This window comes from Kryptolebias marmoratus, linkage group LG15 (genome assembly GCF_001649575.2).
Source record: "Kryptolebias marmoratus isolate JLee-2015 linkage group LG15, ASM164957v2, whole genome shotgun sequence".
NCBI classification, from domain to species: Eukaryota; Metazoa; Chordata; class Actinopteri; order Cyprinodontiformes; family Rivulidae; genus Kryptolebias; species Kryptolebias marmoratus.
The window spans coordinates 23479407-23551495 of NC_051444.1; the positions used below are offsets into that span (position 1 = coordinate 23479407).

A 72089-nucleotide genomic window follows, 5' to 3' on the forward strand; every position below is an offset into this window, starting at 1 on the left:
TTGCATCCTGTCTGTGATTTTTATCTGTTCTCAGTAACTCAACTCTGGAAAAATAGTTATCAAAATGACATTATCATGCATTAAAAAGGAATAATCTATTAACAATAATAAAATTAGAATAAAAAGATGCTACCACTGAATTGTATGTTAAAGTAGTAGTTCTGTTCAAATTGTAATGATTTTTATGAGGACCCTCTAAAAGCAAGGATCTCTGGCTCCTTACCTTTTTTAACAGGAAAGGCAAAAGCCGAAGCTAATTTTGATTTTATGGGGACTTTAAAAATAACTCCAACTGAGAAAAAAAGGCAAATTAAACGTCAGCAATTGTGTAACCCTCTTTTTTTCTTTTTCAAATTTCCTAGAAAGTTTTTTTTTTTTCTTTCTTCAGACACTATAATCAGCCGGACTGAGTGCTGACGATCTGATGTGGCCCAAAGCAATGAATTATGTCGTACTGTTTGTGACAGACCTTCTGCTCCATATTAAAGTATTCTTGAACAAGATTTCAAATGTGTTAGGGGGCCAACAAAAGAAATCTGTGTTTCCAGTTTGCTATTGTCAAAAATAACATGTTACTGAGATGCTTTATATGGCTCCACTTAAATGTAGCTCTGATTAGACACTTTTATATCTATTATAGATTGTTTGTTTTGATAAATTACTTTTGACAACCATCTACAGGCAACGCACCTATTAATTTACTTATCTATTATAATATATGTTGATCTTAGAAATGATCTAAGAGCACATTCATCCTCATAAAATGCAGAAACACCAAGAGATGTTTCATGATGCACTGTGACCCCCGGAGTTAATTTAAATAACAGTCTGTTTTCTGTAGAGGAACTGGGTTCCTGCATAGCAGCCGAAGAACCACAAATATTCTTTGAGCCTGCATTCAGTCACCCGAGTTGTTCTCAACCAGATCTGCTCACATTTCATTTCCCTTTGTTGATTCTCTCTTCCAACTTCTGAAATGCTACATGTGATGAAACAAAAAGCTAGTTAAAAATATTAAGCATAAAAAATGAGGGGTATAATATTTAATACGGTAGGTTTTTAATATAAGAATCTATATTAACATTTCCAACATTTGATGGCTTCATCGATCAAGTTTTTTTGTATAAATTCAGGTTGCTTAAGTACCATTTTAGTCCCCTTTTTTAGTACCTGAATAAAATAATCTTTAATCCACAAGGAGAAAATAATAAGTTTACTTAATACTTCTCTCTGTAATGTGTAGCTAATATCAGGACATTATTGTTGTACTAAATGGACCCAAAATGCAGAAGCGGGATTCTTGATGTGGCAAGGCTTTATTTACTGAAGTTCAGCAAAAGTAGCAGCGAGGCTGGCAGGCTGTTCACCTGGTGGAGAACAGACAACAAGATTACAGGGTAAACTAAAAGATCTGGCAGTGAACTGAGCTGAACCAAGAGTATAAATACAGACGAGTGTGCAGAAAGAAAGGCGGGTAAGTAAATTAAAGATGAGAAATAGATGTGTGGAGCTGGGAGAAAGGACGACTATATCATAACAACTAACTTTGTGTTATGAAGTAATTTATTTCCCCCAAACAAAATACCTCTATATGTCTCTAAAACCAAACTAATTGCATTAATGAAACATGAACTTAGCAAAGTGTCTGTAAGATATAATTTGTGCAGTCTCGTCATGTCAAACTTCCCATGCAGAATATCAGATAAATGTTTTTTTTTCCTCACTCTGGGCAGAGCTGTTTGGAAAACCATTTCAATGGAAGAAGGATTAGAGAACTTTAAACGTAAGCTGTCATATTTGCTTTCAGGGCGTCAGAGTAGTGTAATGCGCTCCCTTTGCATTAATATTACAAAAACACAATCTGACAACTCCATGTCAACATAGGAACCCTGCTAATTTTGTATAAAATGTTGTGACAGGATTCAAACGAAGCCAAACCCTGCAACATTTCCGTATCACTTTGTAAATGAAGCAAGTCTAAACTGCATGTTGCCACATTAGCTAAGGGCCCAGCACAATGAGCCACTAATTGGGAAGCAGTTCAGAAAGTTAGGTGTTACTTGGAAGGGATCTGGTTACTCACTGTCAAATTAACAGTTTACGGTAACATTGTGAAAGGGTTGAGTGGCATTATTAGTCTTCATTGTTTACAAGTTGATGCCATCTGGGTATTAAAACTGGTAAAAACAAATACAACACAGTGCTAAGTAGTGTTTACCAGAAATAGTAATAATGAAGTTTTGTTTGCTTCATGATTTTTACAGAACATGATGCTTGTCAGGGAGCTCTCTCCAACATTTTCTCCAGGTTAATGGTTTACGCAGGGCTACTTGCCGGAACTGTGCTGTAATCTCTTCCTGCTGTCCACATAGCAGATGAATCAGGCCAACAACAAGCTGCTGGAACAGCAGCATGTTTAAACAAGATCCTTGGAGGACTGTTAGTGAGTGTACTATTACCTCAAAACCATTCATTGTTTCATTGTGCCCTTGCCTTACTTGGCTGTGATAAATGGAAAGTAACATCTCCATGGGCAATAACTCTCAGCATGTGGAGTTGAATGTTTTGACAAACCATTTCCAAGAAATATCTCAGGCAGCAACAGAGAACTGGAATCACTTCTGACAACATGATATGGGCAGTAAGACGGAATAAGGAACTTCTACTCATAGGAGATGGACAAGTCTTCACGCCCAGATCAGAGAATCTGAATCTTCTGTCCCAGATGGTCCATCATATTGAGCGAACACTAACTCGTTGTCTTGTTTCTTTAGATCCTTTGTACTTTAGGAAAGCCCATCCTCTGAAGTAAAGAGAGAAAAAGGAGGGGCAGTGAAGAGGGTTAAAACATAATTCATTCTTAACAAAAGCTTTTGTGCCCATCTGGATTCAAAACCTCTTTGATATAATGTAAACATAGCAAAACCACTGTTTTTTGCTCTAAGGGGTATTCATTAAAGATATGTCATATTTTTTTTCACTGAAGTGGCTGTGGGCTGCAGAACAGCAGGGCTCGTTGGTGTTGTTGCCTTCCAACAGGAAGATCTCGGGTTTGACTCCTGACTGGGGCCTTTCTGAGTGGAGTTTGCATGTTCTCCCCCTGTTTATGTGGGTTTTCTCCAGGTGCTTTGGTTTCCTCCCACAGTCCAAAACCATGTGTGTTGGTTTGATTGGCAACTCTAGATTGTCCTTAGGTGTAAGTTAAAGTAAGGGATTAGTTATCTCTCTGTGGTTCTGTGATGGGCTGGTGTTCTGTGTACCGTGACTGCTGGAGACTGGCACTGGTACCTCGTGATGTTGAACAGGATCAAGCAGGTATGGAAAATAGATGGATCAACTAAGCAGCTGCACCCCTGATCTGGATTTAAAAGTAGACGACAAACAACACATGCAAGAAATGTGTATAAGCATCTGCCACCTTGGGGTCAATGTTTCATCTTTCTCTTGTGGTTAAATAATTACTTAAAGCAGTTTTAACATGCAACCACTTTATTGTCGGCAAGTTTGTGTTTCAGAGATGAATTTTATATCCTAAGCAGTCAAAAGTATCTATAGATACTCCTCTACACACTAGAATTAAAGCTGGGAGCAAAGGAACAGTCATATCTGAAACAAGAATACATTTCATATTTGCCTTTTACTTGAAATAACCCTTAAGTGATGATGTCAGAAGCATTTCCTGATACGGTTGGCTGAAATTCCTAAGAATCAGCCTTGAAGGTTTTAGACCTGACCACATTCTGATAGGTGATAGATTCAGGGTTTCAACAGGAGGGACTCCCCCAGCTCAAACAGATGATGGCTGAATTCTTTATGCTTGATCCCATGAGACTTGTCAATCCCAGCCTGTGAAGACCACCATATATTGCAGCCAAATTGATAATCCAGGGGTGATTGAGGTAATTGCTTGCAGTTGTGTTGCGTGTTGAAAGAGACTTTGAGAAGGTGAGTGCAGCTCGTGTGCAGGGTGGATTTCAGACTGCAGTTCACAGAGAGACTTTGTATGGCTTATGTAGTCCAGAGGAAGGAAACTTATTAAAGCTTCAGAAAAGCCAAGTCATTTACACTCTATTTAGTTTACCCCTGATGCTCTGAACCCCAGTTCTTGTATACAGACAGTGAATAAAATATCTGCATGGTAATTTTGGTCAACAGCAAAGCACTGGGGAAAACTGTTCACCTCCCCGTTGGTTTTGAAACATTAGCAACAAGAGTCAAACTCCCTAACCAGCACTGGCACAGTGCCTCCATTCAGAGCACCAGGCCTTAATCCTAATTGCAGGTTCCTCTCAGATCTGTCATCTGTCTAACAGACTGACAGTGGGAGATTCTTGAGCAATGAGAAGATACCCACAGTACAGAATGAAACTATTCTTGTTATGTGAGTTTTTATGTTTATAGAGACCATTTTTTTGTCGTGATGACTACCAAACTGCTGTAAAACCTCAATTTCCCCTCAGGTTTAGAGAACGTTTTAATGGCCATATTGTTTGAGGAGCAAGGAATGTTGCCTTTTAATGGCTCTTTGTTTTATTGTGTTGTCATCCTGCCAGAGGAAATTCGCTTATGATGCAACAAGGTATACCCTCTACGATGTATCCTTTTTCTTTCAAGCAAGACACTGTCAGTAGAAAGCACATCTTGGTATTTTGTTTGGGACATAGGAAACGCTCTGGTTTCAAACCCACAAATGTGTACTGTTTCTGACCACTGAATATCACTTTTTATGACTCACCTATTCAAGATGCATATCAGAAGTGCTGTGTGGACACATAATGCACACACGCAGTGCTACAGTGGACTCAGAACTTAATTTCCTGACTTGAGGGAAAAATGAACAGGGGTCGCCAGTCGGCGAGAAGAAGTGATGAAGGAGAAATAAATCCAATGACGTTTTAAGCACCCTTAATGAAAGCAAGTCTTGGTTCCTTTTTTAGTCTTGATTATCTTAAGTAGTATCAGCACAACACACAGCTCACACACTGACTTGATTTGTGGCTGCTTTGTGATGTAAAGAAAAGGGGCTTTGATTAGAAGCTCAAAGTTTGAGTCTGAAAATTCTTAGAAAAAAGAGAAGTATCAGAAAAAGACCAATTCTGTTGTATGATTCACCTGCATTTTTGTGGTATTTCACAGTAATCTTAATCACTAAATCCTTCATCCATTTTGCCTCATAAAAACTCTTGGCATCTTCTGTTAACTTGTAGCATCATTTATGTTTTAAATTAACACTAAGACAAAACTGTTTAATATGTTTTTATAGCATATTTTACTTTTATTAGCATACTGTGCTATTTTCTTATCACAACATAGTTTATAAAGTAACTTTTAATGCAATAAATTAATTAATAATGATGTTGTTTTGTTGTGTTTTATTTATTCACACTTTGCCATTACTGCAAACAATTTTAAAGTTTAACAATTAAGTTTATGTGCTCATTAAAAAAGCAGATACATTCACCCCTTTCACACGTTGTCATGGTCTTATTTTCTTCAAATTTATGAAAATTTAAACCCTAATGTGCAACTCAGGAGGACTCTGCCTAAAGATGAGTCCTTTTAGTGTATTCAGCCAGTCCAACTGAGCTGAATGCTTGAAGGACAGAGTACTCCTGCCTTCTGTGGATATGTGGACCTCCTCCTTCTCCCACAGTACCCTCCTACTTCTTCACTTATAGGCAGAGCTTTCACTGAAGTCAATCAGAGAGGGATCTTTAACTGTGCTTGCCGCTGGGTTTCTGCACACCCTCGCAGCAGTCATTACTCGAACACATGTATGCTTCCAGCAGTAAACATATGGAGTACTACAGCTTCCTCGTGCTGTGGATCTGCAGCCAGCATTTAGGTGAGTAAAAGTTGTTTAGATGTCCATTCATGTTTAAATGTGTATACTTACAGTATACATTAACATGAACTTTGTGAGTTTGTTTTATAGTTTAAAATATTGAGCTTTAATTGTGTTCACCAATTTGACTTTGACATTAATGCTTTATAGGTGGTCTTTTAAAAAATACGTTTTTGCTTCCAAAAACAAACAACTCTGGATTTTTTTATCCTATCATCTCTCATGAATGAATGACTGTGTGTGTGACTCACAACTTAAACTGACTCTTGACCCGCTATAAAGGCAAAACCCAGGGAAGCAGAGCTTAGTGGCAATATTGAAGGAAATATTGTTCTCCAAGGGTCTGCATAAGTGCTTCATATGTTGTTATTGAAAACATGCATGTTTTGCTAAACGAAATGTGAAGCTGCCTTTTCACAGTCAAGTTTCCAGCATTTGAAAGGTTCTTGGTGCTCAGCCAGAATTGTGGTTAGTCACTAATAAAATAATTAAAACAGTAACATCTATACAAGATAAAAGGAAGGAATTAACAGCGAGTCAATAAAAAAAAGCACTGGAAAGACTATTTATGTGAAAGTTAAACCTTTGAAAAGTCCCAAAAACAAATATACAGTTGCCTCAAGCATAAGTAAAGCTATATAAATCTACTTCATAGTTTAAATGTTGTATTCAACTTTATTACAGTGCTGCAGCAAAGAGCTCGCCTGGTTTAAAGTTCGGTATATTCTTGAACTGTAACCACAGAGTTTAAAGACTGTGTGTTGGAAATATTTCCATAAAATTTGGTGCATGTCATCATTGTAGCTGTAAATCATGTTGTGCCAATTATATTTTAACTGGCAAACTTTGCTCTCTTTGTCTGTTACGGTATTTACAGAAAAAAAAACAGATTGACCTCTTTGAGGTTTTGTAAGGCTTGTATTTATCAATACCTATTCATTTTAGGCACTTTCTGAATGATTCAAAGCTGTGGAACAGATGAGAAGAAATCTATTCTAAATATTTGGTTTGATTTTGGAATTTGTTGGAACAAAGTTTTGGACCAACTCCAAAATAAAAGAGTTTGTGACCTTGTAGCTGGAGAACGATTTCATGGCTGTGGTGGAAGATGTCTTGTCAAGAGTAGAAGAAGTAGGCTTCATTTAAGTCTACGGTTTGTTGAGTCTTGGGACTTTAGGACAAAAGATCCCATCCAGATAACGTTTAAGGGGTCGTTTCATTTGAATGTTGAGGGAATATGCTGTATATTGGATGGGAACAGCAGTCATTTGCCTCATAAAGGACACGTCCTCATAAGCACAATCCCAACAGGCTATGTCAACTCAAATATTGTTCTTATGTAAACTTTGAATTTCATCCTTTTAATGGACATTCAGTGTGACCTCCACATGCAGGGATTTCAAACTGTCACAGACACTTCTTGCTATAAATTTCATATATTTAAACAATGTCAAAATTGTGCTGCAAATGTCAAAACTAATCAATCACTGACATGCAGCAAATGAATTAATACTGCCGGCTCTCTGAAATATGCAATTATTACACAAGTACATAAACGTGTCAGAGTTCAACTAGATTAGGTCAACACTGATGAGCATCACACATATAAATATTTTTTGGTCATCATATAATCTACGTTAAACCAAAATGAAATGGACAGCAAACCACAAAGCTGCACATAATGATGGCACAGAAGGATCTAACTTTTACAGAGGATGTGAGGATACATCACCCTGTCATGCATGGTGAGATCTATTATCTATTTTGATTATTTTTTTAATATTTGGCCCCAAACTTTGCTTTAGTGGGACTTAAAGAAAGAAACTGAACACAATACTGGGCAACAATGTTTGAACAAACTAAAAATCCAAATGGCTTGACAAAACAGAACTGGGTAATTATTGCCAAAGTGTAATTGCTGCTCACATTGATGGATGATGTGAATTGCATTTTGTACTTTGCATGAGTTAAGTGGTTGTAAATCTTCCTAACATTCTAAACAATTTTGCAATAACTAGATGAGAGATTTGATTCCTTTTCAAACTTGTTCTGGTGAATCCATTGATGATGAAGGCAGGGTTTGATCATTCTTCTTGATTATTTTTTAATTAATTTGTCATCTGTTTTGTCTTGACATCATTACAAATGGCTTTAAAAGAAGGGAAAGGGTATGTCAAGTCAATGGATGTTTACAGGAATACAACAAAGGAATCTAAACAAATGTATTAGACATTACCAAAAGCCTTTCAGAAGAAGGTTTATTCTAAAGTGAAATTTGAAGGCAGCTTTGGAGATACTGTGTCTTAGTTTATGGACAGAGGGATCCATAAAACGACAGATTTCCTTTTGTTACAAATGCACCTTTGGAGTAGTTAGTTTAAATCTGCACATGTCAGTGGTGTGGAGGAAGCACACCAGGGCAATGTCTGAGGCCATTTAAAAGAATAGTTTGGAGGTTTAGAAGTGGGGTTCTGTAGAAAGGGTATGGACAGTCAGTATCTTACCTGTTGTAGATAGCTCTCTCAGCACCCCAATTTCACAGCAATAGAGTTTAATTCTGACTGAACAAATGAGATAAGAGCTAGTCAGAGGAAAACAAAAGATGGTAAGCAACCTGATGGAAAAGTAATGTGCAAAAACCTAAAAATAAAAAAGAGAGAGAGAGCTAATGCCATTTTATTGCCTGGAAGGCAGCAGAACCAGATGAAGATATAAGCAAGATGTTGATGGTAATTACCCAAAGTTAAATATGGCATGATGTTAACTTTACATTTTATATGCTTATTCCAACATTTCACATTCCCTAAAACACCTGCTAACATCTGGCTTTTGTTTGCGGTACGATGAGATTTAATCAGTTCACATCAGATGATCCTGCAGTAGTCATGGGTGTTTACTGTTCTTTCAGCAGTAACTTAAAATATAACTCCCAGATGGGCAAGTGAATTTTTACACATTGTGCTTCACTTAGGGCTGCAAGAGGAGGCATAAATAACTATTTTCCTGTTGTTAGCACATGTATGCCAACAACAGAGATGAGCGCTAGCTGCTCTTAATTTAAATCCATGATTCCCAGCCAGAAAAAAAGATTCACAGCTCCCTCTGGGTCAGGGATGAGTCTCCCCCTCAGAGGAGAAGTCCAAGTGTATGAGTATTTGGTCCATGAGTAATGGTGGGCTGGAACAAGAAATAGACAGATTGGGGCTTTGTCAGCTATAAGGCGGGTTTGGTACAAGTCTGTGATGGTGAGAAGAAGGAGAGCCCAAGAGGTGATCATTTTACTGGTTCATCTATGTCAAATCCTCACCTACTACCATGAGATTTGAACATGCCTGCAAGAACAGGATCCCAGAACCAAGTGTCTGAAATGTTGATGGATACCAGGGCTCAGAGTAAAGCTGTTACTCATTTTATCAGAGCGTCAGCTGATGTATTTTCCTAGTTTTCTATCTTGAAGGATTTCAGGAACACCCCACTGGAGGAGACCCCGGGGCAGTGAACTTGCTGGAGGGACTGTATATGCCTTCTGGACTAGGACTGCCTCAGGATCCCCCAGAAGGAAGTGGAGAGTGTTGCTGGTAGCAAAGGGATATCTTAATATCCCCCCTGGACCCGTTGCCTCTGTGCCATAACCTGAATAAGCAGACACAAATGGCTGTATGCCAACCATTGTGTCTCATGTAGAACCTCAAGAATGGACAGTAAAAGTCCATTCATAAAACAAGGTCAGATGTGTTCATTTACAGTTTGTGCTCTCACTGAAATTTCTCTCTCAGTATCACTGCACTAGGCTCATTCCCTCAGTACTTTTAACAATAAAAGGCAAATTTTCCACAAAGAGTCATGCTTATTAATTATTATGGTTCACCTCACACTGAAAGATACACTTTGGGGGCATTTATTAGGTTAGTAACTTAAAGCCATGTCTTTAATGCTGTTCTTGTCGATCAGATTTGAGAAGGACACGTGTAGCCATCAGCACACTGAGGATTCAGGGAAATTCTTAAATTGTCTTGTCTTAAGGAAGATACCTGAGTTTGAAAAACTTCTTTAAACTTTTAAATCTTTACAATCAATTCATCTTAGATGTGCTTTTGTTTCAGGCTCCAAAACAGGAACAAAATACATGAATATGTATGCACTGCCCAAAACACTGATCATTTTAAATCAGGACCTAAAACACATTATTTTTCCAATAGTTTGTGAGCTATTGGAAAAAAGACAACACAGCTTTTATTGTGCAGTTTGATGAATTGTAATTATTAAAGTTTAATTCATATTGATTGCTGATTGAATCAGTTAGTGAGTTTATACAGGTCAACTGAGGTTGTTTTAAATGTACCATGGAAATTAACTTTAACTTCAGCTGGCTGCATTTACAGTTTTGGCCACAAGGAGACAGAAAAATAAGACATATTTCCTCCTCCTGTTCATCTGATTTGCAACATCAGGCTTACTAAACTCCCACACAGTTATGCATTTGTATGATAGCTAATGATGTTGTGCTGCCACAGAGACTTTAAATCCCTGTAGGGGTTTTTGTTGGCTCAGCGGGTTAACAGCTTGTTAAGCAGTGCCCAGTTGGTGGAATAACGAAAACATCTGGTTTAAGATACCCCTTGCCTTTCAGGGTATTTGCTTTGGCTTAGGAAAAGGTGCCAACATGTTTGAACGTATATTGTCCACGGTAAAACATTTTTCCAAAGAAAAAGGTTTGAATAGAAACATGAGGGCTATCAATGGAAAATCACTACAATCTGTTGCTTCTGAGCTCCTTTTCATGTTAAACCCCACAGATCTGTTGCAAAGCTCGTGGTTCTGCTTCCATAAATCCAGTCTGAAGTACTGTTTACATACTAACACAGAACTGACTGTAAACACTGACCGAAGACAGCAAAAAAGGAAGCATAATGATGATGTGTGTGTCCATAAATCCTTATTAACGACTAAAAAAAATGCACCAAGCATGTCTGATATGAGGCTTTCTCCAAGCCAGCTGTTTGCAGAATGCGTTAACATGGCTGTTCTGTGTCACTGGGTTTGTGGTGCGGCTCCAGCAGCTTGGTGTTGGGCCAAAGGCAGCAGCGGACTTCGTGGTTCACACCGGCTGCCCCCGCCTGAGCTTTATTTATCTGGGCATGGAAATTGGTACACGGGAAACCCAGCAAGTCTCTGACCTTACATTTGAAGCTGCAGATATTACGAAGAATATTAGATTTCTTTGGCACGTCAGTAGTGGAAACTGGATAACCTGAATTCGCACAGTTGGTACACTGGAACATTTATCTTCAGAGCTTGAAAGTCTGCCTCGCAGTTTAGGATTTTCAAATTAACAAAAGTGATGCAGCTCGCTGCCCTCCATTTGTAAAAGGATTTATGCTCTAAAGTTTCCTGCTGATTTTTATTTAAGTCTCACACTCCTGTTTGTTCTCGACTATCTATTTTTAGTCACCCCTTTTATGTTTAGCTAAACAGAAAGTTTAAGAAGGGGTTTGAAGCCAGGCTAAAAGACCGACTCAACATGTGGATCCGCCGTACGACAGGAAACCAGCTATGAGGTGAATGTGTCAATATTTAGATGAAGTGTTTGTATGGCAAAAATGGCTTTTTATTTTAATGGAGGCTTTCACGAAACAGAACAAATGGTCTATGGTGGCGACAGTCAAGATGTTACAATCTTGACAGGGAAACAAAATGAACGACTTACTGTATTTATTCTGTAGCTGGCAGTTCAGTCACATAATAGCTGTGGTAAAATTGTGGTCTTGATCATTTGACGTTGCCTGCAATCACACAACTCTCAGTTTAAGCCTCGAATTTACAAATACACGCAAAAGAAGCAGCAGGAGTGGATATTTTGTTTTCTGTGTGTTTAGACAACCTGTTTACTCTCCTAAACATTTAGTATCCGAGGAATGCAGATAATTTCCCAATTCGGTGGATCAGCCTTTTTCCTTCAAGGAATACAGCTGCTCAAGATGCAACTTCTTTACATTTTAAAATGCAAACAGCTGCAAACCCAAATAAGAAAATCTCCACTGCTGTGCAACAAACAGAGCCTGGGTTTCATCTTCACGCTGCTTTTATGAAGTCTTTATGACCTAAAGGTAAAATGTGTTTTTTGTTGTTGTTTTTTTTGTAATTAAAACATGCTGCTGTTACTTTATTTCTGTTTAAGCTGCCAGCGCAACTAAATGTAACTTACAATCAAAACTATACATATTTCAACACATAAAATTTAATATGAACTTTTTTTTTCTGGTTTGTTCATCAGTGGAAATAGATCCTTCTCTACAGAAGAACGGCAGTAACAAGAAAACTTTTTTTTTCAAATGTAGTGAAATAATTAATAAGATTCAATAAGCTAAAACGTCTGGTGTGAAAAAAAAACAGTCATCAATATCAAAAAAATTTTGTCTCAAGTTCTAATCAAAACATTGACACACAATTGATTAATCAACACCACCTTGGCATAATGAAATTATAACTTCTGTTAGATAACATGCATTTTATTTCTTATTCACATCATTGCCTTGAACTGGATTGAATCACACTACCTCTGATGCCAAGTACTCCTTGGACAATACTTGGACACCAGACACAGACATGTTAGATGAGGAGTTGCAACAACATTATAATGTCAAAAGTCTTGTGTGTAAAGTGGGAAGTGAAATGTTTCAGTAACAGTGGCTCAGTCTACATTTATTGTCCAGCTCAAACTTGCATTGATTGTGTTGCCTTCATATTGACCGTATTTGGCTGCAGACAAACAGATTTTAAAAAACAATTTGTGGTGGTTCGTGCTCAAGTAGGTAATCATCCCAAGCTCATTTTGTCATTATGCACACACACGGATAGGAGAGAAAAACTGGCTTTTATTGTGAAAATCATGCCTGCTTCATTGTCATGGTTGGTAATTGGGCTGCACCGGGTACTACTGACCTGAATTCTAACTCATCTTTTTCTGTTTGTAGATTCATTTGTGACATGTGTCCAATTTTATTTGGCAAACCTCGACCTCATGGCTTACATTCAACTGAGTTTCCCCTATCAGGGGGAAAAAGACTCACTTGACTTAACATTACTGGATTCTCCCAGATGGGGAACTGCCTGTGAGTGGGGATGTTTAGCGTTACGCCAAGAGATTGAATAAACCCAACAGAATGTGGCCAAGAACCTCAGAGATAAAAGCAGTGGGGAAGTTTGTGGAAGCTGAAAGCCGAAGATTTTCTGCTCTCATTCACACTGCGCAGCTCAAACTGTGTGTTTTATTTCAAACTTCATCTTGAGAATAGATCTCTGCACATCATTAAGCAACAAGTGTCAATCAATTTACCTTCTGTTTTCTTTTCTTTAAGTGAGTATTTGACTCCATAATGCTGAGTATTGTGGCATTTGAATGTTAATAGATTGCTGTGAGATCTTTTTACTTAAAGACGCTGAGATATTACCCTAAATCAACATTTGATAATAAGTCTAACAGCTTTCTGGTTGAGTTTGTGTTGACAACAAATGACCAGAGGGAAATGATTCATCCACATTTTGAGCTAAAAATATAATTCTGTTACTTCCCATCCTCACATTAAAATCCAAGGAAATTTAAAAGGCAAATGCAGCAATCACCATTAATAAGGTGTGACTTGGTGACATGCAGAGTCTACAAAAACAAAAACTACCTTCTTTGATTGGCATTATAATTAAAAACAGATGCTCTCAGCTCATTTTTTACCACCTCTGCAAGATGTCTTCAAAGGTGAGAGAAATTAAAGTTCACATTTGGGAAAATGAGTTTGCTTTGATCAAGTTCCATGGCAAATATTACTTTTTACCCTCTTACAACATCAGGTCACATTTCACCGTCTACTAACTACTGTATCAAAACAGAGCTCAGTACTGAGTCTATTTCGTCTCAAGATATTAGAAACCAAAGAACTAAAGTTATTTGCTTTTGAGTGGACATAAATTCCTTTTTTTAACCTCTTGTGTGTTGATTGGGGTTTGTCAGGGATCTTATGGAAGTAAAAACAGTCGACGTGTAGGTGGTCATTTTGACACAAAGCTATTTCAGAAATGCACATTTATTTCTGCACATTTCCTAATGGAAAAGCATGTCAGTCAAATGTGAACTCCTGCACGCCAGGTTTTTGATACGTCTCCTGATATAAAGTCTTCTTTTCTATGAAGGGCTCCATGACTGCTTCAACATTGACACAAAGAAACCCCAGATCATCAAAGGCCCTAAACAGGTCCAGTTTGGATACACTGTTCAACAACATGTGGCTGCAGGGGGAGAAAAATGGTAAGAGATTCTGCACTATATTATATAAAGTTCAACAGCTTAACATTTTGTACTTGTATCCAGCAGGAACTTCACATTAATTTCTGTTGATCAATTTGCAACCCCATATGTTCGTTCAAATTAAACTATTGTTGAGCTATTGTTCCTAAGTAGTCCATCTCAGATGGTCAGATTCATTATGTAGGTTTCATACCTAATTACGTATAAGTATATGACTTTAAAACATTTGTTTGAATCATATTAGCTGCATTAACCTTTTTAGGATGCAGTAATAGCATTTGCACCCATTTAGGCAATGTTTTATTTCTAGCTTTTGTTCGACTGTCTGAAATGACCTCAGTTATTAATCTTATAGAGATGAAGAACTTTATACAGTACTGATTTACTGTTGACTTGGCAGAAGGACAGTTAAATGTTTTATTTATTTTTTTCTCTGGAAAGATAGTGATCTACTGTACCTCTCCTGGGGTGAGCAAAGATTCCTCCCAATAACCTGAATGTGCAAAAGAAACTGTAGTTTTGAATCAAATATATCAAATCCATCATATGACCTCATAACTTACGCTGATTCCCAATGCACTATATTAATAGGTCAACTGGCTTCCTGCGATTGCCAAAATTAGATCCTGGCGTCCCCAAAATGTCTATTGGCAAGCATTGTACTGGCAGTGTGTCAGATTTCAGCCTGCATTCATCATATTTCCTTTTTCTTCTCTAACTCAGACTTCCAATGCTTCTGTGCTTCTGGGTTTAATTGTTTCAAACAACCTTTATTAGTCAGTTTTCTGACAGATAAACACCTGCAGTTTTAATGACTAAAAAGTCATTTTCAGTGTTCAATTTGTCTCCTATTTCCCTCTACTAATTAAAATATTTCCTTATCTTTGTCTTACTTACTAGCCTACAAAAGTACCTCACATACATGTACTTAATCTCACACCTGCATAAACTTTTATATTTTAGTCATTTTCAACAAAACCTTCTCATTTAGAGAATAAGTCAAATAAGTGTTGCTATGTTTGATTTTTGAATGATTCTCACTGGCCTGTTTATTCAAGCCCAGTTTGTACATGAAATTCACATAAATATGACATTGCAAAAAATAAAATAAAACAAACAGCAACAACAAAAACTCTCCTAGGTGTCCAACATGTCTGTTTTCATAGGAGGAGAATTGCAGTGATATGATAGTTGCACCTTAAAGCAAATCAGTACTAGAGCTGATTGCCTCTTCTAATTAATTTTACTACACTCATAATAAAGTGTACCAGTTCATCAGTTTTACTTTATAATAACAACTGTAAGGCTAAGTTAAAGCATTAGTGAAACACACGTTTAGTAATTCCTTTCTAATTGCTGTTGCAACAGTGTGGAGCCACACTTTAGAAAATGATTCACAATTACTTTCTAGGAACATGTAGTTAAAAACTGTTAATACAACCCCAGCAATGTGGCAGTAAATCCTGTGTTTGGCTTTTTTCCCCTTGTGAGTAGATTGGTGTTCCTCTTGGCAAGTTATCCTGCTTGACCACCACAGGCTGCCAGCAGGAGGTCTATGTTACCGTATGTGAGCGAGTGTGTGAAAATCAGAATATTGTATCTGTAAACAAAAAAGATTCTTTAAAAGTCTGATCTCAATAAGGACAGATAACAGACAGAAGGTGATAGAAAGCTTTACAGTCTTGTAATTTTTTGAATTCCCAGTCAGATCTGTGGGCCATGAGAGTTTTAGGACATTTGTTGTGACCTGGGGGTAATTGTTGATACTAGAATTGAGTACAGATTGAGATTCAAGTGGATAAAACTCATTTTGAGGCTTGATAAAAACCACACTGTCCTCAGGACTCACAAAGGGACGAAGTGAAAAATAAAAAGAGCTGCCAGCTCCGCATGAGAGAAAATATCTACTGCGCTGCAAAATCCAATTTGATTTTTTATTTTTTTTAACCACTCTGAGCAAACAGTAGGCAAACCAAAAATGGGTCTGATGAGGCAGACGTATGTGGAATGAAGGTCACCAGAGACGCAGCCTTGGCTGAGGTAAATGTCTGAGAATGAGGTGGAAACATTTTTAGTGGAAGAGTAGATCTGTACAGGCTGTTCAAACAGCATATACCCAATGTACCCAAGTCAAAATAGACAAATTGGAATGTTATTAGTTATTAGTTGTTTCAGTACCTAAAGAGAAATTATTTTATTCATAAAACCAAAAATAGAGTAAAAAATAACAAATGCAGACTTTGTGTATGTCTTTTCCTGAATGACTGGTTTATGGCACTTTTATGTAAGTCCTTGTTTTGTTGCTCATCTGAACATAATGAAGTAAGTGGGGTTTACACTTTGGTTATTAATTGGTTTTCTCCCAGGCTGGTAATTAAGCCATTTTATGGATTTCAGGACTAACGAGACAATTCAGTCAATGCAGCAACAGCTGCATTTTCACTTAAGCAAGCCTTTCTATTTGCTTACATGTCTGTGGGTGTGTGCTGCACAGTGTGTGACAGTTCTCAGCTGGAGTAAGGAATCTTTCACGATGTGGCTCAAGGGGAAGATTCTGAAAGGATCAACAAAAAAGGGGTACAAAGAAATGTTATTTCTGCTTTCTTCACAGTTAGTTCAATAAAGGTAAATGCAGCAGAGTGTTTAATGAGCATATTAACCACCTGGAGGTGGTACAACTAAAGAGAGATTAATGGTTTTTAAATATCCAAAAGGATTGTCAAAAGGAAAATCTCCACTGTTAGACACAACAGGTTTTTCTGCAGCTATTCCTGCATTAAATATGAACACAAGAGGTGTAACATTTGTAGTGGTTGTATCACTGAGCTAAAACCAACAGAATGTGTCCACAGGGCAGAATATTTTATGCTCCAAAGAGACTCAATTTGAGCTCCCGATCACTGCTGGCAGGAGATATGTTGAATCTACTGACAAATGCAGTTGGTGGCCTGTACCTTCCTATGACTGCAAATAAGTAAAAACTGAGACTACTTTGTGGAGCGTACAATTTTTTGCTCAAGGGGGATGAAGTCAGGGCTCTGTGTGGTCCAGTCAGGTTCTTCCAGACCAAACTCATCAAACTATGTCTTTACAGTCCTTGCTTTTTGCACTGGGGCACAGTCACGTTGAGACAGGAAAGGGCTTTCCTCAAAGAGCTGCCACAAAGTTGGAAGCATAATGTCCAAAATGTCTTGGTATGCTGAAGCATTTGGATTGGAGATAAAGGGCCAAGTCCGAATCCTGAAAAACAGCCTCATACCATTATCCCTTCAACTTCACACTTGGCATAATGCAAAGTAACTTTCTCCTGGTATTTGCCAGACCCAGACTCTCTCATTTGAGCTCCAAACAGAGAAGCAGGATTTGTAATTTGACAGAACACATTTCCACTGCTCCACAGAACAATGTCGGTGTGCTTCACACCACTCCACATGGTATTGCACTTGGTTATGTGAGGTTTGAATGCAGCTGCTGGGCCATGGAAACCCACTCCATCAAGTTCCCGCCGCACAGTTTATGTACTTACATTAATGCCAATGAAAGTTTGGAATTCTTCAGCAGAGAATAGGCAACGTTTACGCACCATGTGCCTTCGGAGTCGTTGACCCTGCTCTGTGATTTTACGTGGTCTTCCACTTCTTGGCTGAGTTGCTGTTGCTTCCACTTTCTAATAATATCACTTACAGAAAACCATGGAATATCCAGCAGGGATATAATTTCACAAACCGTCTTTTTGCAAAGGCGATATCCTATGACAGTACCACACTTGAAGCTGGTGAACTCTTCAGAATGACCCATATTGTAGCACTAAATTTTGCAACTAGGTACTTGGTTTTATATACCTGCAACAATGGCTCTGATTGAAACACCTGAATCGAACAATTCTCAATACTTTTGTCTCTATAGTGTATGTGTCTGCTTGACTTAAGTACTATAATGTGGATCGATTGAACAAAATTTGTTTTTTATTAATTTATGGAGACGGGTTTGTTTAGAAACAAGTTAACCAAAGGTAAGAGGTTGTTTGCTTAATTTGACAAAAACAAATGTAAGGTCAAAATGAAAGTGTTAAATTAGAAATAAAGTAGAAACTTAAAAATATACATTTGTTCTCAAATTTACAGTGTGCTACCTCTGGTAATAATTTTTTTTTTCCAGTAATAATGACAGCTCCTCTAGGTTTTTTTTCTTCTTATTTGTGTCAAATGCAGACAGTGGAAAAAAATGTTTCATTTTCACTTGGAAAAAAAAGAGTTTCTTCTGCTTAATAAAACAAAATTTGTATACTCTTGTGTTTGGAGAAGATACCGACTCTACAGCTGATTTTCAGCTGCTGATTTTGTGCTTTGTGTTATCTGGTAGCCTGAGTAGCCGCTTTTATTCACTCTATTTACACATTTGACTCCAGACAGATCGGAAAAATTGTTCCTACTGTAATTCTTTGATGATTTATACCTTTTAACTTTCTAACCTTCGGTTTCCCCTGAAGTGGCTCAACCTTAAATGAGCTTTGAGAAGAATTGAGATTGTTACGATTTCTGGCGTTGCTAGAGAGCATCTGAGCCAAACTGCAGCGCTGTCAACTTTTCCTAGTTGTCTGACGTCTGCAAACACTCAGTTGTATATTTGAATAGGAGCAGGTTCCCAGCTGGAAAGTGACTCTATTAGGAAGAACGTTTGTAATAAGTTTAACCTGAAGAAAGGCACTCATGCTGCTGCATTCAAGAAGCTGTCTTGACGAGCCAAATAACTCAAGTATTCAATGACATCTGATAACGTTTTATGCTAATGGAGATTACTGTGTGTGCCAAATGTTTTATCTGTCAGAGTCAGATAATTTTACCTCTGGCAGTAATTTTCTACTACAAAAGTGGAATATCTGACTGTCTTTTACTAATTTTGAGTTTAAACTTAATCAAATAGTTTAGACATCTTGGTAGATTGATAGCTTATGCCCATGACAACTGCTGGAGCTGCTAAGTTACAGAAAGGTCACCATGAACAAAATGGGTCATTTTCTCATATGTCTACACAATATTATGGCATTTTAAACACTTTATTATAACAGAGTCTCTTTGGGGAGCTGAGAAGAGGCCTCCAAATTGCAAGAAATGTGGCTTTTTAAAGCTGGTGGGATACTTGAACCTATTTAAGTCATGCTCTATAAAAGCCTCCCACTCACTATTCCAGTGTTTATTTTTCAGCAGTTCTACCAGATCTCAGCTGAGACTTGATCTCTTCTCATTAGTTGCACAACACTGAGAACAACAGGAAATCTTTTACGTTTTTCACCACTGCTCTTGAATTGTGTCTGCTGTATGTGCCTTATTTAGAGAACTACAAATTAACATCTTTATACATCTCCTAAACAAAGTAGGAAACAGAATCCGGTCTAACAACTATTAGTTAAAACAGAGCTTTGCATCCATACTTATATTATCTGCTTTAAAGTCAGTATTTAAAGCAGAAGGATACAGTGGATTTAAAACTTTAGAAACCAAAGAAAGGGAACAAAATATTGTGTATAAACCATTTTCTGCAAAAATGAATAGGTTTATTGCTGGGTAAAATGCAATGCTAAAGCAGGAGTACTTTATGCTGTAATACTGCTGAAGATATTACTTTATTAGATGCTGGCTTCAGGAAAAGGCCTAAGTGTTAACTTCAATTATCACTACTTCTCTTGTTCAAAAATATTCTTTCTGAATCCTGAATAAACAAGACCAGAATTAGCTAAGTACAAAACTCCAGGCTAGAAAATCCAGCCCACAATCCATCTGTGCATCTCTTCGGCCTAATCTTTGTATAAATGCTACCTTCGGCTGGAAATGGGTTTGTGATTACAACATTTCTGCATATGAGGTCATAAATGAGCAGCACAGTAGGGCTGTGGTTAGCACTGTAACCACACGGTAAGGTTCCCGGTTTGAATCCCATCCCTTACAGCGTGGAGCTTGTATGTCCTCACTGTTTCTGCTTGAGTTTTTTTTTTCAGGTTCTAAGGTTTCCTCCCATGCTTCAGTCCAAAAAACATGAAAGTTATGTATGTTTATCATCCCTTATTTAGACATGGTGGGGGTAGGAAATGGATGAATGAAGTGCAAAGATGAACTGGAGCATCAAAGTGAGCTAAAAGCTAAAGTCAGCATGCTGATATTTGTGAGGATTTGGATTTTTTGTGTTCTTGGTTTTGTTTTCTTTATTTAGTCTTGTGATTGTTTTCAGTTTGTTTTTTTTTATGTTCCTGCTCAGTAGTTCACTCCTCCCCTGTCACTCTTTTTGCCCTCCTTGTCACGCCCATCTCCACCTGTCCATAATTATCTCCACTCACCTGTTTCTACTTACCTCGTCACCCTCAGTATTCAAAAACCCGGTCACTTCTCTCACTATCTGCTGGTTCATTGTTTTTCCTTTTTTGATAGTAGCTGTCTCCGTGCCTTAGTTCCCAGATGTTTTGTTCCACTGTGCTTATGGGTTTTTGTTCTGTTTGTGTTTGCTGCCCGTCAGCTTTTGTTTTGTTATTTTTCTTTAGTTAATAAATTAGTTTATTTTTACCATGAGTCTGCACTCAGGGTTCTTTTCTGTGTCCCGTGATCCTGACAATATTCCAGCATATTTTCAATTTTGAAACCACATCATGCTGACCACTTCCACAGTTTTATTTTAAGGCCATCTGCAAAATGTGTTTTAACAACCTCAATGCAAAATAATGCTTTTTAATTGTTGAAACTATTAGTGAATCTGGCCATTATATGTTAGTCACTGAAGGGGTATCCTTTTTTATTTGACAAGCTGGATGTGTGAAAATAAAAGATTGATAATTAATATCAGAAGTAAGATTCTTACTGTTTGGACCATAACTGCATGTGCCAGCCCAATTAATCCATAGAGCTGTGAACATATGCTGGTTCAGGCTGCAGAAAAGTTCTGCAGTGTGTTTTAGAATAGCAACATCTCTAATGACTTGACTAACATGACCGTAAATTTAATTCATGGGACAAAATGGAGGTTTGTGAAACTGAAACAAATTACAATAACTAGTACGTTCTTACGAATGCCGCACGAGTCTTCTGATTTTCCTGTCACTGTTAGTTTGATGGGCTCGGGCAAAATAAATGACTTTTACAAATGACTATTACAATTCACTTGATTTATGAGACAGCATTAACAAAAGTACACTCATCTCGCTGATGCAGATGGATGAAATGTCATGAACAAGCGTGACACTGAAGCAGCATGCTTTGTGTTTGGGGCATGGATGTGGTTTCACAGCGTACACATCTCCTTTTTCCACGTATGAAAAACATTACCAAGCTAATGACAGCCTGGGCTTTGGGATGGCACTTCCTCAAACCCCAAAATACTGTATTCCCTTGTAACCATGGTAGAAAATGTCTGAGCATTCTCTTGGGGTCAAGTTACATTTTTGAGTGTTTTTTTTTTCCCCTTTTCTTGCTGTGATGATGCATTCACCCCAACGATTCTTATTTCATCTTTAACTTTTCTTTATAATCTCCCGAGTAACAGACAACAATAGTCTCTTTTCATCAAGGTGGATGTGTCCTGACCTGAACTTAACATGCAGTGTTTCCTCCTGCCAAGGCACAGCAATAACTGAGGTAATAATCGTGATATTAATAGCAATAAAAATATGAGCGCTGCTGGAGCCACTGTGGAGAAATGATTTCCAGATTCTGTGAGAAGCTAAAAGCTGGCTTCAAGGGTAGTAACATGCTTACTTCCACATGAGTCACTCTTTGATGTGCAGTGACAGACTGTTTGATCGTTTCCTCTTGTTGTTGTTGTTGTAATATATCAAGCCATAACTGGTGCTAAAGTTTCTGGGAATGTGGCCTGAAAATAGCTTTTGTCACACGTAGAGCCACTGCAGAAGAAACTCACAATAAAAGATCCAAATTATCCGTCACAATGTCTAAATCCGGCGCTAAGTTTTATTGTTTCCCAATCCAAATGTATGAAGCCAAGAATCATGTATGTTAAGCAAATATATGTTCAACATATTTTCCTAAGTGGTTGCATCTGACAGGGCAAATATCTGCAACCTCCGGTCTGGAGTTTTCCCAGTCAACTCCCACGTGATAACTCCAGGAAATGGAATGACACAACATGTGAACACATTAGGGAATCTTCCACAGCACGCATGCATTACTGCTGTGCATTACATCTTGTTTATTTACACGTTGCTTTTGTACCATCTCAGAACAGTCAGTATAAATCAGGAAGATCATCCAGTCTCCTGCACGCTGCTACAGCCTAAACAAAACACTCAGGTTTCCCAAGCATACATTAGACAACATGCACTGTGCCCTGCATGCTCCGGCCAGATGTCTCTCCTGAGTATCTGAGCTGTAAAAATGCATCTCGCACGGAAAATTTCCCACTGTGAAGTGCCGGTGTGGAGAGGCCCCCATGCTGAAAAAAGTTCATTCCTGCTTCTTTAAACATTCTCTGGATTTCACGTCACAAAACTGCTGTACGCTGTGTGTGTGTGTAAGTTTACTGCAAAATTCCTAAGGTCTGAGAGTTTTTAAACTATTAACATGATAAGAGTAAAACTCAGTCTTTAACTCAACTCAAGATTATCTTTTAGAGCACAAGATACTGAATTTGTAGCAAAATGGAAAAAGAGTTTCTATTTTAATTGTTAATTAGTAGCATCAGTCCTTTAGCAATATTACTTAAAAACTAATGAACAGATTTTGGTGAAACTTTCAGCAATTGTTGCTAATAAAATAGAGCTGCTGTGTTGCTGCTTTTACTGCTACTTAGATTTAAAATCCCAGCTAAACTTCTGCATTTTATAAAGTTATTTCAAAAATGAGATTCATTTAGGAAAGATTTTGCCCTTTTGTTTATTGGTTGACTCAAACACATTTTTGAAGTTTAAAAAAGAAATTAAGCGATGCTATAATTTTATGTCAATGTTTATTGTGAAGTTGTGAATCCCTTTAAATGACTGCCATCAATTTGAGCTATAGCGTCACTGTGATATCACTGAGTCATAATGCATTTCCAAATGATAGGTTAGAATGTCACTTTTACATAACTATCATAAATCATTCAGAAATAGCTGAAACATTTTTAAACATTCCTATGAAAATGTCTATGACTAATCTTCTCTGACTGGAGGTTTGCTCACCATTGTGAACTGGATCTAAAACCATAGCAGTCATACAAGTCAGTTATTTTCATTCATTACATTACATAATGTTTTTAAATCACGACTAAAGAACTTTTATTTGTCATAGACTAGAATCTGTTTGATATCCGATGAATTGCCAAGAGATATTATGTAGACATTCATACTTTTCAGACAACAAAAACTACTGGTCTACAGTAAGTGGTGCCAAGATTTCTCCTTGACTAGTTTCAAACATATTTCAGGTTTCAAGTGTAAAACTTTAGATTAAATGTTCGATAAAAAAACAAGCATCTTTACTCCAGAGGATAAGTAGTGTTTTGCTGACACCTTTTCTTTCTGTTCTGCTATTTGATGAATATGTGTTTGTGTCACCTTTGGATAAAATGTCCAGATTTGTGAAGCTTTTGATTTCCAACGTTTTAAACTTTCAGCTTAGTCACTAGTTGCCACTTTTGTCTTCATTAATTTAAGTCTGTACCATCAAGGCATTGATTTTGCAACCTACTGTGTGTGTGTGTTCACGACAAACGGTTGCTGTCCACCAAGTAAGACTTCATTAAACTGAGAACCTCGTACACTATATGGACAAAAGTATTTGACCACACCTGTTATTTGCTGGATTGAGATGTTTCAGTCAGGGTCTGGGCTAGGCCCCTTAGTTCCAGTGATGAGCAAACTTAATGTTTCAGCATACCAAAATATTTTCTTATGCTTCAAACATTGTGGAAAGAAACAAGGCCCCTTTCTGTTCCAACACGACTGTGCCCCAGTCCTCAAAGCAGGGACTATAAAAACATGATTTGATGACTTTGGTGTGGAAGAAGTTGACTGGTCCACACAGAGCCCTGACTTTTCCTCCATCGATCACCTTTGGGATGAGCTGAAACAAAAACTGTGAGCCAGACCTTCTCGTCCAACACCAGTGCCTGACCTCATAAATGCTCTACAGAACGAATGGGCACACATTCCCAAAGAAACACTCCATAATCTTGTGGAAAGCCCTCCAAGAAAAGTGAAAGCTGCTAGAGCTGCAAAAGGGGAACCAGTTCCATACAAAAAAAGAACTCCCACACAGAAATGCAGCTGCTGCACACCTTTATCACCATTGAAGGTGTGCAGAAACATATTAGTGTATCTGATACAGTTCAGACAATTTACGTTTACAATATGAAACTTTTTAAAGGCAATTTTATTATGAAATGACAGCCCGACTCACATGAAGAATGACTGAACTAACCAGCTTCTCTGTGTGACTGAGTGATAGTGTTCTTGAGGATGAAGCTGGTGCTGCTGGAAGTGAATAAACACAGCTACTTCCTTGGAAAAATAAAAAGTTTAAAGTCTTGTCAGTCAACCCAGGTGTTTTTTGTGGGTCACTTATGGCAAACGTCACAATCATATCCCTTGAGAGAGTTGAATACCAATGTACTCAAGAGAGGAGAGATTAGGTGAAGTTGTTCATGGTTAACTGTTTATAGGCATCAACTGAAGACTAAAGCAAATTTAAACATTGATCAACCATATTAACTTTTTAAAACCATTTTCTTTTTTCCTTTTTGCAGGTTATTAGTTGGGGCCCCGTATGAAACGACTGGCCCTTATCAAACAGGGGATGTTTATAAATGTTCACTGAGCAAACAAACCAATGGCAACGGTTGCATGAAGCTCAATTTAGGTATAGTACTACAAAACACCACTCAAACTTTTACTACATCTTTACGAAATATACAGTACTACAGTACATATAACCGAGGCTTTTTGGTGTTGCATATGTGTTAATATATGTTGGTTCTTTAGGCATTTGTAAGTAAACATCATGGTGACATGTGTAAGACAGAAGTGTGGGTACCATACCAATCATTCCACACTTTTTAATGGTTTATGTACATTTCTATGTGTGTGTTTTACCACACGTTTTACTGCTCGCCTCCTCAAAAGGGTTGCATGTGTTATGTTGGTTAGGTGCTCACTTGAAGTTTAGTCGAGTAAACATTCAGATCTGAGGATGTTATTCCTGAGCTGACTGGCCAGACAGAAATAACAAGCCAAAGTCCCAGATGGCTCTTGTTCTCTGTAGGACTGTGCATGCATGGCACTGTGCATCCGAGATCTTCTCAGTGAAATTCCTTTTCCTTCAAGGAAAGATATCCCTGACCAACGTGTCAGAGCGAAAGGACAAGATGAGGCTGGGAATGACACTCACGTCTAACCCTAAAGACAACAGCTTTGTGGTGAGACTTTTGAAAGACGGGAGCTTTTTTAGAGTGAATAAAAAAGCATGTTTAATTAGGTTGTCATTTTCATTTCTCCCTGCAGAATTCCTCTACCAGCGTAATAACTTTGTCATATGCTGAGCTGTTGCTTGTGTAAACACTTTCTTTTATGTTTCAGGCTTGTGGGCCGCTGTGGTCGTATGAGTGTGGCAGCTCCTACTACAGCACTGGAATATGCTCCAAAGTTAATTCAGGCTTCAAGTTCTCCAGGACAATTATGCCCGCCTTTCAAAGTACGCTTAAAAAAGATTTGTAGAGTGGACAAAACTCAGCTGACTCAACAGAGAATTGTTTTTTGTTTTTTAAAAAAATACATATTCATTACAAACATCTGTTTCTTTATGTGTGCTCGTGTGTCTTTTCAAAAATGTTCAGGATGTGAAACGTTTATGGACATAGTGATCGTTCTCGATGGATCAAACTCCATTTACCCCTGGTATGAAGTGCAGCATTTTCTTATTAACATTCTTCAGAAGTTCCATGTTGGACCAGGTCAAATCCAGGTGTGTATGAACAGAGCAAACAGTGGGTTTCATTTTTTTAAGAGTTTTCACTGCTATTACTTTTACAAGTTGTGTCTGATATGTTCTTTTTAGTTTTCTGGTGGGATTGCTATGCAAATGTAATGTAATGTAATGTACAAGAAATTTAGATTTTTATTCTTCCCCATTTTTCAACCACTAACTACTTGTGCACCCTTTGAAATAAAAATATCGTTCAAACACCAAAACATCAGGTCATAACTTTTATTGGGTGTGTTGTACTTTTTCCAAATTAATTGTTATATTATCAGAAAAATTCTCTAATGAAATGAGTAAACTGCACTGCTCACAGTTTACTTCAAAAGACATGATTTTTGCATTAAAATGATGAAAAAATAGTTTTCTTTCACACAATGTGGTTCTTTAACCACCAAGGGACAAGAAACAAGCACTTTTCAGGAATCTCATCACAATTTCCGCAGATATAGCTCAATCTTTTTTATTGTTTGTTTTCTTTAGTTTCTTGTATTTTCTTTTTTGTTGTATGTCAATAGAATGACAACTTGGGCAGCCAACGTCTTCTTGTTTTTATTAAGTTGATGTAATCTGTTCTTGGAAAGGTTGGAGTTGTTCAGTACGGTGAGAAGGTGGTCCATGAATTCAAACTCAGTGATTATAAATCAGTGGAGGAGGTGGTAAAAAGGGCCCGCAGCATCGACCAGCGAGGTGGGGAGGAGACCAACACGGCTCTTGGCATCAGCACGGCACGGTACAGTATCTCCATTTCCTCACTCGTCTTCCTCTCTGTAGTTTATTTGACTGAAGATTTCAAACCTGTTCTCATAGCTCACAAGCTTTCAAACAGGGAGGTCGGCGTGGCGCCAAGAAGGTGATGATAGTGATAACTGATGGTGAGTCACATGACAGCGCCGATCTCCAGCAAGCTATCGAGGACTGTGAGAAGGATGGCATCACCCGTTACGCCATAGCTGTGAGTCTACCAGACCAGTTCTTAACATGATTTATGGCATATTATTTTAGGTTTTACTGGGTTTTCTGGTGGCTAATAAATTTTCTGCACAGCTTTGAAACAACATAAATACTACCAAGGCGACCTCACGGTATTGAGCTGAAACAGGTCTTTCCAGAAGTCTCTCCAGAAACCATTCAGAGCCTCTCAGAGCTCCAAGCCTTTTTTTTATGTGGAAGTAGAGCTAAAGGTGTAAATGATCTCCTCCAGACCACAGAGCTCATTGGTCTTTGCCACTGTTGGTGGAGTTAATGGCAGACTTGATTTCTTTAGTGTGCCTAAGCCTTTGGCAACCATCTGAGCAAAGCCTCTGACATCATTTGGCCTAAAACCAGTTGGAAATGGTGACAACACTGGCATTTTAATAGGAAACCAAAATCTGAACCCTACTCAGAGGGCTACCATTAGCCTGTCATAGTTCTGTGTGATTACTTATATTGCTTGACATTCTTCATGTTCTTCAAATACGCAGTGACAGAATGCCTGAATCTCACCTTCACAGGTACTTGGCTACTACAACCGCCGAGGAATCAATCCCGAGACCTTCCTCAATGAAATCAAGTACATTGCCAGTGACCCTGATGACAAACACTTCTTTAATGTGACAGACGAGGCGGCACTGAAAGATATCGTGGATGCTCTTGGGGAACGCATCTTCAGCCTGGAAGGTTGTGCTTTATTTAAAACCTTCAAGATGGATTGCAATAAACATAAGTTTCAAAAAATTTGAAACAAGATTTGCTTATTTTTCTATCAATTCTAACAATGTTGGGCTTAATAGTGAAGCATTAAGATTTAGTAGTTAAATGTGCTGTAAAATATATTTGCTTTTCAGCATAGTTTTTGAAGATCACTACAGACTTTTATTTTTTATGATAGCTGCATAAACAATTTAGCAACAATAATTGATCAAAAATTTGATCTAAAAATAGTCACAGAGTAATTGTAAGCATTTGAAGCATGTCTTAAACTCTTCTCAATTTAGTTTCCTTAATTCTAAAGCTTCGTTTTTTATGTCAATATATATGCAAACTCCTCGCTTATTTTGGCTCAAATTTCATGCGGAATTTGTGCAAACGTGTCAATGGGCGTGATTCGAAGCTAAAACTAGCATTAATTTGCAATTTTGTGTCTCCAACTAGTTCCCAAAAGTCGTAGCCTTGTCTCTCCCCTTAATGTCTTAAAATGTTCATGAATTTGAAACACTTATTTTCAGACTTGGATGTTTTTCTTCCTATAAATTGACTGTGGCTTGACAGTGCAGCTTTTCTGCTTCTGGAATGCTTCAAACCTTTAAGTCTGGCTTGTTTACACAGGAACCAGTAAGAACGGGACAGCGTTTGGCCTCCAGATGTCACAGGCAGGTTTTTCCACGCATAATGTGGAGGTGAGTCTGACTTTTGCTATCCCGCTGTCTCAGACCATCTGTCAGTGGGTAAAACAACACACATTGTCTGAACTTCTGCCGCTTCGTAACTCCTTCCCGCAATGGGGCGTTTATCACTCTTTTTTCCCCCTGAGAGGCCTGCTGCGTGACCCCAGAGGTTTAGGTCACCCTGATTCAGGAGCCACTGACAGGCAGACAGGTTTTTTTTTTTTTCCATTTTAACAATACAGCAGTGGGAAATAAGACACCACTTGTCTCCCAGTGAAACATATTAGTGAAGGGCCTAGACAGGATTGAGAGTTTTACTCAGAATGATTTTTGTCTTTAACTTCCTAGGAGTATTTGCTTGTCTCTAAGTGGCAGGTGTGCTGGCTCTGGTGCTACACAGCTGGAAGATGAAGATAAGACACATCTCTTCTACTGTACCTGCTGTTCATACCTATTTTCATTCCTCGCCTCCCGACGTTTTAAGACCCATACAGTTGCTTTAATAATTCAGATTCCTTTCACTCTTGAGCTCGTCGAGGGAAAAATAAGTCCAATTTATGAGAAAAATAAATATACCCAGAGTTTGCAGCTGGGTGACTGGAATGGCTGGAAATTGTGTCTATTAGGCCGGATTCCAGAGATTCTTGACAACACCAGCATGAGTGTTGAGACTAGGATAATGTTTTTGGAAAGAATGTTGGTGCTTTAAAGGAGAAAAACAGTCCTGAGGGCCCAGATGGTTTTACTGACTGTAATTAGAGTCAACTTTGAATGAAGCTCATGTCATATACTGTGCAGATGTCTTGTGCATTTATATACATTGCACAATTTTCTGTCTTTTGTCATATTCCCTATCTAAAGCTGTATATATATTTAGAGCCATGGAACCGGGCTTTCCAGTACAACAAAGAGTTGACATTCAAACCAAAGAGACGGATATGTCCCTACATGTAACTGCAGCAGAAATAGGTCACTGGTTTATGAGGCTGAACTGTTTTGGGACTTCTCCCATCTGCCATAGCGATCATTTTGGCCAAAACCGATAAACCACAGTGGCGTAATGTTGCTGCTAAAGAGTGACGTAGTGCAAATGTGGTGAGCGCACAAATCCGTCTTTCAGGAAGACAATCGCAAGTTTTCCAGACCATTCTAATAAGATGGAAAATGTGTTGTAGACAATATTGTGTACAACAAGGGGGGGAAAAAAAGAGGAAATTATTATGCAGAGAAACCCTACAATCACAGCATCAGAAACACAAAGTATGTGGAACCACAGATTATAGAAAGCCCTTCCTCAACCCTTCCTGTGTTACATTTGCTGTTTTATTTCCTTTTTTGGATATCAAGTCAAAGAACAGACTATTAAAGACTTAGTGGTGTTTTAATAGCAGATTTTGCAGTTGATTTGGTCATTTTCTTTGTTGTTGCTTAATAATATGGGAAAAAGTCCAATTGAATTGCTTTGTTTCCTGCTTTTGTAGGAGCAAAATGTATGTGGTTAGCATCACAGTAGGGTTCTGTGCTTGTTGTGGCTGTTACATAGGTTAATCAGTCAAATGAGACATTCCTGAGGTTTGAGATCCACTAACTTAACTGCAACCTACAAAATTACCCATTTATGTCTCAATTTACAGCTTACTTACAGTAAGGACTCACCTCGACAGAAATTACAAGAATGTTCAAAACCAAAACCAGGTGTTAGCTAATAAACAAGAAGCAAGTCAATTCAAGGGAACAAAAAGGTGTTTTTAAGATAAAGCATAAGAATTTATTATAAAACGATGAATTGGGTAACTTATTATATTGATACAGCATCAATGAAAAGATTATCTCAATAAAAATATTAAACAGTTTTCGCTTTTATAGAAATAACTCTCCCTTACTGCCTTGTCATTAGTTTTAGTTAATAACTTGAGCCTTTCATGACAGGATTCTTTGATAAAATTCACTTTATCTAGGTTATACTATAATAGTAATCTACAAAGTACAAAATGTTCCATATGTCTATATGAAGTAAAGAAAACGTTTTATATTTATTTATTTATTTAAACAGGGATAGTTCATCAAAACATTGTTACCTTGTTTAAAGAAAAGGACCACTTCCCTGTACGTTGGCCTAATAGCAAAAAATAATTTTTAGACATGACACCAAGTTAGACTTTTTAAGAAAATAATAAACTAAACTTATCACTGAGTTTGTGTTTAACCACTAGTGTAAATAGTGTTACAGCTAGTAAGTTTGTGTTTACCACTTTTCACTACAAGTTGAATCAAATCATCAAATATTTGTTATAATCTAAGATGAGCCACTCACTGTTCTCCCAAATGGTAAATAGTGAATAACGAGTTACTTCAGTTTTACGAAATACAATATTTACCACATGTGTGATTGTTGCACCAGCAGTACATTTACATTCTTCTCTATTAGGCTATACAGTAAGCACTAAATTTGCAATCTCCTACAGGATGGGATTTTGGTTGGTGCTGTTGGTGCTTATGACTGGAACGGAGCAGTGCTGAAGGACACACGGCAGGGGAAGGTGATTCCTCCCAAGTCATCCTACCTGCAGGAGTTTCCCAAAGAGCTCAAAAATCATGGTGCCTACTTAGGTGAGTAGCATCAGAAAACTGTAAAAAGTTGATGAGAAAAGTTTAAGAAGAGGAATGAAATGCAAGTAAAATTTGACATTAGTTCCCAGAGACATCAGTCCTAGGCTTCTGTTTTTTTTTTAAAGAAATCACATACAGAACTTGTGATTTAATGCCACTTGTCCTCGCTGAAGCCCTCCTCTCCAAAGTGTACCCACTGCTTGCATGCTCTTCAACATAACCACCCTCATCTCATTTCAACACCACAGACCTCTGTTTTTACCATCAGTGGTTTGCATTTGAGCTTGTCCAGCAGGCTGCCAATAAAAGCCAATCTAAGCTCAAAAGAAATAGAGGTGGATGCATAATTTTGGAGAAACACAGAGAATATTAAACCTGGAATCAAAGAGGTATGAAAATGGCATGAATGTGGAAAAGAACGACAAAATGTTCATTTTGGAAAAGAAGACATTACATAAATCAAAAACCAGGACATAAAGCTCTGCATAACAACATATGGCTCAGAGTTTGCAGTTCTCAAGTTGCAACCTTTTTGCTAATTTTCCTTGAGTCATAGAGATTGGTTTTATGAAATTCAGCTGGGTCAGTTTATCGCTGTGCTTAAGCAAAGACTGGAGCAAGCTGCAGTGCCTGATAATCAAACTAAAGTTTCCCTGTTAGGCAAACAATCATCTTAATCTGTGTTGTCAGTTTCAGCAGCACTGACATCACAGAGAATAACCCACTCAGGCCACAAATGGTCACATCTTGAGAAGGTTTGTTGCCAGTGAGTGGAGCTGTAATGTGTGTGTTTGTGTGTGTGTCACGTCACCAGGTTACACTGTAACATCTGTGGTGTCGTCGAGAAATGGTCGTCTGTTCGTGGCAGGAGCTCCACGGTTCAACCACACCGGCAAAGTCATCATCTTCACTTTGAATAATTCAGGCAACCTGACCATCCTGAACGCACTCAAAGGTCACCAGGTACAGTCGCAACCACAACTTAACCAACACTTATGTAGAAAATTAGAGTTTATATAAAGAGATACCTACGTCTGAAAGGAACCACATTCCATATTCCAGCACCTAGGAGGACAAAATGTTTTTATTTTGAAATTTTATTCATGATATAGTGGTGAGAATGGATTAGTAAACAATCCAGCAACTCTCAAGATGTAACAGAGGATAAATATCCAGGTACTAAACATTTAATACATGAATTTGTATCTGATTATTACCAAGAGATACATTTTGAGTGTTTCCAAAGCCCTTAACTTGAGGTCACCATGAGATAAAGAGATCCTCAAGAAGCGAACATGTCATCCATTATCATTTTTATATACAGATATGCCATGTTTTTTTCTAAGTTCCAACGTGCTGTTTAAAATGTTACTTAGTTTGAAACAGACATCGGCATTCAAGACTTTTTTCATGATTGTTTGGAAATATTGTCAATGACAGCAAACATAAAATACTGTAGACAATAAAAAATGGTTTTTGAGACAATATAATGTTTTAACAGCTAGTTTTTCACCATTTGTTTGAAGTGTGACCCTTAAAAATCTCAGAAAGCCCTACACCTTCACCTACATCACACCAGGAGTCAGAACACCCCTAGCCCTTAGCATGAACACAAAAAGCACAGGGGTAGGGCTAAGTGCAAGGGTTAAGAGGAGAAGTGGAATTTACCTGTAGGGTTTCTTACAGCCTATAAAAGGCAAATGTCCAGATGGAAATGTAATTTTGGATGTGAGGCTCGATAAAATGAGTATCTGTTTGTTATCTGCAGTGCAAATGACAAAAACATGTTAAACTTTATGGTGGTGCAGGCCGATGTAAGAACCAAATGGTTCAGTGAATTTTTGTTGTTTAAACAGAGTTATTGGCAGATCATCTGTTGGGGTTGAATCCCAGTGTCCAAAGCAATTCAGTTTTACATATATATATATATATATATGTAGTCATTTCAAAGGAATGAGGTGCTTTGCGTTAATGACCACTACACTGAAACCTGGCAATAATTCACAGACTGTTACAATGTACCTTGTCAATAACAAGTCATCCAGAACAACAGATGTTTTTTTTTGTCTCCTGAAAACCCACTTTGATCAGAAAGCTTTTTTTTTTTAAATTTTATTTTATAGGCAGATGTTTCAAATCTGTTTCAAACCAATAGACGTCCCATTTATTCCAGTGTCTGGTCCAAACTCTCTCAGTAAAGCTGTCACAGCTCGAGCATCAATGAAAGAATCAGGATTTGCTGTGACTCAGTAAGAACTGATGTTTGCTTATGATATTCAAGTTCAAAAGCCTCTTAACCTCATCAGTAAATCAAACACAAATAAGACGTAGCTCAAGAGGCAGCAGGAAAGAAAACTGTCGTTTTAGCACAGAGTGGACTTTATATTACAGCCAAGCACTTTTCCAGATGGCACTGTAATCGAATAGCTGAACTACTGTTTTTAGGGTTAAGCTCAACCTGCATAATTGTATGCTCTTTCTTTCAGATTGGCTCCTATTATGGCAGTGAGATTGCACCTGTGGATATTGATGGAGACGGAATAACTGACAATCTTTTAGTAGCGGCACCAATGTTCTTCAGCGCAGGTTTGGAGAAAGGAAAGGTCTACATCTACAGAATAACAGAGCTGGTAGGTAGAAATTTCTTACGTACACATAGGGGACACACGAACAAACCACTTAACACAAAACTGGGTCAACACCTGATGTTCCCAATTTAATTTTAGACACACCTCATCACAAGTGTTTTGTTTCAGCTGATGAAATGACCTTTTCCAGATTAAATGTGCATATTAAATGAGAGAGCCGTGCCATGCCAGTTCGCCGACTTTATTAGATGCATATAATGAACTCAAGAGGAAAGAATTCTGCCCCATCTAAACCCAGTTCCAGCAAACCTTTTGGAGGCGAGAACTGCCTTTTAATAGGAGGAAATTTACCGGTTCCAGGTCTGTCTGGCTCGTTGGGATAATGAATGTCCTCAGATGTTTTGAATCCACCGAGCAGGGGCAGATGAGGTATTTAAATGTCTGGCGTGGCCAAAACCACATCACAGGTGGCAGTCTCAACCTAAAAACAAAACACAAACAAATCACTCACTGCTTTACAATATGTGTCATCAGCGAGACAGAAAGGCCGCTTGTTTGGGACGATTAATGATAATTATGTGGTTGATTCAGGTGTTGCTGAAAACTTCTTGTTGTGGTTCTGGAAAAATAGTTAAATGACTCCCTGAGGTCCTGCTGAATATTTTAGCTGCACTCCGGGAATCTAGAGATTTAACAAAAAAAAATGTTACCTTCCATATTTGTTGTATCTTTTTATATTTTCTGCTGTGAAGTTTTAATACACACTGTTTGATCTATGCAGTTTTTTATGACTTCTTTCACACTAAAAAAAAAAAAAAAAAGCAACAACTAGCAAAACCTTACACTTGGGGTGAAAAATACCAGCTGAAATTTGCACAGCTATAAGCAAAAAAGTCACTTTTAGCAAAACACTAATCACTTATACCTGCTTTAAACACAGAAAAATACCATGATGTCACTTCCTTTCAAAACACAAGGATGTAGCAGTACATATATTTGTGTGATCACATGTGAAAAACATGGTAAATTCATGTTTTTATTCTCTAAGGGTTCCCTCTATACCTCACTTACACTTGGGAAAGAGCTTTAAAATCTAAAAGGTGCTTTAAAAGTAAAAATAAACTTACTTATTTACTTGTAGTAGCTAGTAGTAGAGGGAGGTATAGGTGTAAGAAGTGTTTTAGGTTTTCACATTTGTGGGTAAATGGTTAAACAAAAGAATTAAATATATCAGTAATGTGTGTTTGATATGGTAGCAAAATACTGGTTTTATGAACTGATGTATTTTACACAAAAGGGTTTCATTTTGTAAAAGATCATAGGGTGATCTGTTAATTGGGTGTGTGATTGTGCTAACTGTGTAAAGTGTTTTTGGGGAAAAGGACATTAGAAGTCAAAAAAAACAGAAAACTATTTTTACGTTTTTTCAAGAACAAATGATGCCTAGTTTACATCTGTTAGCTTGTAAAGAAAGAATAAAGGACAATTTAATTCAGTTTAGCTCAGTGGGTTTTTATAGCGTTGTTTCTTTTTTGTCCTTCCTTTTTCTCTGTTTTCATTGTAAAGGGTTTAATTAAAACATGAAATTAAGTGTTTTGAAGCTAACATAAATAATAAAAAAAAAGTCATAAAAGGTCCTTGTTTTCAGAGTCTTGCATCTAAAAAAAACTTACACTAATTTAAAATTAATATTAAAAGATAGAAAAATATTACTAGTGTCTCTTTGACATTTTCCGTGATCACTGGGAAGTGTGATGTCTCGAGAGCCGAACACTGGAATACCAACAAGGCAGTAAATAGTCAATACAGACAGTGTGGTTGTGAAATGATTCAGTGTGTTGCAAATAATTGTGGGAACCGACCCAAACTTAAAACAGCTGAGTCATTCTTCAGCTTCCTGAAGGACAAGAAAGTTTAATAGATGTGGTTAGTTTAGCTCCTGGTGAAAATTACAACCCAAAGTCTGGAGACTGAGAGTGCAGTTAACGTTTTGAAGAGGACCACCTGAAAAACAAACCTTCAGTAGAAGAACCACCACCACCCGCTGTCCGACCGGCACCATCTGCTTCTTGCTGTCTGGATGGGAAACCCCTTGAAGACTGTGACATCATTGGAAAGCTTGGGGATTACCCTTGTGAAATGTGGAGCTTGAGCTCCAGACCAAACATCTTTTCAAATCGGTACTTTTGTTAACAAAACTTGTTTCTTCTTCTTCTTCTTCCATTAACCCTGATAAACACTGTGACAGTAACCTCCTCAGTATCCTACTACAGTCTGCCACAGCTGGCTGTGGTACTCTCTACGTCATCTACCGCTTCTCCTTCCTGGGTCATAGGGAACTGGTGCCCATCTCCAGAAGTCACTGTGCGAGAGGCGGGGCACACCTTGGACAGGTTGCAAGTCCATCACAGCGCCACATAGAGAAAAACAACACAAAGAATCATTCACACCTAGGGACAATTTTTTTTTTTGTAGACTTACCAGTTATTCTAACATGCATGTTTTTGATCTGTGGGAAGACCAAAGTACTTGGAGTAAACACACCTGAGCATAGGGAGAACATGTAAACTCCACTCAAAAAGGCTCCACTGTGCCACCCCTGTTTTATGATAATGATCAACTAAAATCCAAAAAAAAAAGATATTTCTATCCTTTACCTGAAGACATTTCGCTTCTCATCCGAGGACCTTTCTCAGTTCATAAAACAGAGAATGTGGAGATTAAGCTTTTAAGGCTAAGATGTTCTGTAAACTGGATTCACATGCAGATTACCCTCACTCTCCTCAAAATAGAGTCTCATTAGGGTTTTTGTTAGCCTGAATCACAAATGGGCCACTCTGGTCACATGAATGCAGGTGCTGATTGGTGTGAAACTGACTGTGTATCAGGCCTAAAGCTCCATTATAGGTTTTTAAAAGCTGAAATCTGAGACCTCCTCTGTTTAAAGTTGGTTTCTCTCCTTTCACATAGATGGCTTCCTTCACCCCCCTCTCAAATCAACTGTCTTCTTGGTCCAAAATATAAACATTTTGGTTCTCAAAAGAGAGTCTCTTATCCTTGAAGTGTAGGTGAACAGCTGAGTCATGTCCTAAAGTACTGGTCCTCCTGTGTTGAGCCATGAGTCTGTGGAGAAGCTGCTTGGTTTCTCCAATATAGAGGTCTGGACATTCCTGCCCACACCACTCCGCTCAGTTTGTGTTTGGGTGTTTTGTCCTTAGGGTGGACCAGCCTCTGTCTGAAAGTCCTGTTGGGTTTGAAATGTACCAGGATGTTGTGTTTGGACAAAATCCTTCTGAGTTTCTCAGATACTCCAGCAACGTAAGGGATGATAATGTTTTTTTGTTTTGTTTTGTTTTTGTTCTTCTCCTTATTCTGTTCAGTGTTGTGTTTTTTAGATTTCCTCACCGGCTTGACAAAAGCCCAGTTAGGATATCCACATGTTTGGAGAGCTTTTTTGATCTGTTTTTGTTCATTTTTTCTTAGCTTTTAAACCTTAAACTCCACACTCTCTACTTTTTGAATTGAGAAAGCTCTTCGGATGAGAAGTGAAACGTCTTCAGCGACAGGATAAAAGTCCAGTTGTTTTTGTTTTTTTAACCTTTTTTGGACTTAACTATGTCCTGGATGACTGAGAATCTACACCAACATGTTTAACCCTCCTGAAGCCCTCGTAACTGAAGAGAGGAAGAGAAACCCTTGTAACTTTGGGTCCATTTGACACAAAGGATCCAAAAAAACATGAAAACTCATTAATTTTATTTTATTTTATTTCACCTTTAAACCTAGAGGATTGTTTAAAAGCAAAGCATTAAATATTTTTAACTTTAAGAAGTCCAAGTATTAAGATTATTGTAGAAGAAAAAAATACAGAGCAAACAAAGGAGCCCAGCAGCTCCGACCTTTTAATCAGTACTTTCTGTAAAGTCTGAAAGTGAGATAATGGGCTGACATTGGCTGACGTTGTTTGAGTTTTTAAAAATGATTGTTCTCCTTTCGCAAATCTTTTATGTTTTATATCTTCAGGGAACCTATTTAAATCTTATCTAAAACTGAGCTAAAGTAGATTTTAACTTTAAAAGTTGAACAAGTGTGGGGCGAGTGATGATGCTGGGGTTTTGTCTTTGAGACAGATTTTTTTATTTTTTCATTAGTTCAGCTCTATATGACGAGAACGTCTGCCCTTATTGAAATTTGTGGTTTGTATAGATGGGAAGCAGGTGAAAAATATTATTGAGTAAAAGGACAGCAGATGGTTCTGACCAAAACCTGAGAGATAAAACAAACAAAAAGAAAAACGTTCGAAAAGTTCAGTGCTGAACAATATGTCCTAAAATCCAGCAGCTGATGAGAAATGAAATTCTTTTCCTTGCCTGACATATATGGCATAGACGTCCTTTTGTGACCCTTTGTTGCCTCCTCAGGAACCATGTGTTTCAAATTTAAGCAGCTTTTATGGATTTCCGTGTTTCTCTGTAAATCGCCTACTTTGTCACACATGCACATGTCAGGTAGCAGAGAAGTAGAAGCTCCTTTTTATATAAACTCGCTTTATACGACTGAAAAAACAAGTGATCTCATATTTTATCTGGCAGCCCTGAGTTTTCTTACGGTTTGATGCCAAGTAGAGAAACAATCTTCATGAGTAGTCTTTCTGTGTTTTAGATGGTTGTCTGAAAAATGTTTCAGAAGGTTTGCTGCTTTCAAAGACACAGTTATCTTCCACTTGGTAAGAATAGAACTTCAAAGAAAAGAATTTAGCTTTAAGGCATTTTTTAGAGCTTTCCTGAACCTGGTGTTAAAGTTCCTTTGTTTTATTGCCAGGTGTTTGCGTTCAAACAGGAAGAAATAACGAGTTCAGAGTTGATCGTCTGTTCGATTAGACCAAGAAGGGGGAAAATGGTTTAAATGTTATTTTTTTCTGTGTAAAATACAGCATGACATCTGAAGGTGACATGGTTTTAAAGATAATTGGTACAACAAACCCAGCTGGCCATGGGGCAGAAAGGACAATAACTGACTTGGTCTTGTTATAAGACGTCTAAATGAATGGATGGAAAGTCATCTGGCAGAATTCAGTCACTGAAAGACTCAACCATACTGGAGGGGATAGTTATCTCATGTAAACAGGACATGAGCTGGAGATGAACTTTCTTTGAAAGACAAACAGCAAATAAGTTTTCTTCAAACATCTTTTTTGCACAAGCTTCTGTTTCAAAACAGGCTTTTGTGCCACTGAATTTAAATTTGTTTTGTTTTTAATTAATATTTATTGTTTAATGTAATTTACTCTTATTCTTAATAGTATATAAAAGTGCATCTTGTAAAAGCTTTCTTTATTTTGTCTGTGCAAGTGACTAGATGATAAGCTATTCTGTTCAATGTCAGCCCGTAAAGATGAAATCAGTATTTTGGAGATGAAATTTTAATAGTTAATGATGATAGTGGATTATTTTGGCTCACATGAGCTCAAACTGTGGGTTTTACTGTAAATGTTATTTCTGTAACATCTGGGTCTTTTTATTACGAGACAGAAAAACATTTTTTAAACAAATTAAAATACAATTCCACACTAATTAAAGACTGATTGATTATATCCTATTACTGTAGCACTTAAGTAGTGATTTAACACTCAGGACAACAACAAACATTTTAGTTCTTGGAGTTAATTTGTTGAAAACAAGATAAATCTAATTGTAACAACAGCAATTAGTACCTTAAAAACAAGATCTAATTAGGGATACCTGGTTTTGCTTGGCTCATTGACTCAAGAGAAGATCATAAGGTGGTGAGATACATAAAAGTACTACTGGAGAGAAATAACTAAATGATATTGTTTGGGTACAAATGTGTAGTCCAGCTTTCCTTGTGTCAGAATCTTTCCCACAGCTTTAAGTGCTTTCATTGGGAAAAGAAGCGTCAGAACTGGACTGCAGAGCAGCTGAAGACAGTAGTCTGCTTAGATGAATCATGTTTACCTTGGGAGGAAACAGAATTAAGATGCATTGTGGGAAAAGGCAAACCAGAGGAGGCTGTGCTGACCACGATCTGCAAGCATGTGCATAAACAACCCTGTAGACCCCCTCATAGTTTCAGTGAAGTTGACAGTAGTCTCTAACATCAGAGGCTTTGTTCGGCTGCATAATACTCCTTTGCCTTGAAGCTAAAACCTGTTTGTCAGTCTTTTGTGGAACATCAAAACCAATCGGAGGTGTTGAGCCGGCATCCTAATTCCCAAAATCTTACTGTCATCAAAAATCTGTGGTCTGTTCTGGATAAAAAGGTCCAGTCCAAGGAGGCCCCACAATCTCACATCGTACAGGAATTAAAGGATCTGCTGCTGACGTCTTTGTATCTGATACAGCAAGACATCCTCAGAAGTCCTTTGGACTCAATGCTTCAACCTGTCAAAACTGAAGCTCAGACTGCTGGGTTTAAAGTTGATGCTGATCAGTGTATTTTATACGATAAATGAACAAAACAGACAAAGAACATGTAGAGAAAACTGAAAAACTAATGAAAATATTTGCTATTTTTTAAGCAGACTGTGTTTGGATGAGTTATTGGTCTATTAGCGATCTTTAGCTTATTTCTTTGAGAATTTATTTATTTATTTAGAAATGAGCCACCAGAACTCCCACTTTGTAAATTTTCACTGTTTCTAACATCTATTTATAGCTAAATATTTCAAAGCATGCAGTGTGATAACAAAAATGGAGGGTGTTCAGGGATCATGATGGTAAATTTATTTTCAGAATTTTGAGGCAGTACCGGTAAGTCATTTCTTGCACATGCAAACAACTTGTAATATCTTTGTTCCCCATCTCATTTTGCAGAATCGTTTCATCCACGAAGGGGTGTTGGAAATTCATAACGGTGGGCAGAATGCTCGCTTTGGCTCGTCCCTCGCTCCCGTCCCTGATCTCAATGGTGATGGCTTTAACGACTTGGTGGTGGGAGCTCCGCTGGAAGACGACCACAAAGGAGCCATTTATGTTTTCTTTAGCCAGCATAACAGAATACTGCGCAAATATAAACAGGTAGGGTATGTGAAAAGTGAACACATCTGATCTACATACAAATACAGAGGTTTACTTGTCATTTCTATAAGCAGCAGGGATTTAGAATAATCTAGTGAGTCTATACACTGTTTTATGTCAGTCTTATTTTTAAATATTTGGTCTGATAAGTCTTCCTACACAAAGCAGTTCTGAACCTGAATGTGTAAGCCACATGCTTCATCCAAAATGGGATGAATAAACATTATTGCACATTTGTACCCATAAAAATGACCCTCCTGGCACTCCTCCTTTATACTTGCATGTGTGTGTGTGTTGCATGAGGAAAAAATAAATAAATAAAACTTAATATTTGATTCTTGCATTTATGCAATAAAGTCCCATTTGCACACTGTTCCAGAAACTTGTTGTTTTGCAACAAACAAAATCTAAAGTTTCATTTTTATGATAATTTACTGTGAGTGATTTAAAATAAATTATTTCTTGTCTAAAACACATTTTATTAACCTGGCAAATAGTATTTTGAAGAGATGTTGTATCTTGAAATCAGCCAATATGATCTATCGTTTCGTAACTTTTTGAGTTCATAACTTTATATTAAAAACTGATTTTTTTTTTATTATATAACCACAACTTCACCCTTTGAAAATTGAATAAATAAACTTGTGTTCAGACCTTACATTAGCATGTTTTATGTGCTGGACCATTGGCATGAATGGGGGGGCCACAAAGGCTCAGCGGTCAATGCTGTGGTCTCGTAATCTTGAGGCTGCGGTTCAAGTCCAGGTTGTGTCAGGACAACTTTACTCGCTGTGGCAACTCCGCAGAAGGGAGCATGGCTGTGCATAATGGTTAGAATGTGCAAAATAAAGAAAACTTTATTATTATTCATAATAACTTGAATCTCTATAGCACCTTTCATGAGACCCTATAACACTTTACATATAGGATTAGAATAAAAACAAACAATAAAACAGAAAAGACAGAAAATAATCCATTCAGAGACTGTTGAGGAGGAAAACCTAGGTTAAGACTGTATGCTTTGGTGATCATGACAGACTAACAAGCCTTCACACAGTTTAGATTAACAACATAATGATATGCTTCAGACAAAAGTTGGTATTTGTTTAAAATGTAGTATTAAGAGTAAATAAGTAAAACTTTTAAAAAGTATGTTCTTTTAGTATTGTGCATAGATTTCAGATTTACAAGTTTTTAATAGTGACCTGATCCATATCAGTGTAAACTGTGCTTACTGTCTTTGTGAAGATTTGTTCTCAGTTTTCTTCTGTTTTTCAGAGGATAGCAGCTGTAGATTTGGCTGCAGGCCTGCAGTACTTCGGCCGCAGTATTCACGGCACAATGGACATGAATGATGATGGTTTGGTGGACCTGGCGGTGGGTTCACTTGGTGCCGCCGTCCTTCTCTGGTTTGTCCATCACCCATTACGTATTGCTGCAACTGTTTTTTTTTTTTTAATAGTAAAATGCCATGACTTACTTTAAAGATTTTAGTTCTGTTTCTGATGTTTCATTTTAAATAACTGGTGTTGGTAACAGAAACATTTGTGTACACATGTCTACAACTCTGTAATCCCACAGCTGATGGATTGGCCTGATCTGTCTCACCTTTGTGCCCTCACAGGTCAAAGAGCGTCGTGCGGATTTATACCACTGTCAGGTTTGAGCCCAATAAGGTCAACATCTTTGTGAAAGACTGTCAGAGAGGTGGCAAAAATGTGACCTGCATGTCAGCCATTGTATGTTTCAACATCACTGCCAGGACAGCCATTCCACCCACAGAGGAAATTGGTAAGCCAGTATAAATAATCAGCTGCAGTGGAAGCATCTGAGTAAAGTTTTAGGTTTTAACTCTGTCCAAGCTGAACAAACCATATTTCAACTGTGAAAGAAGAAGAGCATTTTGCATATTTTACAACCTATAAAAAGAAAACAAACTCTAACCAAAGAAATAATGTGTGTATTTTCATTGGCAACGGTCTTGTATGACCATTGGATGTTTGAAGTAGTACATGACAGCATGAACACGTCTACTTTCAAGTGATAAATGGCATTCAGTCATCTTAACACATATCCTTCAAGTCCTGCAAAACTTTTCTACATACAAATGCCTGTAAAAACTCTGATGGCTACTTTTATTTAGAGTGACGCCAAAGAAAAAGAAGGTTTCTTTACTAGCCGTAAGAGATTCTGATCTCACTGCTTTTTCTCTGCCAAAGCTAAAGCTGCAGCCTTGACAACTGGTACAACTGCACTATTTTGCTGCTATTAAATGTCCTTTTTAGTGTGTAGGAGTAGCATCTACGGTTTGCGTCGGTTTTATTTGGTTTTATTTGGCCTGTTGTTGCATGTGGTGACAGACAAATCAAGCTTACAGATGGGTGCTGTGCCACCAAAAGTGACCCACTCTTAAGCACAGGCTCATCTGCTCACAGTTTCTTTTTAAAAGCTGTAATGACAGGGTCTGGTTTCATTGTTTATCAGGGGGAGTGTGTTCCGAGTTAACCTCTTCACCCTCTGACATCTTTATCAAATCTATTGTACAGAATGAGAGGCAGAACAGGGGGAGTTATCTTGTCTTCGAATGGCTGGATCCTGTGGAACTCATTTATTTGATTTTCCTGTCGTCATGTCTGGTAGTAATGCACGACAGATGTGCTGGTGATTGTGAGGCTTTTGTGGCCTTCTGTCTCGATGAAGTAAATCTCGTTTGTATAAACGTCTGTTTACAATATTTCTAAGAAGTGCATGAGACGTGAAGAAATAGGCAAGCTGTTTTTTTGGTGCTCTTTTGTAGGTTTGGAAGTTATTTCACTGGCAACAAATTGCCGTCTAGCTCAATGAGTCCTATACAGCTGCAACATGAAAAAGAACAAAATGTTTCAGAACTGATATTGATGCTTATTGATGTTACGGTGAGATTGCCAGTTTTTCTCCCCACATCTGCTTGCATAACATATGATTTCTGCAATTTTCTAATTCTCTTCTTGACCTCAAGTACATTTTCTGTGTATTATTTCGTTTAGTAGACTTTTCCATATGTCATGACAATACAAGGTTGTAAATAATCCAAAAATTCTGGTTTGAAAAAGGCTTTAAAGTTTGGATTCTTCTATTTGTTTGTCTGACAATCAACATATGCTCAGAGTCTGCAGTGAAATCATTTATAGATGTTTATTTTTTTACTGAGACTTTAATAATCCATGGAACAACTGAGGCCCATGAATCTCAAGTGATTAAAAAAAAAGGAGATTTACTTACATTTTTACACAGCTGTGTTAATAATTAATCCTCTCTACTACCCCAACAGGGATCATATATAATGTGTCCATTTTGGAGAGACGTTTCAATCCTCGAGCCATCTTTGATGACCCTCATAAGCTGCAGCCTCAAAACATGACGCTCCTTCCAGGGAAAGAGGCCTGCAAGCACTTCTTTTTTCACGTCATGGTAAGGCTCACAGTGAGGGGTGCAAAGGTCACATACAAGTGTGCAACCATTGGTTTCAAAATGCACGCTTGTTGTGACCATTTAAATTTGTTTAATACATTTATCAGTTCTGTTCTGATGGAACAAATTAATATTTGTAATTTTGGTAAACGGAGCCCAATTTGTGCTGTTGAATTTCTACAAAGACACCTTCAGTCAGATTCCTTGAACTAAGATACCCTCCTTGGCAGTTAAATTCAACACAACAGAGTAGATCCACAGGCTAATCTTTGAACGTTTGGTTTTATATTAGGAGACCACAGACTATGCGAGGCCCATAGTGTTTGCAGTTCAAGTGGCGCTCCAAGATCAAGACCAGGGACCAGTTCTGGATGATAGCTGGCCTGCTCTGGTGAAAACTGAGGTAAGAAACCCTCTGACCTCTGAAGTTATTAAAATACACATTTATAGATAATAATCAAACTGAGTCAAAGTATAAATTCAAACAAAATAGGTCCATTAGTATTTTAACTAATAGAAAATGTTTTTTTCTGACCAGCTGCCCTTCTGGAATGGTTGTGACGAGGACGACCACTGCATGCCGGACCTGTCACTGCAGACTGTGACCGACCTGATGACTCGAAAGTATGTACACACACATTATCACACACGAGACAAGGCAGGGGTATTTATAAGTCGACGCTAAGTGAGCTCTATCTTGGGTTTAATCTCACTGTCTCCCAGTCAGTTCTGTGCACGTTCTGTTCGGTTCCGTGGTGCTTTCTGCCGCCATCAAAGTGACGGAGGAACGGAGAGTTTGCTGCGAGTGCTCGAGGGAAACACGAAGAGGATGTTGGTGGACATCAAGCTAGAAAACAAGGGAGAGAATGCCTACAATACTCAACTCAATATCACCTTCACACCCAATCTACGCTTCTCTAGCATCATTGTCAAAGTATGCGATCTTCATCCTAAACCGCTCGTTTTGTTACTGAGGACGAATTTCTCAAACTGAGCGATTCTGTTCAGTCTTAACTATGAAATAAGATTCATGTGTGCTACAAATAGAAATCAATTCCTGTTTGTTTTTTGATTCAGGATACATCTGATATCAAAATTGATTGTTACACAGAAGACAAGACAAAGAATGAGAAGATCTGCAACGTCAGTGCACCTTTTATGCGAGCCAAAACACAGGTGAGAAGATCATTTTATTTTAACTCAGAATGAAATTGGTTTTTGTATTTATAAAAAAACACAAACTTAGATTTAATTCTGACAATTGTGGTGACAAAAACTATGAGTCGGCAGAGTATAGTATGTAATGACACAAAATGAAATGAAAACAGAGGATGTTGAGATAACTTCAGAATCAGGTAAAATTATTGGCAACATGTTTAATCCAGAATAGGCATCTAGATTTTGGGGAGCCCCCATTATCATATAATTTGCGATTTGATGTAGTTCAGAGACATACTGATCCATTTTCTCCATTTAGGAAATGTATCTACCTTAACCAGAAACCTTTTGTAGATTAAAAATTTAATCTACACCAAAGTGCTGTAGAAGTGAAATAAAAATAATACCAATCTCAAAGGACAGACAGTAGTAAAAAGAAGATAAAATAATTCCTTAAAATAAATAAAATCACTATAAAAGGAAATCTAAAACAAACTGGCTACCTGAATGAGGAGAAGTGGTCTTTAAGAGCACCCTAAAGTCTTCTAAAGTCTGAGCAGATCGTATACAGAGAGGCAAATTATTCCACAGATCAGGAGCAGCAACTACAACAGGGCAATCACCTAACTAGAAATTATCAAGACGATAAAAAAACCTTCAACTAAAAGGAGAATGTTGTTCTTCAACAAACAAAAATGCTCTGAATCTCATTTAAGTAACTTTCTGTAAGTATTTGACAGTTACTTCTGATATATTCTGACACATTTTGATCAAAGTCCCTCTTTTAGGTCCATTTTGTGGTGTTTATGTAGTTTTATTTGATGTGTTTAAGTCAAGAACACAAACTTAATTCAAACCTAACTCTGAAGGAACACAAATGCTATCTTGGAACACCCTGAAAACCTGTGACACAGAGTTTTGAAACATATTTCACATTCTTTGCAAGTCCTGCTGCCACATCTACACTTAAAGAAACTTGCTTGTATTTACGGCCTTTTTTATTATATTTACCATGAAATCAGTTAAGCAAGATCTTCATCTTGCTCTTAACTAAAAGAATAATTTTAAAATCAAGTCATTTCTTTGTAACTTAATTATTAGGTAGTTGTAGGATGTGAACAGAGTAAAAAAAATGTCCCTCCTCTCTTTTCTTTATCTTTAATGCACCAGGTGAGTCTGAGGGGAAAATACTCCTGTCCTTTATCTCTCATCTGTTTTGGATTCTCACATTAGATTCTGCTGCTTCTGAGCTTTTCCACAAGCTTGTAATGTCAGCAATATTTACGGTGCTTTGTACTTTCCAGCGCACTTTAAAAGATGTCATTATGGTCTATTTTTAAGAAGGTGATGCTTAAATAAGCCTTGATAAGGATGACGCTGATCGTACATCACATTTAACAAATAAAGGCAGCTACACTGTTTTTATGTAAGCCAAGTTTCCAGTGATGTTGACAATCTGTTTTGCTTTGCGTGCTCACACAACGTTAGCAGACAAATACTGTGGAAATTAAGGATTGACCCGAAGGGGTTCACGAATTGTTCTAACCATGTAATTATCAAACACAATACTCATCGCCTGGGCAACAAAAACATCCCCGCATTTCTCTGTGGTGCTCTCCAACAACTAATCCGGTCACCCTTTAGATCTGAGAGTGATTCATACCCACCTATTCAGCCTGAACAGCATCCAGAGCCACAGAGCTGAGCTGCGTCTGGTCAAGAACCTTTTAAAAATGTGGCAAATGTTAAACAAGGCTGACTTGTGCACTTCGGTCACTGCCAAACCAGCCCAAACACTCCTCAGCTGGAGGAAAGGAGGAAGAAAAACAGATAGTTATCATTTTTTTGGTAGCTCTTGTTCAATGTAAAACAAAGTTGTAAACTTTAGGAACACTTCAGCGCAGGGAGGTCTGGAAATGATATGCCATGTGCATGTTACTGACATGCATGGTGAGCTTCTTACGCCTTGGGTTTTTTGTTTGTTTACAGATGTTGGTGGTCATGGGTTTCTGCTCATGTTTCTGAGGTGCATTGGATTCATTTGGGTCTCTGTCCAAACCCCCCAAAAATTGTTTGTTGAGCTGCTTTTTCTCCAGATCTGGCATTGGTAATTGGTGATAAATGTGGTCTTGAGATGGAGACTGGAATTTTTTTTAGAGAAAACAGACAAGAGCAAACTAATTACTTTGCGTGGCTGTTTGACAGCTGCCAATCAGCGTGTCATTTGGCTGGATTTATGCAGTCCGGATTAGGGAGGCAGCCAAACTGCATCGGTTCAGAGGAGCGTAACATGAGGCACAATCTGGCGCTCGATCATCACCTTCCCACAGAAAAATCATGTCTTCCAAACCCATATGAACTGTGTATGTTTGCTTTTGCATTCTTTTGTTTCATTTAACATTTTTTAAAGAAACATCACTCAGTTGTTTTCAAAATATTCTCTATTTTAAGATACTCATGAAACTTGATAGCGCTTGGTTGCATAAGGAGGTCACCATCTTGTATCTGTGGTTAGTCAAGTATGAGTCTGTCTCTGTAAAGGAGAGAAGCTACAGTAACCTTGTTATGCATTCCTCTGTGGTCAGACAGGACCCATCAGGACTTCATTACGTCCTGGAGGAGTGAAAACAATACTCTGCTCTTCTTTATGTACATTCTGCTGCCAATCAAGCCTCCTCCTCCTCCTCTCGTCAGATTTGGATTCTCCTTCTGTTTTTGCTGAGGATTTGTCGATCATATTCCAGTTATTCACACGCTCATCTTCAGCTTTTCCCTCTTTACCACCTCTTTCTTTGTATTTCCCTCTAAATCCACCTTCCCCTCAAAGGTCTGTTTGTGTGTGTGGATAGCATTGTCCTCATTTAGAGGGGAAACCTCTGGATTTCTTTGAACAACACCAACTGTATGATAAAGTGCCTGAGGTTAAATCCTGGGAAGACAGCAGGTTATTGCAGACTTTACTCCTTTATAATAATAATAATGCAGGACCTTTACTGCTGGAGAGCATATAGTATGTATACAATAGCTTTGAAACACACATGCTTTTATTGTTTATTTAATAAACAAAAACTAGCATACTTCTAATCTTTATGTTCTCCTTTATACAGGTATCATTTCGCCTGGAGTTTGAGTTCAGTCGTATTGTCCTCCTGGATCACCTCAGAGTTATCCTTAAAGCCAGCAGGTTCGAACCTCATTTTATATGCTTCAAATATATTCTCTCTTTGTGTCCAAATACTGAACCAAAACATCCTAATGACAACAGCTGTAACTTTCTCATTCATGATCAATGAATATTTTTGGCCTCTCAACAGTGATGGTGAGGAAATGAACACAGCAGATAATTTCAATGATATCTATTACTCGCTGAAATATGAAGGAGATCTTCTGTTTACAAGGTTTGTCGATTCTTCATAGCCTCTTACCAAACAGTGATTGTTTTTGAAGCTCTTGTTATGATTTTTAGTAGCCATAAACTGAAAATGCTGGATTTCATTGAAGGGATAATAAATTCCAGAAAGTAAAGCTGGAATTTATACTTGAAGTCTCAACGTGTGCTTCTCTGGTGTTTGTTTTTATATATTTACCTCTGAAAGGGATTCAAATCCAACTCGGTATGAAATCAAGTCAGAACTCTCACTGGAGGAGCCTGGAGTTGTTGGCCCTCCTTTTAACTTCACTTTCCAGGTGAGAGTACATTTTATCATCTCTGTCCTTAATACAGGGGGAAAAAAAAGAAGAAAAACTCTGCCTGGGAATAATTTACACAATCTGTTCCTCGCTGTGTCTCAGATCCAGAACCTTGGATACTTTCCAGTAAAAAATTTACAGCTGGACATTGAGATCCCAGAAATGACGAAAAATGGGAACCGGCTCCTGGAGATATTTGACTTCCATGTTGACCGGGTAAGTTTGGAACCGGAAAACTAACCGTGTGAGTTTAATTGACAGTGATGGGATTTAACGTTGAACAAACACAAGCTTATGATCCATGCAGAAGACATGGAAATTAAAGTATACTGGTGATAGTTAGTGGATTGCTGTTATAATTTGTCTTGTTTTGGATTTCAGTTTTGTTTCAGTTTCTTGTTTACTCTTTGCTCAACACGTATTAAAGTTTAGGGTTTAGTATTTTTGTCGTTTTGTCAGTCTCTTGATTTCCTCAGTTGTCTTTGTTCTCGCTCCTTTTCTCACCACCTGCTTTGAATCCCTGATCTGTTCGCCCCCAACAACCTGCCCTGTCAGTGGATTCTGTATATTAGCCTTGGTTTCAGTTCTCAGATCCCTCTGTTTGTTCCTGCTCACTAGTTGTGTTTTTTGCAGCACTCATTTTACATTTTGGATTCTTTTTGGTTATTAATCACTCCTGTTTTGAATCCTCAACATGCCTCTTGCATTTGAGTCCTTTCACTGCTTTAACACTTGTCCAAATCTGGCAAGAACTGGGTTATGGTGTTGTGTCACTAAAAGTCTTTAAAAGAAATGAACAGAATTCAAACCCTAAATAAATTTGGACTCTAGGAAGAAATAAATTGCACACTATAATTAAATGATACAAATGTATGACTCATAAGGTTTATGGGTGTATTTATGGTCCTCGACTTTAAAACTTGGCTCACGTTTCACTATTCAGAGCTGTTTGTAGCATATCCTAAAGTTTCCCTCCGATTTTGCTGTTTGATTCATTTGTTACACTTTAAGTTTCGTATCTTTGATTTTGATGAGCATTTTAAAATGTTTAACAGCCTGCGGTACTTTGCATTGGTGGCTAAGTTTCTGATTTAGGATTCGCTGTTAAGGTGTGGGTTTGCTCAGTTTGCCAGCTATAATACTAGTGACTTATTAGCTTTAATATAAATTTCCAAATGTTCAACAAGAAAAACAAAGGGGAAAAAAGTAGGAAATGACAAATTTAGGCCTTTTCTCATTAGGCTGAGCTAACTGAGGCTAATGACATCTTCAGCCACTAGGGTCACACATCAGATAAACCAGACAATAATTTATCCTCTTGTTTGTATTTTTTCCGGTTTCTCTACTGAAATAAGATTTTAAAAGACTAAATTAAACTTTCACCCTCATGTCACAGAGAAATGGGACACGCTGTTTTCCACCTCAACACATAGCAGAGAGCAGAGCTTCACCTGAGGATCTCTCCCGTTTCTCCCGCTTGGTAGAAGAAAAAAAAATCAGTAAATTCTTCCAATAATATTTGTATTTTAGACTTTGCCATGACCCTTCTCCTGCTTCTTCACACAGAACCGATCCAACACCCTAACTCTGCCAATCCAGTGCACAGTCAATGTGGCTTCCCACAAAGTGATTGCCGTTAGAATCGCAGGAGCCCTGAGAATAGATACGCTACACGCAGTGAGTTTCAACCCAAAACATTTATCTAATAAGCTGTACTCAGAATCTGCTTTCATTTTACTGCTGTAGTTCTTTATCTCTGCTGTGGTTTGAGTTGTTAGTAAAAAGTGGCTGCGTGTTTTGATTTCCCCTCCAGCTGAAGTTTAAGATTGTGGAACTGGTAACCAGTGCATCAGTGGAGCTCCCTGCTTCCAGCCCCATGTTTCTACATGAAGAGCGACCCGTCAGACATGTGAGTCAACGCCAGCTGTCCCTGCCCCGGGTTTGACCCAGCTGAAAACTAGCTGCTTAAAAACATTATATTTAAATAAGATTTAGTCTCATGCTGGGTTTTTTTTCTTTCTGTTTAGCAAAGCAAAGCTTAAAAACCTACTTGGATGAGCTCAAAAGAGTAAAATTTATGCCCCGTTAAGATTATTTCACTTTATAGTGGCCTGCTTTTCTTTTGAAGAAGGATGAGTTTTTTTTTCTAAAATTATACATAGCAGACCACAAATAAAGAGGAACATATTCATACAGTAAAGGTTTGGTTTGAACACACATGCTGTGTGGTGCTTAGGGACCGAAAGGACCAGCAGCACAGAAAAAAGACAAAACGCTAATATCTGCTGCCACCTGTTGGTTATTACAGAGGGTTCTTTCATGCTTTTTTGTAATTTATGGACTTTTTATATAAAAAATAAAAAATGATGACTTAGAAAAGGGGAATTAGTTTTGTTGCATAACTTGTACATTGTTGTTGCTGTTCATGAAATTACAAATAATAATTACCAAAAACTTGTATGTCCGGTTAAAACATTATGAACATTTTGTTGTAAATTCAATTCTTGTTATCAAAGTGACAAAGCCAAATTTAACTAAAGAGGCTTTAATAGCACGAACAACATTCACTTTCAGATTGACTTAATCTCACTTTGCAGTATAACTTTTACTGAGGGGTCTATAGAGGACATTATTCTCTAAAATTCTTGTTCAAAAATCTGTAATTTTATAAAGTAACCTTGTTTTAAACTGCTGCAACAAATGTTTGGACTAATTACACAAAATAAATCTCATTAGCTCTTGGTACCTTAATGTTTCATTTACTTTTTAGTGCATTATTTATATGACTTATGCTCAAATCTTTGGATACTCAGGTTAACTGTTTTAAGACTAAACTACAGCTGACACTGGGAGTCTTGAAGAGAAATGACTTTTTCTGATTTAATCTTATCCGACAGATAATACTGGAGATCAGGAAGGAGGGAGATTACAGAATCCCTACCTGGATTATTATTGGCAGCACGCTGGGAGGACTCTTATTGTTAGCTCTTCTCAGCCTGGCTCTGTGGAAGGTGAGTCGTCATCACGCACAACCATTTCTCAGAAACAATACCTTCACAGTATTATATTTTAAAATCAGACACCAGTTTTTCATGCATGCCTCAATAGATAATATTTCTTTTATTTAATCAGCAATCACCAGCACGCCTTAAATGTGGCCACATTAAAGGCAGAATTGTTTCTTTTTGTTTGTTTTTTTGAAGAATGAGCTGCAGTTGATCTTTATTTTACTTTGTATGTAATTTTCAGAGGTATGCTTAGAAAAAAGTGTTGATTAAATATACAAACTATGGGAAAAAACCATGTCTTTCAAAATAACACTATTGTGGTTAGTATTTAACACTGTAAATCTGACTTTGATGTCTGCCACTATAATGATACTGGTTCTTATTCTGGGGTCAGATCTTAACCCCAGCTCTTAGCCATAGTGAGATGCCTCCGTCTCCTACTTGCGTCTCCAGGATTGTTCAGTCTCGGCCCTGAGTGGGTTAAATCTCATGTTAATTACCTGCTACTGAGAGTACACTTTGGATGGTGTGGTGTGGCAGGACAGAGCTGCGCGGCATTATTAGGCAGTCCCAGATTCTCGTGTAGGGACAAGTTGTGGTGTTTTCTTGGAAGTTTGTTCTTCATTGCCCCTTTATGTTCTTCTGGCTGATTTCTCTCCATGTTGCCTTGCACTGAGCCTTCAGTCTCCTCCATGGAGGACAATCCTCTGTATGCATGGTGGTCTTCATCCTATAGCCAAGCATTTCAAGGATTGATGTTGCTGTGGTGTATACCAGCCTGTTGTTTCTGCATTCACATCTTCTATCAGGGGTTACTTTGTCTACTAGCCTTGGCAAGGGGGTCATAAATGCCTAACTTGGTCATGATCTTCAGTCTCAGGTATTCCCCGAGGAAATGAATACAATTTTTCAGTGAGGATGGGGCTTGGTACCTATAGTCAAATGGTGATGAAATATCCTCGCCTTGATCTGTCATCTTGGCTCCCCCCCTTGTCATAACTTCTTTGTTGTACTTCGTCAATCTCTAGGTGTGATAGCAGATTCCGTATGCAGATGTTGGAGCAGTGGGTCTGAAGTTGTTCCTGAGTCAATCTGGATATTGGATTTTGAAGTTTCCATAGTTCCCACATCCTTTCCATATTACCCCTCTCTCTAGGCTTGCTCATATAGTAGCCTTCCAACAGTGTGAATTTCTCTGCCCTCGTCCAAAAGGAGCCCATTTATCAGCAGAATGTCGGGGTTACCCACCATCTGACTCAGACCTCGTAATCCAAGCGAGATCAGAGCCGGCATGTAATTATAACCTGACATGAACCCTTACTTAATGTTTGACTCCTCTTTCTCCCAGCTCGGGTTCTTCCAGAGGCAGAAACGGAAAGAAAAGGAGGAGCAGGAAGCAAACGGGAAGGTGGCTGAAGAGCGGTAACGCAGGGTGAGGGCTCCCGGCAGACGCCTTTTTCCACAGAGGACACTCAGGGACCAACTCACCTCCCCACTGCTCCCCAGCGCCACAGCGGCAGCACAAAGATGGCGCCACAGGACCACGGCTGCAAGGCTTATTCGGTGCACTGGACCTGTCCTACAACGTAACCCCTGACCTTTGAGTCAGCCTTGTCACACTCACTTAACATTCCTGCACTGCTACAATACTGGGTCTGTTTTTACCTGTGTATTCCACTGACCGCCATGTTGTTTCTGACTCTTTCTAAGGAGGAAGGGGACTAATTTTCATTGATTTGTTCCAAAACGTTCTGGCTACTTTTTTGTCTTTGTTGCAGAAAAACAGCCATTTGCTGTTTTATCTCTTTAAGGTGTGTATTTATTTACCTTTGATTAAACATTCAGAAAGGTTGGTAGTACATAAAAATACTTTAAGGGTGACTGTCCACCCAGCAACTTCATAAATGTAAAGATATTGTAATGTATATGGAATTTAATGTTTAAAAGTTTTTTTTTTTATCTGGAACATCTTTGGTCATAATTTAAGAAAAAAACAAAACTGAACTGAAGATTTTTGGAGTTTAACTTTATTTTTATTTCTTTTTATACATGCAGAACTCGTTTTATTACCACATCTAGAAAAACACGCAAGAATGTCTTCAAACATTTTGATGCACTTTTTTAATAATGTACAGTTAACTTGAATTTGTAAATAGTCAAGTGCCTTTTAGTACTCTCTCCAGTATTTTCTTTTACAATATTTCCACATTATATATAGCATTTCTGTTTTTAACTTAAGAAAAAAGTCAACTGTGTGACAGGATTAATACCGTATGAGACCATTTCATGCCTTTTACATGCACTGCATCAGAGCAAAAAGTGTGCATGAAATACTGATAGCATGTTTTCAAGATTAGATTAGATTAGATTAGATTAGATTAGATTAGATTAGATTAGATTAGATTAGATTAGATTAGATGTGTAACTTTAAATGAAGCTGTTACTAAATTCAAACACGTTATTAAAAAGATGCACATTGCTCCATTTAGAAATTGGTTTTGGTACAAAAAAGCACAATATGCACAAAAAAACATGTTTAATGTTTATAAGTGTCTTTTTAGTGAATATCTGAGGAATTTCAACTGCTAAATAAATGAAGTGATGGCTTATCAACAATTTTACATAATGACAAAAAGCAAAATTTGCTGTACAGTTGTGAAAGAAGAATCATGAATACAGTGATTTGGAAATAAGATCATTTGGGTTTTTTAAGGATTGCAATGTAAGAATAAAGTCATTGACGTTGGTGGAGTCACATTAATTCTGAAACAAAACTAATTGTATTTTTCCACAGTGTAACGAGCGTGGGATGTAAAGTACTGATGTTGGAAAGTAAGATGACTTCCTAAAGTTATTTTTGAACCATATGTTTGATCGGTTTTACTGATGAAAATCAGATGTTGTGAGCATTTAAAACGACGTCTCAGTAACCCGTTTGTTTCTGCTGCTCTGCAGTTCAGTTGCAACTGCTTCACATTTTTCAACACTTAAGAAATAATTGAAGGAGGACATTTATTGCTGTTAAATTTCCGCGGGAGTGCACACATAAAGGATATTTGATATTTAGCGTTAGATCTGTTGGACTGTTAAATCCTTCATCCATTTTATTATAACTGTACACACAGCAAATGCAGCCTGTCAGTTTTACAATGAAACTGTTACATTTTTCTCCCCTGGTTGGAAATTATGGGTATTGCTAAGTGAGGTGGATGTAATCATGTCACCTGTTTAAGTAGCAGCTGGTAGTTAAATGAAAAAGCCTGAGCCCAGATGTTACTGAGCTGTACAATGAGCTGCAGACGTGCCTCCGAAACAAATCACTGTTTCCTTTTCGTGACCTGTCACACTTGATGTGCTTCCTCTGATTTTACTTTTAGATAAACAGCTTTGAGTCATCTGCTATCAAAAAAAAAATCTCACTTAAAATGTCTTTTTGACCCAGTAGTGGGATGTTGACTGGGAATGTCTTTTTTTCAGTGCATTTCATATTTAAATGTTGTCATTTTAGCTACAGCAGATGCATAGACCTATAATTACCTATAAAGACTGTGTTTAAAAATCAAAACCGTAATGTCTGGGAACATTAAAGCCAAACAAAGAGCTTCACGTTGTAATGCCACTGACAACCACCAGAAGCTGTTCCTGAGAAACGTTCAGTGTAGATTCCCACTAAAAAGTGTCAACTTTTCTCATTAATTTAGTTTATTCTACAAGTCATTACGTGTTCAGCACAATCTGCAGCGGTTCTTCTGAAAACTATTGAGGAATCAAACAGATATAAGGCTTCAAAGAAAGGCTTCACTTTCCTTCACTTTCATACTGCATAATAAAAATGAAAAGTCTATTCATAAAAGCTTTTGCAATACGATTTAGTCAGATAAAAAAAAAAAAAAACATTTACAACAAGGATGGGTGTGTATAGCATACAGGAGACTGAGATATTATAAATTTTGCGAAGTGTCCCATCATCAAAAAACTGTGGGAATGATTTCTGTAGTCATCTTAATCCACCAGCAGGAGTCACTGTTTAAGAACAAAACACAGCAAGAAGGAAATACCATTGGACCCTATGATTTAGTTGTTTTATCTGCTGTTACATCAACTAATAAAAGTAAATTATAAATGCATGTTTAGTCAGACAACCATATACCGCATCGCTGTTTCTAAAATACTAACATCAAGTTTTAATGGGTGATGTCTGCAGCTAAAGACATTTGTTGACATCTTGAAATGAAATGATTTTTGTGTCTTAATTTTTTAAAAAAAATCACTCTATATATAAATTATATCTCTAGTTATCTCAAAGCGAAAATCATTATGAAAGCTTCAGCAAAAAGCCAGGTTTTGATTGACTGCTTAGCATCCATCTTAAGTTTAAAGAGCAGCTTTTATTTGGGCACAAAAGGCACTCTGCTACAATCAAAGCTTTTTAAATTGGCCAGGTACTCATCAGACGTGTATGTTGAAAGTCGAAATCAAATCTGCAGGCAAACGTCTGTGTTGTTTTCTGAATTTTAAATAAAAAGCTCTAATAAATCATAGCAGGTTGCCGTGTGGTGAAGCCACCTGTAGCAGCTGACACAAACTATTTACCAAGGGCAGCTTCCTGGAAACATATTGATCCCTGAGGGGAGGGGTTTGTTTGCTACAGCTGAAAATAATCAAATATATGTGATTAATACATAAATGTGCAAAAGAAAAACTGCTTAGAGTGAAAAAGAAGCAAGTTTAGCAGCTTTAACATCAGTAAATACTGATAAGTGAAACAAGTGCTGAATGAGTGACTTTAAAAACAGAAATGTGAAACATTACAGAATCAAAATGAAGCGTAAACTGTGTGTTTAAGTAAGCACAAGATAGATTTTTCTTTGAACTTCCTTCTCAGTGATGACTTTTAAAGTAAAAAAGCTTGAAATAGTCAAAAGAACAAAGCAGGATGCGAGCCTCTGCTGTGTGAACATGGTCACAGAATAATAAGAGCTCCCTCGTTTCAATGTTTTTTTCTGCTGAAATGAAACTTTAAGATGCCGCAGGTGTCAAGTTTAATTATGGGGAAGGTTGTGGAGCGAATGTGTGTTCACACCGAGCAGACACAACATTCGAAATTAAAACCACTGTGGGGTGATGTAAAAATAACATCAACCATGGAGAAGCGTGAGTTGTGTGCTGTTTGGGAGGATGTGTAACTTTGACACATATGAGTCATGTTAGAAGAGTTGCAGAGTCCTGACAGATGATTTAAGTCAGTGAAAGAAGCCTCCAGCCAAGGGAGAAAATCTGTTATTGGGGAGTTCAGTAATAAGGGAGATTTATTAAGAGCAATTTTTTTTGGGGGGGGACAGGGACGCTGAAGATACAGTCAAATATACAGCTGTAAAATAAAAATAAAATAAACATTAATTACCACTGTGGCCAGGTAGACTGGTTACAGAACGTATTTCTTCATATTGTTTTTTTTTTTAATTTTTTGATTATTTTTTTAATTCATAGTGGCTTGGTTCTGCTTCCAGGTCACACAATCAGGTGACTTACAACACTTTTATTCTCTTTAAAAATAAAAAATAAAACCATGAAAAATATAGGAACAAATCACTAAGCGTCTGACCTGCATCAAGACACAATAATAAAGTCCAAAAGGAAACATTTACATCACAAGGAGAACGGGGCACATGTTGACTTCAAATGTTGCCAGGGAAATGTGTAAACAAAAACTCAAATTAGCGTAACTCCAGTATTCCTAAAGATTTTTAATGTGTTCACTCTGTAGGAAAAAAAAGCTACTTACTGGAACCTGGGTCTTCTACTTGAAAGATGGCAGCTTTCACCACTAGGCCAATAACGTAGCGTTGAATAAACAACGACTACTGAAGCCATGCTATATCCACCGCTCCAATCTTCAGGCAGACTTTCAATTTCTTACGAGTTACAGAAAAAACACATATCCTGTCTTTTTTCCACAGAAAATATAACAGTTTGTGCGCTTAGCTACTGTTTTGGCAGCAGGGCTGGGCGTTCACACACAAGATTCAACTGTGAGGTGATGAAGCCTTGTTCCAAAAGGTTAATGTTATTGAGAAGTGGAAGTATATAAAACGTGTGACATGTTCTTTATTGACGATGAACATTTGCAAAATAGCTATTCACTAGAAGCGAATCATTTAAGATAGCAGCGGAAAAATAAACCTTTAAACGGTCAAAGAAACTGAGTGGAGGTCCAAGGACCAGAACCCAGATCTCCCACATGAAGAAACTGGAGTTTAACCATTATATTACCACAACAGCCTTGGAGGATGGGTTTAATGTAAGGTATTCATCGATGCTATCGTCCAGACCCCCCCGGCTCCCCCGGGATTTACGCCCATGCCTCCAGCAGAATCATGTGTTTCATTAATCTATAGAAATTACTCAAGAGAGCAATGAGGAGCATCACAAAGGACCCAAAAACTCTGACTCAGCCACCTTTTATTCAGCACAGTTTAGCTGAAGGTGGTTTGTTTAGTTTCACTGTCATATTAAGGACATTTTAACATTTTGAAGAGCTTTGTGCACCTCTTCTTATAGAGAATGACAATACAAAGAATAGATATGTTCCCAGTAGTTATTGCTTTATGGCAAAAGTGCTGATTGACCTTTTTACTCATTGTGGAACGTCTTGACACCGTTATGAAGAGAAAGTAAAAACTGAAGGAGGCTAGTAGGCACAAGGGAAGGACAGAGAAATCAGGACACAAACATGGACTCAGTCCAAACCACCTGATGCCAAGCGACTCCCTCAATCATCTGAAGAGGATCTGCTTCGCAGCCAACAGCCGAGGGTGGCAGTCCCCTGGGTTATACCTCAGGCAGGCGTTGGGAATAAGATGCCCGTGATCAGCTGCCTCAACACAGAAATATAGAATCTGTTATTTAAATCAGCATCTGATCAGTCTGCTCTCACAGAACGACTGCTTACAGCTGCACTTTCACCGAGAGATGAGAGGAAAACCTTCAGTGTACAAGCGGATGAAGTGGAAAAAATACGAGCTTTATTAAAAGAGCAGATTGTGTCAATCATCTATTTTTAAACCAGAACATTTAATTAATTCTCTGTGCTGGGGAGGGAGGGAAAAATGACCATGTTTGATGGAAAAGCATTTTATTTACAGACTTACTTTACATAATGGAAAAACACTGGAGCCTTAACCAAAATCGGAATAAAGTCAGTATGTCAAGATCCCACAGTGTGCTGGGAGACCGTGCATCTCTCAGTGTCCTCTGTACATACCAGTGAAGGACGTTGAGTCCCAGTCTCTCTCTGGTCCCATGTCCCAAGTGCCAAAATGTCCTGAAAGTCTGGACAAAACTAAATATTATACATGTTGCCTTGTAACAGAGTTTTATTCTGTCAGTTTAATGAATGAATAATTTGTTTGGGGGATGAACCAAACCTCACAAAACAGACACATGAGTCCACTTCACGATCAGAGGAGCGTGATATGAAATTCATCCTTCTCTTGTGATGTTCACACTGGAGCAGGTCTGGAAACATTAGGCGTGCAGAGTGACAGCTCCAAGTAAACAACCAGAGCAATAAATACACTCCCACCCCCTTCCCTCTTCCTCCCTCCTCCAGCAGCCTGCATTCAGTGGGTGTACGGGATTATTTTCGAGCTCGACGAACCTTTCCGGTCTATGATGGACAGCGTGTAGTCCGCGTTGTCCAGAATCTGGAGAGGGACGACCCCCTGGGCCTCTCCTCCTTGCGTAACGGAGCGCGTGGTGCAGACTTTGCTCGGGGGCGGAGTGGAGACTCTCCAGAACAAGCTGGTCAGCATCTTCCTGATCTCCGGCCTCATCAGACAGTAAAGCACCGGGTTCAGGCAGCTGTTGGTGTGCGCCAGGCACACGGTGACCGGGAACACGTAGGTGTGCACCATGTAGTACGACGTGTCCCAGTTGGCTGCGTTAAACTTGACCAAAACCCCCCAGAAGGTGATGGCGTGGTTCGGCATCCAGCAGAAGAAGAAGGACAGAACGACAATAGCGACGGATTTGGTGACCCTGGATCTCCGTTTGGGGTTGCTGCTGTCCATGCTCTTCCGCCTGACAAAGCGCAAGAGCATCAGATAGTTGACGGTGACTATAAACATGGGGACGACGAAGGCTATTAATATTTTCTGGATGTGGTAAAGGGCGAGCCAGTCGTGACCCTCTGGAAACTTGAGGAGGCAGAGCTTTTCCCCAGCCACCACAGTCACAGTGGAAAAGAAGGCAGTGGGAGCCGTGGCCGCAGTGGCTGCCAGCCACAGCACCGCGCACACCCACTTCACGCACCGAGACCTCCTGTAGGACCTCTTCTTCAGCGCCGTCGCCACAGACAGGTAGCGCGTCACGCTCATGGCCGTGAGGAAGAAGACGCTGGCGTACATGTTCATGACGGTGACCGACAGGGTGATCTTGCACATGGCGTCTCCAAACGGCCAGCTGAAGTCCAGCGCGGTGTCCACGGCCCAGAAGGGCAGCGTGAGCACGAACTGGAAGTCCGTCACGGCCAGGTTGATGATGAAAACATTGATGGTGGACCTCTTCCGACCTTGCCTCAGCCTCATGAGGAAGAAAACGAGCAGGTTCCCCACCAAGCCCACTGCGCAAACGACAGAGTACACCACCGAGATGAATATCCTCAGGATGGGGGAGCCGTCCGCGCTCACGTCGATGTCCTCAAAAGTGAACTTCTCGTCAGCGGCCGAACTTCGGTTCGGGGCTCCGCTTTGGTTAAATATTTCATCCATCTTTAGTGCCACAGCTTCCTCCTCCGCGTTCAATGGCTCCTTGTCGTCTCCATCGCGCCTCGGCTGAATGAAAGCTGACCTGGTGTCAGCTTTTATACAGGTGTCGCTCCTCTGCTGAGCCGCGATTGGTCGAAAAGGAGGAGAGAAAGAAACGGAGTGTCCCGTGGAAGAAATGTCAGCAGCTAACGAGGACAGATTCCCACGAATCCGCGCGCCAGCGGCTGTTGCGCACAAGGACTGTGCGTAAAACAAGCCCAAAGACGTATTGTTTTTTTTTTGTTGTTGTTGTTGTTTTTCTTTTTATAGCAACAACTCCAGATAAATCCAAAGTAAATGCAAGAACACTGCACGACACTGACATGTCTAATAAACATATTTTAAATAATATTTTAAAAAAGCACATTTTAGTTTTTTTCTTTTTTTCTGATTTTCAGTTTGGTAACCGCCTCCATCTGTCTGAGCAATACTGTTCAAGTGGTTTTTATCACGCATGTCAAATTAAGGGTTCATGTCAAAAATAGATGCGCAACATCCATATGCAGGACATTTTGCTTGTCTCAGTGGTCCATAATGCATTTGTTCATCCACAAGAGGGGGCGCTAAGCTCGGACAGGCAGGAAGGTTAACAACAAGAAGCACAAACAGGACACAGACGAATGGAAAGAAACATTGATAACCTATTATTACTTTTATCTAGACTTAAATGTTTCCGTTTTATTTTATCTTTTCATTTAAAACATCTAATTTAGTTGATTTTAGGCAAACGTTGAAGCCTTTGCCTTTCATTTCCCACATGTTTCACATCATAAGCTCACCTCAGCTTAACGCTTTTAATCACACTCTCATTCACAACTTTATTCATGTTTTTCTCCACGCTTAAACATCCCTATTATCGTCCGAAGGCAAAAGATGGGCGATGATGTTTGGCCTGTGTCTGTGTATGTCTGTCTGTTAGCAAAATATGTCATGAACCAGTGGGCGGATTTTGATGAAACTTTCATAAAGTATAGTCACTGGGTGTACCTCTGCAACCGATTACCTTAAAGCCCATCCAATTCAACATGGCCGCAGCACTCAACTGACCTTAGAAAACACACCAAAAAAATGGCTATAACTCAGACAATTTAGCACATATTTTGTTCAAATCTGGAGTGGGCATAGCTGAGAGTCATTCACAACAGATACTCAAAGTGCTACTCATTATGTGAGATCATTATCACGAACCTTTGGAGTCAAGTCTGTTTGTCTGTTAGCAAAATATCTCAGCAACTACCGGATGGATTTCAATGAAACTCGGAAATGAAATATTGGATGCACTTCTTCTACAACTAATTAACTTTTGGACACAGCTAATTAGAATTAGCCAACACAAAATGTCTATAACTTAGCCCGTTTTAAAGAAACTGAGCTCAAATTAGACGTGGTAGTAGCTGAGAGTGATCCCCTACAACTCCTGACAGGTTGTGTGAGATTGCACATAATTTAATATTCTAACATTATATTCAGAATTGATTAAAACAGCTACAACTCTTTTACTTCTCAAGGTGAAATAAGGGATGAAGGACGGCGGGTGAAATGCATTCTTTAAAACCCTTAATTTGTTTTAAGTGTTGACATGGTGTTGCATGAAGTAAAAGCCTTTGATCCGAGGCAAATTCTCCTACTGCAAGTGAATGCACCAGTGTGGAAACTGGTCCTCATCTGACTCGCCAAGAACCCGAAAGACCTCAGGTTTTCGGAGGAGTTTCTGGCAGCTGGTCTGGGTCTGTGTCTCGGGTTTCTTGGAGCAGCGTTCCCCTTTAAGCCTGCAGCCCATTGTCTAAAGTCCACCCATCTGTGGGGGTGGCTCCGCAAAAGTTTGCAGAGGAAAGTTTTCAAGCTGTCACTGGTTGTCGGGAGGAGACTGATGGAGGACAGGAGGACCGGCCAGTCGTGAGACAAACACTTCCAAAGTGGTCAGAGTTGGACTCGGAATGCCACCGAAACGTCCCGTGGAGACAAATGATGTCCAGGCCTGAACTGGAGAGTTTTACAGGGACCTGCACAGTTTTGGCGCACGGTGGTCGCAACAAAGCGAAAAGTGCATCCAGCTCTTATGGACTTCATGTGAAGTGACTGTTGCAGGGGAAAAAAAGGCATTAAATGTTTCGGACACCAAGGTTATCGTCTTGACAAAATGAGCCGTTTGGAGAGATGGCTCCACGCTTTTGGACACAGAGCGTCTCCCGGTCAAGCCTTCATTGCGCGTCTCCTTCTTGTCCTCCTTCTGATGCTGGAAAACCACAGCAGAACGCTGGGACTGTCCTCTGAATCAGGTTAGTGGGAGCCTGACACGTTTCAGAACTTTCCAAGTCCTGTAGGCTGTTCGTATCAACAGAGCACAACACGGCTCCTCCTGCGCTCTGCTCATTTGCTCCACGAGTGTGGGTCTAATTAAAGACAGTCAGAGCTGCAGCAGCAGTCAGACAGCAGCAGCCAGAGCAGCAGCAGTCAGAGTAGAAGTCAGAGCAGCAGGAGAGCAGCAGCAGTCAGATCAGCAGCAGTCAGAGCAGCAGCCAGAGCAGCAGCAGTCAGAGCAACAATCAGATCAGCAGATAGAGCAGCAGCAGTCAGAGCAGCAGTCAGAGCAGCAAGAGATCAGCAGTCAGAGCAGCAGTCAGAGCAGCAGTCAGATCAGCAAATAGAGCAGCAGTCAGCACAACAGTCAGATCAGCAGATAGAGCAGCAGCAGTCAGAGCAGCAGTCACATCAGCAGCCGTCACTGAGACTAAAAAGAGCAGCTGTGACCTCTGTGTTTACAAAGTCTTCTGCTGACCACAGCAATCAGACCCGATGTTCCAACTCAGTCAGTGTGATGGCTGCAAGAACTGCTTAATTATGTGAATTGTTTTCATGTTTTTTATTATTTATTATTTCTCTATGTTTTTGCAGTCTAACTACTCCTGTATACTTTGTACTGTTTTAGCCATTCATGTGTCAAAACGTCCAGCTCATTTAGGAGACTTTTGGTTTTTGTAACTTTGTAATACTTGTTGAAATATTAACTTTATATTATGTTTAAAAAAGGCATACATAGCTTTACAAATAGTTTCCTCTCAGAAAGACACTGAGATCCCTTTAATTCCTTCAGAAACATTGTTTTCTTATAAATCTGTTTCAGCATGTTGCTCTGCTTTTGTCTTCTTGTGCTACTTTTAGCTTTAAGCTATCATTCTGCTGCTTTTAGGTATCGTTTCACGACATTTTAGATTTTAGCCACCAATTCTGGTTCTTTTAGCTTTTACCTAGCTTTTGTTACTTTTAGCCTTTTTTATACTTTAGTTAGCCTTTTGATGTTTTAACTTTTAGCTTTTTAACTACCACTTTGCTACTTTTAGCTTAGTGATAGACTTTTCTTGATTTCGGCTTTTGGCTAGCCTTTTGACACTTTAAGCCACCATTTTACTTCGTTTTGCCAGCCTTTTGGGACGTTTAGCTTTCAGTCCACCTCTTGCTCCCTTTTAGCCAGTATTGTGCTTTTTAGGTTTAACAACTCGGTTTAAGCCTTTGGAGCAAATTTCATCAAAGTTATTCAGCATTTTCAAAGAAAATTACATTTTTCTTGTTTAAAGCTCCATTCTGTCTGTCTTTATTCCAGCACCCCCCACCCCCACTATCGTTAGGGTAGATGCTCTGACTGACACTGACCTCTGACCTCAAAAGCCAGCAGCAGGAAACAGGGATCCACTTTGGGAATTTACAGGATGTAATATTGTTGTTATTATAACCAAGCTGGTTCCCACTCTCCTTGCAGCGATATGAAGCTCTCTATCTGGTAGAGAAATGCTCCCACGCCTGCACTCCCCACTCAGCCAGCCTCTCAGTCAGAACATTAGTCTGTGGGTTTGGATGCTAAAAGTCAAATCTCCTCCAAGGTCAGGGAATAAACAGTGTGTTTGTATGGGGTCTAATCCTGTTTAAATCAGACGTGTGCCCTGGAGTCAAGCTATTAGGCTTTCAAGACAAAGATGTGCTTCTGAGAGGAGGAAGGTTTTAAACAGTTTCAGGTGGCAAATCAAGACACAGGACTTCTACTGAATATATTTAGATTCCTAGAAGACTTAAACAAAAGGCAGCCTAGGTTCAGACTTCCTCCTGATTAAATTAAGAATAATAATTAGACATATTTTATTCTTGACACATGAATAGCCTACATATTTAGCAGGAAGAGCCACTCATGAGCAGAAACCGGGTCGATGCTGCTCATTTTTCCTGGGATTTTTATTTTGGGGGTTTCATATCGTGTGCCCTATTTTTAAATGTGTCTCGTTTTCTCTTCAGCATGGATGTCAACAAACCTTTAATTATTTAAATTTCACACTCAGTCCCACCTCTGCTGTCGCACTGACAAAGCCCAAACTTTTTTTATTATTATAAATTTTCGCCCGCTGACGAAAGCCAAAATGGTGGAGCGATAACGTTTTTGCCCCTGTGTGTGGTATCTGTGTGTTAGCAAAATATTTCCGTGAAACTCTATGAAAGTAATTGTCTTTTGAGGAATGCTAGGCCTTTAATTAAAAGTTGAAATTAAATCATACGTTTTGTAAACTATGATGGAAATATTCACTCATGATAAGAATAGTTGAACTGTTTTAAAGGGAACTGCAGCACTTAAAGTTGTTAATACAGACTTCTCACAGAGCCTAATATTTGTCTCAGAAAGAATAATAATTTTAATAAATCTCAAGCCTAGTATGCTTTTTGTTAAAAAAACATTGACTTTTGCTAAATAGTCAAATTAAATAAATCAAATTTATTTATATAGCACATTTAGAAAAAACTGCAGTTAGCCAAAGTGCTGCAAAAACAACAAATTACAACAATTAAAAACATGATAGGACAAAATAAAACCATAAAATTGGCCCATACCTCAACTCTCATGCTGTATGAAATGCCAGTGAGTACAAATGTGTTTTAAGAAGAGACTTAAAAACATCAAGAGTTGAAGCCTGTCTGATCTGGGGGCAGCTGGTTCCACAGTTTAAGAGCTACAAGGCCCGATCACCTCTGTGGACCAGCCTGGACCTCGAGACAACTAAACACAAATGATCATTGAATCTGAGGGATCTGTAGGGCACATAAGGCTGCAGAAGGTCAGACAGGTATACAGGAGCCTGCTCATTCAGGTCAACAATAAAACTTTAAAATCACTGGAAAGGCATCTTCATCTTTTTTTTGCTCGTGTTAAAACACGAGCTGCAGCGTTCTGAACCAACTGCAGTCGTGAGAGGCCGACATGCCTCATCCAACCAACATACAGGGAGTTATATACTAAGTACTGAACACTCTTTTAGGATATTTGGTGTTTGCAGAGTTACACATGAATTAAAGCGTAATTAAATGAAGATGACTGCAAAAGTTCAATGAGGTGAACATAAAAAAGCACCATGTGCATTTAAGTAGGCTTCTAGATAAGAAGTCTACTCCCACTGGAAAGTCTTGCAATGATTAAAATATTTCAGCAGGCAACAAGTTACTTGATGCAGAAAGAAGCTTTTCATTAATAAAACCATCATGTCAGCAAACACACATCCTGTGGTTGTGAAAAAGATGTGACTCGGTTTCAGAAGGGTTGGATTATTGCTCTGCATCAAGCCAACAAAACAACCAGGAAAATTTCAAATGGCCCCCAATGTCAGTCCGGTGCATAAATAAGACGCGGGAGGATGGTGATGAACTGTTGCTTTCAAGAAAGAAATGTAATCAGAAAAACAGTTTGGGACGTTCCTAATTGGAAACTAAATGAGAAATAAATAGATCCCCATTAGAAGTCAATGGGAGCCTTTTTCCCCACACACATTTTCAAGAAAACCTTCGGGATACTGGGAGTGAAGTGTTTTAGACCTTCTTCTCAGTGAAGCTGCTTGAAACAAAAGGTTTCAATTTGCTGGGAAGCATAAGGATTGAACTCTGAAGCAATGAAAACATGTCACTTTGTCCAATGAGTCGTGAAATGAGGGCAGCAGGGTGAGAAAAATATGACTCACATATTCTCCCCCAGAATAAAAGAAGAACAAAACAAAATAGCCCCTTTTTTTTGTAAATAGGTTAAATGTTTTGGAATGATACAGAGGAATACTAATCCTGACAAATTCCCTTTGTGTTGTAGCTGTGTGCGGTGTGTTTCTCTGATTTAAATTTTAAATGTGGATTTAAACATAAATGGTTTCTATGTAGGGAAACGCTGCCGTAAGGTGCACGTGTTCTGACTATGACATCTTTATGAACAGCTGTGTGAACACACACCTTCATCAGCTAATAGAGCAGGAAAAGATGCAGCTGAAGCCTTTAAATCAGAGTCAGAAACATTGAATAATACTAAACATTTAATTAACGCACGAGCAGCCATAAACCTTAGTGTTTCTCAGAGCAACTCCTTATTTATTGTTTGTAGCACAAAATCAATGGTAAAAAATATTTCACGGGCATATTTGAGAGAAAGTTTCATTTGTTTTATTAGCTCCAATCAATCATCTCTTATCTAAAAGCTACATACAGTACAAGACATTTGAAATTTCAGAATTTTTTTTTTTTTTTTTGGGGTACAGCTTGTGCCCAAATCATGAGTAGATAATATGAACAGCGAGTTCCCACTTTGTTAAAGGACAAAAAGCTGAGAAAAACACAGGAAAAACAAAAGCCATCTTCCTGTTGAGAGACAGATGTGGTCGGGGAATCCCAGCTGTGTTTCTCTGTAATGTTTTATTTAAAGACAGATAACCTTAATCTGGAGACACTAATTGAGCAGAGTTCTTAATGAAGTGGGACTGTTTGAAAAACCTTTTATTTGTCGAAGACAGACATAATGTTAGGAGTTGCTGTAGATGTGACTTCACCTCATCTACCTCGCAGCATGCTGGATAATGCTGGGAAGTTCGCTGAAGAAATCAAAAGGGAGCATCGCAAAAAAGTGGCTTTAGTGCCACTTTTGGCCCATTAAGCTGCAGGAAACCTGCTGTCAAACATAAAACGAGGAATCACAATGTTACACAAAAGGTCTGCTTGATCTTTTTAGAAGCTGAGCTATTCAATATAACCCCCCTTATTTGCTTTTATACGATACGCTCAACATTAGCTTTCTAAGAACCTCTTTATCTGCCAGAAATTTTCACAAAGATCATTTTTACTCTAACCGTGAAACACTCTGCTTCTATCCTAACATTCAGACTCAATCAAAGTTCAACAGTTTTCTCTCAACCCTGCAGGGTGAATCAGGGAACATCTTTTATTTACCTGGAAATAAGTCTGCTTGATGGAATTGATGGAGTTACATTGAATTTAGGCAAACCTTGAAAATAACATTGATATCTTGCACTCAGAGTATGCGTTGTGAATGACTGTCAACTACTACCACACCAAAGTTTAGCTCAAAATCTGTAAAATTCACTGAGGTGTAGTCATTTTTGTGTAGGCAAAGATCAATTAGCTGGGGCTGCTGGGGCTGCCTTCTTGACTTTGGTTGACTCCCAAAAGTTACTCAGCTGTAGATACATCCAGTGATTACTTTCTGAGAGTTTCATTGTAATCTGTTTAGTGATTTATGAGATAATTTGCCAAAAGAAACTTTGTAATGAACTGTAATGGAGTTCAGGACAGGGAGCATCTGCTTTAAGCAAAGACTGGACTGCCATAAATGACTTTTCCTTTCAGGTTAAGCAAAAGCACACAATGATAAAAGTTAAGAATATTAAGTGTTTCTAGCTCCCTTTCTAGATTTTATGTTTATGTAGTGTTACTTAAGTGTTGATTTCTTGGGAATAGAGTTATTGAATTGAGAAAAAAACCCACTTATCTTATTTATGAAGGGACATTTTCTTTACTCTTTCATACGAAAGGCAGGTTTTGCGACATAGCCACCAACACTGCTGATTCAGCCACTTCAGGTCAGAGGAAATTAGAGGATATTTATTTGAAGAATAAATTTCCAAAAGCCATATCAAACCTGGAGCATATGAAAGTAAAATGCAAATAGTAAAAAAAGTAATTAAAGTCTGAAGTATGAAGAGTGGCTCTTTAAAGTGTCCCGGTTATGCCTCCACATGGTTCAGTTTAGAATTTCACTGCTTTGTTTACAGCTCTACAACCACCTAATTGTTTATTTACATTCCTTTTTTCTCATCATGGCTTTTCACAGAGAAATTTCTGCAGGACCTCCCTCCGTATGAAGTGGTTCACCCCGTCAGTGTTGATGCCAGAGGGCACTTTCTGTCCAACTTCCTGCCTCACCACGCTCGTCGTGTACGGCGTCGGGAAGCCTCGGAGAGGGTGGTGGACGCCGACCGAGTCTTTTACCAGTTCCTGCACGGCAGCCACCGTTTGCACTTTAACCTCACCCTGAATCCAAACCTGCTGGCTCCGGGCTTCGTGACAGAGAGGAGGTACGGTGGCCTGGATGGGGCGAAGATCCATCTACCTGGAAACTCCCAGTGCCATTTCTTGGGCGACGTTTGGGACGATGCCACTGTTCAAGGGAGCGCAGCGATAAGTACATGTGAGGGACTGGTGAGTGGATAATTTATTTTGAAGTTATTTTAAAATATTAAAACCAACTGACGGTTAAACTTGAATGTGTGTATTTAGTACGAAGACAAAACTGCATGAAAGAGTTTTGTTGTAATGTTTTTTCCTCTATCAGACTTTGAAGGTAAGCATTTTATTTTGGCCAAAGAATGCAAAAATTTCAACAAATCTTTGAAAAAGAGGATTTATAAAAGCAATAATCACTAAACCTATAAACCCATCAAATACAAGGCAGGTTAGCCTATTTATTGAAATTAAAGACCTAGCAGACCTTGAAGGAATGCATATCACCCACCGCTTTTGATGCCAGAGTTTTAAGCTAACGTTATCTTATGTGGAGAAATGACAGAGTTTTAGCTTTTATGGTCAAACCTTGTGAATGATTCTCAGCTACTACCACACCAGATTTTAGCTCAATATTTGTAAAATCGACTGAGTTATGGCCTTTTTTTGTGTTGGCAATGTTCGATTAGCTGTGTTGGCCATCTTGAATCGGGCTGACGTCAAAAGATAATGAGTTGTAGAGGTACAGTACATCCAGTGATTACTTTCTGTTGGTTTCATTAAAGTCCATCCTGTAGTTCATGAGATATTTAGCAAACGCTACAAATAAACACACACACGAAGGCAAAAACATCATTCTTTCGCCTTTTGGCAACAGGTGATAATCATGGGACTGAAATTATTTGAACACCAAAATAAGACCTTTTATCTGCCCACTTAAAGATACTAAGTTATCTAGTAACATAGCAGTCGTAGCAGCAAAGTCTTTTAGCTCAAAATTGAAGGTCTTCCTTTGATGCAAAGATTCAGGAATTATTCCTCTTGAATGTTATATTTTACCTCAACTTATTACCATTAATCATATGTATATGTCCATGTTTAATGCTTTATTGGCATTTACCTGCAGGTAATTACTCCCTGGAGTGTGGAAACCATGACTGAGTCTTTTTCCTTTCTGAAAAGTTTTGAGAAAGGTCTTTAAGCTCGACACATCAGCCTTTTTAATAATCCAACACAATGAGTGAAGAAATGCTACCGATCTTCTTTCAACTAGACTTTATTTTCGAGGAGGACTTATTTTCTGCACAATGAGAACTGAAGGAAGCAGACTGCATGATGTTCTGTATTTTTCTGAACCCGTTGCCAATGGAAATGAGTTCCTTTGTCATGCTCTGATGGATTTTTGCTGGAGCTGCAGTCACTTGTTTGTTGGACTTTCTTCCTTTTTTCTTGTCTTCAGCTGCAGAAGTGCAGCTCCAGACTAAGTCAGGTGATTGACTCAGCTACTTTAGAGTGAATTATTTCTTCATCTTTAAATTTGGCTGTGTTTTAGTGATTCAGACAGGGGTGGAAATTAGCACCCGCCACCGGCCAAATGCGGGTAAATATTTGAAGTGGCGGGTGAATTTGATCAATACCCTGCGTCTCCGTGCCGCGTACGCGGCAAAAAGCGCGCGTTTATGTTCAACGCTCCTTACCGCCGCGCTGTGCTCGCGCTGCAAGGGAATTACGGAGACCGTGAAAGGTCAAACAACTTGTTTTGGTGAAGTTAACCCACTGTTTTGCTAGCATGATAGATAGACAGACAGACTCTCTTATGGACAATGTAGACAACGTGTGGACAAAAACAATTAATAATTAAAATAAATAATGACTTATCTATTAACAGAATTGTTGGGACAAATATTTCTCATAAAAAAAACAAAAAAACATAATTCTTTTAGGAATTAAATGTGCTAATAATATCATAATACAGAGGAATAAACACAGTTAAGGAGTAGTTGGTAAAATATTTTTGTCCCATGTTTTGGAGGGGGAACCGATTATTTCAGACGGCTGAAATATTTGGTTCCCCCCTTGTAACTTTTGCAAAAAAAAGAACAAATATCTCCAAATGTACAGGACTTGTTGTCCATGATGAGAGGAATAAGCACAGTTAAGGAGTAGTTGGTAAATTATTTTTGTCCCATGTTTTAGAGGGGGAACCGATTATTTCAGACGGCTGAAATATTTGGTTCCCCCTGGTAACTTTTGCAATTTGTTGTCAGCTTTGCTTCATTTAAGGACAAATGAAGACAATATATTTATATACTTTACATGTCTTTTTTATAACTTTGTCAATTAAATCCTCTCACTTGCACAGGTGATGTATGCTTCATATCATCAGCTTCATCAAACTGTCCCCATCTTTATTTTCTTCTTATCATACATGATTATCTTAGTTTTGCTGTTTCTAAAAGGCTGAACAGCTCAATGTTGCTAATGATTTTTTTAGTCTATTTTCCCCCCTTTTATTATAAAGGCTTTTAAGGGATGTACATCCTGTATCTTCTTTATTAATCAATATGGATTTGTCTTTTTATATGAGCCTTGTAATATAATAAATTGATCCAGGAGAGGGTTATTTACTTGACAGAAAATTCTGAACCCCTTTCTCTCTCGTTTTTGTTGAACCTTCTGGTGTTTTTGTGTTTCTGAGCTTACTCGAGTGCTCGTGTTGTCTCATAATGTACCAAAGGGTAGATTTAGCTTCTCCTAATGTTCCTGGTGTGCCTCTCATGTTTTAGTTATAACTCGCTTACAATTAAATCTAAACATTTTACTTTGTAAATAACGAAGACATAAAAAAGCAAAGGATCCCACAGTTGGACTCAGAACCCTGCCTTGAGTTGAGAAACAAGTGTGGAGTTTTGATACAGAAATAAAAACAAATTTAAAGATGATTGTTAGCAGCACATCTTGTTCCCT

General features: G+C 38.4%; 3 protein-coding genes across 6 annotated transcripts in view; 2 read left to right on the forward strand and 1 right to left on the reverse strand.

Moving 5' to 3' along the window:
- Nucleotides 1–5708: 5708 nt before the first annotated feature.
- itga11a (integrin, alpha 11a) lies at nt 5709–55929 on the forward strand. Of its 3 annotated transcripts, XM_017414175.2 has the most exons (30): nt 5709–5845; nt 14030–14144; nt 24870–24982; nt 25447–25538; nt 25699–25813; nt 25956–26083; nt 26683–26831; nt 26909–27053; nt 27595–27760; nt 28409–28479; nt 30933–31077; nt 31892–32040; nt 33564–33707; nt 40499–40702; nt 41981–42111; nt 42327–42493; nt 44013–44152; nt 44445–44555; nt 44691–44776; nt 44876–45086; nt 45230–45328; nt 48418–48494; nt 48625–48708; nt 48907–48997; nt 49103–49216; nt 50397–50480; nt 50567–50677; nt 50814–50909; nt 51898–52011; nt 53357–55929. In XM_017414175.2, exons 1-30 carry the CDS (start codon nt 5773–5775, stop codon nt 53432–53434), a joined length of 3603 nt encoding a protein of 1200 aa, XP_017269664.1. In that variant the 5' UTR covers nt 5709–5772; the 3' UTR covers nt 53435–55929. The 3 variants fall into 3 exon arrangements, with proteins under 3 accessions (XP_017269664.1, XP_017269665.2, XP_017269666.1); XM_017414176.2 differs by lacking the exons at nt 5709–5845; nt 14030–14144 and adding an exon at nt 16663–16721; XM_017414177.3 differs by lacking the exons at nt 5709–5845; nt 14030–14144 and having other exon boundaries at nt 25452–25538.
- A 3130-nt stretch (nt 55930–59059) lies between these two features.
- LOC108234776 (relaxin-3 receptor 1) lies at nt 59060–61814 on the reverse strand. Its single transcript, XM_017414209.3, has one exon. The coding sequence runs from the start codon at nt 60777–60779 to the stop codon at nt 59631–59633; it is 1149 nt and encodes a 382-aa protein (XP_017269698.1). The 5' UTR covers nt 60780–61814; the 3' UTR covers nt 59060–59630.
- Nucleotides 61815–62651: 837 nt separating this feature from the next.
- Nucleotides 62652–72089, forward strand: part of LOC108234814 (A disintegrin and metalloproteinase with thrombospondin motifs 7) — a 127674-nt gene continuing 118236 nt past the window's right edge. For both annotated transcript variants that reach the window (XM_017414303.3, XM_017414302.3), the window contains exons 1-2: nt 62652–63094; nt 68953–69320. In XM_017414303.3, the coding sequence (XP_017269792.1) occupies nt 62956–63094; nt 68953–69320 (507 nt within the window). In that variant the 5' untranslated portion in view covers nt 62652–62955. The remainder of the gene's footprint in view (nt 63095–68952; nt 69321–72089) is intronic.

Coding starts and splice junctions, on each gene's coding strand:
- LOC108234776 (XM_017414209.3), bottom strand. CDS start 60,779: ATGGATGAAATATTTAACCAAAGCGGAGCCCCGAACCGAAGTTCGGCC.
- itga11a (XM_017414175.2), top strand. CDS start 5,773: ATGTATGCTTCCAGCAGTAAACATATGGAGTACTACAGCTTCCTCGTG. Junction 26,832..26,908: donor CTTGGCATCAGCACGGCACG/GTACAGTATCTC, acceptor CTGTTCTCATAG/CTCACAAGCTTTCAAACAGG. Junction 27,761..28,408: donor ACGCATCTTCAGCCTGGAAG/GTTGTGCTTTAT, acceptor TTGTTTACACAG/GAACCAGTAAGAACGGGACA.